The sequence below is a fragment of the Amblyomma mixtum genome, chromosome 9 (assembly GCF_055824585.1).
Source record: "Amblyomma mixtum isolate Tamu chromosome 9, ASM5582458v1, whole genome shotgun sequence".
NCBI classification, from domain to species: domain Eukaryota; kingdom Metazoa; phylum Arthropoda; class Arachnida; order Ixodida; family Ixodidae; genus Amblyomma; species Amblyomma mixtum.
In genome coordinates, this window is record NC_143020.1 from 401081 (window position 1) to 473169 (window position 72089).

The following is a 72089-nucleotide window of genomic DNA, read 5'->3' on the forward strand; positions in this document are numbered from 1 at the left end:
TACTTATCGCGAGTGTGTCTAGCCTAAGGAAACAACAAATGTATTTTCCTGAAAAAAACATTAAAAGTGAACAAAACATACAAATGTAAAGAAAGACGAAGGTTAGCTACCACCACCCATCATAGAGCATTCAGCTAGAACCTCATTAGATCGCACATAAAAAGGTAGCTAGGAAAACATATCGACTAAGGACATTGGAAACCGCTGCTATTCTTTGTGAATCGTCTTTTTGTGGAGTTTTAAATTTTTTCCCCGAGCGAATGTCTTATGGCACAAATCACACTGGAACGGCTTTTCGCCCTTATGGGATCTCACATGCCTCGCAAGACTTGAATGTTGTACAAAGGCCATGGGGCACAGCTGGCACTGATACGGCTTTTCACCCGTGTGGGTACGGATGTGTGCCACCAGGCTGTTCTTCGATGTAAAGCTGCTACCACAGTGGTCACAACGGTAAGGACGCTCACCTGTGTGAGTTCGCTGGTGTTTCACTAAGTTGCTCCGGTCTGAAAAGCTGCTATCACAATAGTCACAATGGTAAGGACGCTCGCCAGTGTGAGTGCGCTGGTGTGCCTTCAGATTGGACCTAACTGCAAAGCTCTTTCTACAGTCATCACAGTGGTATGGGCGGTCCCCAGTATGGACTCGGAGATGCACCACCAGCTGAGATCTGTTTTTGAATCCCTTGCTGCAGTGGGTGCATTCGTGCACCTTCTTTACTGCAGGTTTACCCCGGTGGTTACCACTGCCAGAAGGAGTAGATTCCATGCAGTGGCTCACTGGGCGCCTTTGACCAGTTGAATCTTGCACAGGAGGTGCACCATGGTCGCTGTGTGTGACGACTGAACCTGTGTGGTAAAGGAAGAATACTTTCAATCAACAGCAGGAACCAACATTGCACAGCTCACCTGGAGCTAGGGAGATGAAGATCAATGTGCAGGACATAATTGTCAACAGCTGTGGATGTTTATGAGAAGTTTTATTGAATAGGTCGTCCTTAAAAAGAATTCAGGTCTGAATAAAGATATCCCTAGAATGAATTCTGCAAGCAGCTGAAAACATTTCAGCTGAAAAAATGTCATCCTTGCCAACAAAATAGGGTAGCATTTGAAATCCATTCTAAGCACTTCCATTACTGCCATCATGATAGACGCTGTGCTAAGCCCACCCAAGTGGGCCTAATACCCAACAAATGACAATTAGCTAAGTTTAGCACACTGCCACTTTTGTTTTCTTTATTTGCTCCTTAGGCAGGGTAGAAGAGGAAGCAAAAGCTAAGGTTAAAAACCTGCTGAGGCCTTGGACGCCTGCGCAAGTCCTAACATCAATGCATAGAACTCACAGGGGTGACAGTTTGGTCAACAGTTCACATATTCTGGAAAACAACTTTCCAGAATATCAAAGGCAGATATCATCATAATTCACCAGAGCTCTATGAACTGAAGCTTCTGTATTCTTCACACTGCTCTTTGAAAGACAAACTTCAGGAACAGATTAATGAAGAAAAAGTGAAGGTTCTAACCTGATGAGTTCTGTCCAGAAAATACACCGTATTTGCGGTCTCTGGTGGTCAAGCCTGCAAGTGAAAGACAGGTTACATCCATAAGACACAGGATTACATGTGCAACAACTCACATGGTGTTATGTGGATGAGACGGTGAAAATAGCATACCATCTCATACAAGTGTTGTGCTAGGTCAGGTAAATTGAGTAGGACAGGCTTAAAAACAATCAAGTTCCAAAGCAAACATTCCAAACTTTCAATTCTGCCTCCAGACGAGACCTATAATTATGCTCATGAAAGAATCAGTCACCTAAAAATATCGGAAAGCTGTTGCAAGCATACCAACAGCCACTTTATGGACCTGTTCGCTAGCACAGTAACTGGCTTCATAGGAAGGACTGTACAAGTCTGCCTACGTAGGCTTAAAAACTAACGAGTGTGAGTTATGGTTAGAGACAAAACACATTGGGACAGGATTCCTCCTGTTTTTTTAAGACCTCTTACACCCTTTGTACAGCACGTAGGAAAAATATTTTCAGAGCTTGACAACTGGTTAAAAAATTGTCAGGAGGCTTGCTTGCGGCCAACATTACAGCCGCCCACAAGTGTGGCCAACATGCCCAACACGGTGTTTCCCCTGCAGCAGCTCCAAGAGTGGCATTAACCAAACCAGTAGAAGCACATCTGAAACAGCACACTACTGTGTGTCAAGTGCAGTTAGAGCGTAACATATTTACTCGTGTAAGGCCCACGCCTCGAATGTGGGATGAAAAATTGTAATGAGAATGAAAGCTGATGATGACAATAGGTGCGATGGTGAAAGGGCAGCTTTAGCTAAAGAGGGCCATGGCTCAAGGCACTTTCTTCGACACAGGTTGGAGTTAAAGGCCCATTTCCAAGCACTGCACCCAGCACAAGCTAGGGTGATAGGGTGAAAACTTGCTCATTGCATCACTGGTGGGTACTCAGCGCTAGTTCTGAGATTACAACCCTGCACATCCCACATGCGTGGTGCATCCTCCAATGACTATGCCACTGATGCGGGGAGAGTGAACGCAGCAAGAAATAAAGAATAAAAGTACAACTTGTCATCACTTATCAGAATCGCAGCAACACTAAATCAGTTTTACAGGCATTTTGTGAGGCATTAAGACCTGCCATGTGTCAGGAACTCACTCCGGCAAAATCAGAAAAAAAGACAGAAACAGTGTGGTTCTTAGACGAGTAAGTCTGCTACAGCTTGCATTGCCTTGGGCAACACAGCAAAGAGCACTGCTTCAATAGGTCAGCACCGCACAAGGTAAACACGGTCAACAGAGCACAGAGCTATACAGAAACACTGGGGAGGCAAATTTTTCAAATGGCTTCACATCATAACAAAAGAATTTCCTCCTCAAAGATAATTCAAGGTACATACAATCATCACGAACTGAAGTCCACACCTGATGAATTACAAATGCGCACAACAGCACTAAGCATTTGAAAACTAAAAAAAACATTGTCACCCCATGCAGCCAAATGTCGCCTGCTCTTAAAAGAGCCTCAAAAGAGAACGGAAGACGTCAGAATGCAGGCTAAATGCGCACAGCAACAAACATAGCTTGGACAGAGTAAGGAATACTTCGCACATGACAAAGTGAGGTCAGTCACCTGTGACCAACCACAAGGAATCATAGCGTACTCTTCAGCAAAGCCATAAAAATGCCCATAAACCAGTGAACGGCAGCAGATACGATACCATCTAGAATTCACCACACAATACAGACAGCAGGGTTTCTGCGGAGCCTCATTGTTCATAAAGCCCCACCTAGCGGACAGAGCAAAGTGAAATCTGGTGGAGTCACACTGAATGGCGACAGCAAGCATTTTGAAAATTTGTGTGGCTGTACAGAACAAGAATATAAAAATTGATTTGTCAATCACACATTCATCAAAAGGGAAATTCTATCAATGAATGCAATATTCACACAATGTTTCTGCTTTAAGTGAAAAACACGAAAGAATATCGTATAAATGAAATAATCAATTTGCACACTTATCGGAGCAACCACACAATGCCCAGCATAAGCACATTTTCTTCTCTTTTGTGTGATCGCCCACACCGTCTTGCGCAATGACCATCTCTTCAGTTCCAGAGATCCTGCTTTGATCTCTGAATAATATAATGGAGTCAGATTCACCCCACTTTGCACCAAAAGTAAAGGCGTCATTTTCTGCCGTTTGTATGTTTAACCGAGCATAATGTCTTAGAACCAATGCCTCTCGTTTATTTAAGATGAGCACCAGCTGCTTATTTTTTTCGACTCTCCACATCCCAAATGTTAATAGACAAACTGACATGCAACACCCTACAGACACCGGCACAGGCCATGTTCCAAAAATATGCGAAATAACCTGAATATAATAACTGCCCTGAAACATACCCCAGTTTCACTCACTGTGTTCTGGAATGCGGGACGACCACTCAGTATCCTCCCATCTGCTATCCAACCCTTTTTATGTGGAGTGCCTAGCTTGGCTAAGATAGCTGGAAGACCAATGTTCTTTGCACGACATGCATAATCCTCTCTTGGTGCTTGGTTCTGAGTGACCAAATATCATGATTCTAATACTTCTACTACTGAGGCACACCGCAAGAGTACATAGGTAATAGGCTGCGTTCAACTTCAGGTGTCCTCTTAATACCACGACAGAAATGGGAATCTCACTGAGAGCTTAATTTAAATTGGTCAACCATTACACACCAGTGATTTCTGCTGAACCACTATCGAGTCAAAACGGACAAAAAGAACCTTGTGCCTCGTCAACAACAGGAACATCTGTTAGCGACAAATATTCTGCCACCCGTTATTCCCTCCTTCCTTTTCCTTTAAGCGAGCCTGTTGTGATTTCAGGGGAAAGAACCATATTGCTTACGAAACAAGTTCACTAAACAAAATTTTTGTTTTCACGGTAATGCCCACTTTCCTCGTTATTAAGACCCCTGTAATTGAAGCAATTACATCGAAACTGCTTCCAATCCACTTTGTGATAGACACAATGCACTGAGATCACTGCACATGGAATTTTCCAGGTTATAAGCATGAAGCAATGGAGTCATGAAAGGGTGGCAGGCGTGGAACCTTGTACGCATTGGGTTTTCTGTAATGGGCTGCAAAATAACAGAGAGCAAAGGAGTGTCACTTTGGAATGAACACAAACGCCACAGGCATCGGTACATGTGCGCTTTTGTGTAGACGGCAATGCACAAAAAGCGCATTTAACAACAATTTCTGAAGCCTTTCTTCTCTAGAAACAAAATGTGAAAGGATATGGATAGGAAATAGAAGAGCAACTTGCAATGTGCTGTTAACTGCGAGTGAAAAAATTTGAAACTGATGTTTTCCACCACTGAAATGCAATGTCAGTTACGGTATCTTTAACAATGCTTGTCACTTCGGCCCAGCTGGTCAGGCTAGTTCTCTTGGCAGATCAAGGTGGATTCTCATGAACCTAACTTTGCAGATGCAAATAAGTGAAAGTGAGCTTCTGCACGTATTCGCAGCAGTATATTGCTTTCGAAGGTTCATCCTCAGGCACATTTTACCCTGGCCTCGTAACACTGGTCCTCATGTCTGAAAATCGAAACAGAGCACAGTAGACTAAGCAGGAGTCTCCAAAGCCACAACAGCATTGCATATACGCTTTGTATATAGAGCACATATCATGCAGCAGGCACCTGCCTATTTTAAATGCATCTGCTTGTGTCTGTGGCATGATGCACGTGCAATACAGTAGAGCTCACGTATAACTGCCACAGACACAACAAACAATTGCTTGACATGACCAAGTGCGGTGCCACCATCAAAGTATGCCTTGGGCAATGGCAATATGTTTCAGATACAACTACGGCCGCATCAGTCGGTTATTGCAAACAAAGAGGTGCCGTTAATACCTCCAAATATGAAGGGGTTGCGCTTCCAGTATGCGCGGAGATCGAAGAGCATCTCAGCCCTCGCGAGACCGCCCCGGAAAGAGCATGTCGACCTTACAGAGAAATAAAAAGGCAGCTTTGAAACCGTAAGTGGGCGGCCTACAAGGGCCTGTGCGCTCACCAAATGGGCAGCATTCAAAGTCGAAAAAGAAGAGAGAGAAAGGGAAATTGCTGAAAGCGAACCGTCTCCCCATGGCTAAAGCCTCCATGAGGGAACAAAGATAACCACATAGAGCCTTTTGACGTATCAAATACAGCCCTTGCTGGACATTGTGTATGTCCGATAGATCTCCAAATATGTCTGCATAACATTGAGGGGATATCCACAGGATTATCAGAAATGCATCCGTACCTCTAAAATAGTATATTGTACAGATGTTACGGCTGGACATTTGTCGCATATAATGGATGTGCACATAGGGCAGTTAGACATCTATAGTGTTTCCTATGCATTGTAACAAATGCGTCATTGGCAGTATATAGATCTTTCCGAAAAAGGCTCCCTGTGCGCTGCCATACTGTTCCCTGGAATGCAGTGGGCACCTCGCGCTAGCATGGCGGAAGCGGCGAAACACCTTTTTTGGATTGCTGGAAACCGGTTTCCCCATCGCTTCCACCCTGCTAGCGCGAGGTGCCCACTGCAGTCCAGGGAACATTATGGCAGCGCCCAGGGAGCCCTTTTTGGAAAGGTGTATAGCACCTGGTATCTACCTGAAGCCTGTGTATCAACTGTATTTAGGCTAGCTAATACAGATAGAATGTAGGTTGACTGACAATCGCTGTAGTAAAAGTAAACTATAAGATTTGAATGATGTGCAATAATTAGGATCTCAATCCTCTAGTCTAGCTAAGGTCAAGAAAAAGCTTACAAAAGATATCCATTGTACATCAAGCTTTCCAGAATCTTCGCAGCTGCGTTAAATTGGCATCAATATTTTCATTGTTTACAAAAATGTCTTACAACAGCATATAACACATTTTAACAGTAAGCAGCAAAACACTCGAAGAAAACCCAAATGGAAAGGGATTCTCTTTAGTGTTTATAAAATGAGCATACGAAATACAGCTACTACACTACAGAAAAACTAAACACCAAAATGGTCACTTAAGTCAGTCAGGTCAATAACTGTGCCTATTGTGCTTAGTAGGTGAGTATATAGAGCACAGGTCTCATCAAAACACTACAAAAACATGCTAACAGTGGCTACTCTTGCTGTCACAATTAAGAGACATAGCACTGTAATAAAAAAGGCATACTCAAAAAGAATACAAAAAGCAAGCGGAGTGCTACTTGAGTTCACTGTGAAATATGCATACAGCCACTGCAAAAGACTGAACAGAACAATGAGTACTTAGATCGGCTGCCGATTAAAAAGAAGTCATAATAATAACACAAAAAATGAAACTACAATGAATATGCACACAGTAGCTTGTGTACCAAAAACAAATTGCTGTCCCAAAAATACAGCATGAATGTGCAAACAGAAGCTTGGTTAGTAGATACTTCTTTCAAAATGAATAGAAAAGGAAGTAATGTATATGACAACATCGATGTTAAATGATAAGAGCCGGAACGAAAAGAAACACAAAAATTCAAATAAATGCGGACAGGCTAGCTTTCCTCCTATCCAATGAATAGAAAACAAATGTGAGAAAAGTAACAAATTCACTGTTTACTGTAAGTACAAAACAATCACTTAAGACAAACGCCAAAAGAAATGCAAGGAAACATAATAGCTGTTACTGTTATTTGCAGACTAGGAGCAGCACTGTACAGAAAGGACTAAAACTACTTAAGTGAGTGGAAGTGTGACAACTTAAGGCACATAGAAATTGCAGTAAAAAAGCACATTTTGAAAAAAAAAGAAAAGATGACATGAAATGCTATTCACGTTAGCTGTGAGGTGTACATAACAGAACCACTGTACACTCGCCGTCAAAAGTAAATGGAAGGCGACTTTGTCAAAAAAATTTAATTTCTTTAAATCTAAAGCATAATGGTCCATGCTTGTTTGGGCACAGTGCAATTCGCACAATCACAATTGGGCTGCGCATGTGTATTCAAGGATGCATGAACTGGGAGCCAATGATTAAACATTTTCCTGAATATTGCCTTCCATTTACTTTTGACGGACCTGTACATATAAAAGTCCAAATAAATCAGGACCATATGGCATATTGCTTTGCTCGCTACCATAAGAAATAAATGCTGCGTTGAACAAAAGAAATCTGATATGATTATGCAAGCAGGAGCTTGTAAAGACTAGCAACAGGAGTTGTCATAAAAAACTCTTGCATAACACTTCATAAGCATCTTTAGCTGTATTGCTGGATATTCAATTACCAGCTTATTCAATAAAATTTTGTTCTCAGTCCCTGCCAGCCCATTCAATGCGATTTGAATTGTCATGCTAGATTTTTTGTGACAATTCCTGTTTCTAGTCTGTCTACAAGCTTTTGCTTGCATACTGTTTCCAGTTGGTTTTTCCACGCATTTATAACTTTTAAAAATATGCAGTCCCCTAAAGACTCCTTGGCAGCTCTTGCTTCAGCCGGTCCTAACAGTACAGCTATACATGGGCCACTCCATTGGGCAACACAAGCGACGAGGCCTTGCAGCTCTTGTTCTGGCTTGAAGTTATTAGGTTCACTGTTCAGCTGTGCATAGGCCGCTCCGCTGGGCAACAAAAGCGACAAGGAAACTTCAGCGCTGTGCCCAAAATAAATAAAATACCTTAAACTTCTAGCATGCTGAAAATTTAGTTTCCTTAAACTAGCTGTGTGCATCCTATACTGATTACAAATGAACAGGGTCCATGGGCATGCTTGGACTAACTATAATACAGCATCAACGCTAACTTTTACGCTTTTAGAAATGAACAATGGAGCCTGTTTCCTCATATGATCTTTCTGTCCTGCTTCCTTATACAGTTTTGCGAATGCCAAATTAATAGTAAAAAATGAGAACACACCACCACTGGTTTCGAATTTTTCAGAATTTCCATTCACCAGACATCACAAACGCAAAATGCAAAACAATCTTTACATATATGTGGCACTACAGTAGAAAGAACGTGGGGAAGATTAGATTCTCGACAGCATAAAACGAATTAGCCAATCCAAAAGGAGCCTTAATCTGCTATAGAAGACAAAAACAGCTATCCTCTCCTCCAGCTTGCCCCTTGTTCATTTTATGCCTTATCTTTGGACTTCACTATAAAATAAAACAGGCAAAATATCTCGCACCAGTTCACAAGCCAACTATTTTGTAATGGCATTTTCGCTGAAGTGAATAAAAAAATTTTCCACATGGTTATCTGTCACGTAGGCACTCCAACTCATAAAACACTGCAGTAGACTACACAAAAGCTGTGCTTCAAAATCAACTCAGTCATGACATAAAACCTTTTTTTTTGTTTTCAATTTGCCCACCTAAATGCAACTGTATTTCAGTTGGGACAGACACTGCAATCATCTAACAAGCTGAATGGCTTGCCTTCTGGACTGTCGCAACACATGTAGGCAATCATATGCTTGCACCTAAACAGAATGTTCCTGCAGCTTAAATTTTCAGGTACAAGAGTAAGAGGTATGTGAAAAATTAGGGTGATGGCTAAGCTTCACCTTAACACTAGACAAGATAGCGTCCACACTAGTAGTCACTAAGAGCGCCATCACAAGTGCTCCCCCAGTGGCTAGTACTAACTGTTCATACCTCATGTGATATGTCATCGCTCCGCAGTACCCCCAGCTGCAAGCACACCTGATGGAAACTTCACACATCATAACAGCCTACTCTCTCCCTGATGGCCATCTGTGAAAAATTGACACCTTCTGAATTTATCAATTTTCAATGTTGAATCACAGCATTGATTAAAATTATCGATGAACAATCTCTATAATCAAACAACTCATCCGCTAGCTAGTCGCTCCTGTAACGCGCTCAACCGACAGCACTTCATTGCCTTTGTGTTGCATGCCCACCTGGCACAGAAAGGACCTGGGTTTGAGCTGCAATACACGAATTTAACGAATTACCTCTACTTTACGAAATACCCCCAAGAGCAACCTCCTCGCTAATTGTACCTACATTTGGACCCTCCCCTAACTTCATTTGAAATTTCTGAGATTTTTTCCAGAGTGATGGAGGGGTTTGCGGTGTTTTCAGCAGAACGAGCTCGTTAACTATAGTGTAAAAAGGCGGATTCTCTACATGTTGAGGCACAATTTTTTTAGTCTTAGGTAAGAGACTCCAAGTTCTGACAATAAAAATTGATTATCACAGTTGCACTAGTACAAAATTCATGCGAAACCATCGAGAACTTCCAAGTACTTCCACTGCTATAAAATAAGCACAACAGCAACAGATTGGCGTATTCCCCATGCATGCAAACTGCATACTCTGCTAATTTTCGGTTTTTGTTAGAACAGCTGAATGCTCCCTTGCCTAGGCATTGAAATGTTTCCAAACTTCTATCAGAAGATATCACGCGCCGTGTGAAATAGTTGCACTACTTCAGCCCATGCAAAAATATAGGACAAATTTGCAACAAAATGATAGTACACAATGAAAATTTTGAAGCATAGGAAAACTGAGTGCAATACCTTTGCAAATGCATCTCGATGCCTCGCAGGAGCATGGCGAAGCCAATCCCTGAGGGCAGTCTCAACCACGAATTCACTGCAGTTGTGCACAGCAGCAATGGCAACTACCAAAGACCTCACGAAAATTAATGAGCATACCAAGAATGTCTACTTCATGTCTGTACATTCAAAAACAGCCACACGTCAATGCTGAGCATTCAATTACAAATTACAAAAACGAAAAGCAAAACGAAACTTTCTAGCGTCAGCCAGAGGTCTACTTAAAAAGAGCGGCTGCTTTCGCAGCCCACATCGCAGCCCACATTTCCTACATTTACGGAGCAACATAAGAAAGCAAGGCAGTATAACATATGTAAAACAGGGCAAAATGAGGGCACATATAACGGGGAAGAAATAAACTGCAATGAATCGACTGATTACAGATATGTACCTTATTGCAGTTAGGTGGTGCTTGGCCCTTGCAACGGGTCGACGCAACCTGTGCGACTTTCCACGGCTGTAGAAAGAATAATCAAATGAGATTTCCAGGGTAAAACAAAGCGTTAGACATTTTATTTCAAGGATTACAAAAAGGTGGTTCCTTCCGCATCTGCACTCCACGTTTGGGGGGCACAATTAAAGAAAATGATCTCTGATCTCTCTGCAGAAAATGATCTTATAAATTTATTTGATGACTAAGTTGTACCTTGCAGCAATTAGGCGGCACTTCGTTCTCGCAACACACCGATAGAAAATATCTGTGGCAAATCACACTTCAATTGAGGTAAAAGAATCCAGCATCAAACGGCGGGCTACTTAATCCTCTGCGTGAATTACGGACCGGTGGCTATTTGAGCCGCTAAAATTTCCCGCCTTTTCGAGTAATCCCGACAAAAGCAAGGAAGGTAATGTGGCCGGCTTCGCGTACGCGATACAGGCTACAATTAAAGGCATTCACTCAAAACGGCACCTTCTCTGGAGAAAATATCCTGATATAAAACTGCTTGCTTGATGTCTGAGTACCAATTGCTGCAAGTGACCATACGACAGAGCAATTAAGCAGCTATCGATTCATTAATTTTGCAAGATGACGCAAACCGTGGCACTTCGATATGGCTCTGGGTAGAACAAAGAGCAGTAAAATTTACTGCACCAAACTGGGGGTGACAGAAACTTCCCGCCTTTTCGTCACACGAAGCCAACCTGCACAAAAACAATTACAGGGAACTCAGATGTGTCTTGCAGCAGCTAAACGGCAGTTCGCGTAGCCACGTCCCGTACGACGAACCTCAGGGTGCTCCGGCTGCCAGAGCTGCCACACACACAACCGCCACTACCAGCACAGATTCGCAACAAAGAACGACGGCGTAACGCCAGTGCTACCGCATATCCTCGCCGCTAGCCCAAAATGGACCCGCCGTTACGATGGTTACGAGCTAAAGCCAATAAGCCCGTCTGGCCCCTCGTTACGAGCGTGTTAACATACACAAAAAATTACCGACGATTACGTTACTTCCTAATGCGAAATTTGAGCGCAGCAAATAAGCTGTTTCACTTTTTCGATAGATTGAGGCAAAGAAATCGAGCAACACATGTATGCGCTATCACAGATGTAGTTGTACATACACTACTTACCCATAGAGAAAGATATTGGTAAAGAGCGGACACTCCCATAGGGCCCTGCGGCCCATTTGACTGCAGCGCCCCAAGCGGGCGGTGCTACTCAATGCAAAGCAGGAAGCAGTAGGAGTTGTGAAACGACAACCGTCTGCTCATTTCTTCGACCTGCAGAGCAACGGGGGCCACTACAGAAAGCGCTTATGTGTAAAAACATAATGGAACACATGGAATGCACTCGATAAATTAGGCGGCACCTAGAGCAATCCTGCAGAGGCTTGCACATTGCTTGTGCACTTAAATCCAGTCCCCCCCACCCTTCAAGTCCTGTGCGCTGACCTTCCATCCCGTGTACTTCTCTGAAAGATTATGTTGAGGCACGTTGGCTCCAAGTTCACCGTATGCTTCAACGCAACATTAACCTTTACAGTTATCAAGTTGTACACCAGAAACTGACGATTGAAAGCGAACTTTGTCTAAATTTCTGTTCAGAAATCTCACATGCCAGCATAAACGAATTCTACAATACATTTTCACAAACTTCTGCCGGCACTCAAGAGAACATAAATCAAAATCCCCAATGCGTTGGAGATGTCGCAGCAAAACATAACAAACCCTTTCTAGATGTGCAGTATCCTCAACCAAAGCAAGAAAGTGGGTCTCAAGTGCTTGCACAAATGTGCATGCCCTTTGCGATGGTACAGTTAAATTTCCAAACCCTTTGCCTGGTACATGATATGCTTTCAGCATCGTAAAATATTGATGAGAACCCCTCAATGTATTGTCTTCATCTTTCAACAACTGAGGGCAAATGCAAGTCTTTGCATTTTTACCAACAAAATATTTTACCAGGAAGCCTGCCACGTAATCGACAACAGAATCATCAATAACAGAGTGCTTATCCGCGGCTAGCTCTGAAACATCTTGCAAGGACGGAAAGTCGTCAGCAGGAGCCTGCCCAACATTATCAACTAGAGATGCCCTGCTAACAGAGAATGGTGAACATTCCAGTAGAAATTCACATCTATCCTGCTCAACATTACCTTGTTTAGAAAGTTTACACAGTTTCTGAATGCAAATATGCTTTAAACCAGAGATAAACTGGAAAACATTCGGATTCATGTTGCAGCCTTGCTTCTGCCTACTGTGCCCAAACATATTCTCCAGCGAATCCTGCTGCAGCCGACGGGTAAGGATACAAAAAATTATGATTTTCAGAAAGATCACTCCAAAGAAGCAAAGCAGCCTGAATAGTTATCTGCCAGCCTATGATTGTTTGTGGCTGACGCTTGACAGCAAACTTCCACGTTTTAATCCAGTGAAGATGATCTTGAAGGAAGTGAACAAGTTCTTCATCACCCCTTTTAATCGCATAGCGATATCTTTGCGCTATTTTTTTAGGAGTTGAGCTGTTCAGTGCATCAAACAGTTTATCCATTCTTTTGTAAAACTGCGCTTTAGCCATTGCTGCTGCGGGCAGCTCCTCTGCATATCTTGAAGCCATAATGGCCACACTCTCTGAAGCACTCAGTACTTGTGCTGCTCTGCTTACTTTCATATTAGAAAACGGTTTTTGAAAAATGTGCCGCTCGGTCAGCTTTGGGGCTAAATGCAAGCGCAACTCGTGGGACGAATTGTACAGGCGCTCAATGCAAGCCCAGTCCGCAATCTCTTCCCCAATTAGCAACTTGTGAGCTTGCACATTATTACGAGTAGTTTTAATGAGATGGGGCACGTCAAAAATAAAATATATCCGCTCACCCCTTCTTTCAAAGAAAGGCCTGTCAACAGACACGCCCAGCTGATAACACAGGCTGATGTTTGACGCCCCTTGGTCGCACACAAGTGCTTTCACTGTCAGTTTGGCTATGTCTTTAAGTTTATCAATAAGAGACATGAGCAATTTACGCATAATAGGTGCTGGTGTTGACAATTGTAAATGCTATTGGCTGAACCCACCTCTTAGAGATTCCACCCAACAGAACAACCAAAGCCTTGTCTGCAGTGGTCGATGTCCGCACATTACCATCATCCACAAAGCCATGAATAACATCCTGACTGGAATCGTAGCACAAATTTTTTTTCTGTACTATTTCATCGAAGATCAAAGTGCATGCTTGATCTCTTTTATCCCAAGTCTGACTTGTCGCTGAAAGCGACTCAATGACCCCAGGAATCACACCTGGTTTCATGTTGACGTTAGACAACCATCGTCTTAGCGAATGCTGGGTTGGCAAGGTGAAAATGGGTGCTAAAAATCTATACGCCCGTGGTCCACGAAAGTTTAGGTGCAACGCAAACTTCTTTAGCCACAAAGGAAATCGTTTGCCTTTGCCCCTTGGCTATGAACGCACGTGTGCAGTTAGAAGTTTGAACGCTTCGTCAGTGACAAATGGCCGGATGACACCTAGTGCCCTCGAAATAGCTGGCGGCAAGCTGTTTTTGTTTGCGCAACGTTGCGATGGTCTTGCGGCAGCTCTTCACCTTTGTCTGCAGCCTCCTTATAGCCGCTGTGGCCCTGGACTTGGAATACTGCAGACAATTTGTGTATGCTGAGCCCATTGCAGGATCGCTGCCAAGAACTGCAATAGAAGAAAAAGAGGTAGCAATAAAGTCAGTCCTGGCACAATCCCTTTTAATGGTTCCGTCACAGTAAACATTGCTTGCAGTAAGTGCAACGTATTGCATTACGGTTATTTTTCTATGAGCATAATGCACTCTGCGCGATTCATTCATACAACCCATGTACACGACTGTCCCGAATATAACTTGTCCCAGAGTACGATTCCTGCATGTGAAGAAAAACGCTTCTAGTGTTACATTATGCATTTAATGCTATGGTTGACACCCCTAGTTTCCTGTGAATGCACAAAACAACGTCCACTTAAGCATTTGCCGCACATTTCTGTAAAGAGCCGCCTTTTCTTTTTGGATGATACTGTTACCGACATCTGTAGGAACACGTCAGACAAATCACTTTTACCTTATCTGGATGAATACAATGATGGGAGCTTGAGGGTTGAGGAGATATTTAAATTAATTGAACAATAAAAGGCATTGCTTCAGACGCATATACCAAAACAGTGAGGGCAAACCTCCGACACTTTAATGCATGCAGCTCCCCACACAGCACCAGCAGCAGTCACTACTGTTTCTAGCCACCCATTGCTCTGCTGTTCTTTGCTTTCTTTGCTGCACTCAATTCTGCCAGCGTCTTCTCTTTCTGACCAACAGGTACTATGGGTATAAACTTTTTTTTGGTACACAGCCACCTTCCTTGCACTCGAGCACCAAGTCGCAAGCTCACTGAAAACATGGCCTCTCTTACCAGCTTATGAGCCTAATGGCAAAGGCTTGTTTGCCTACCACGGATAGGTGGGGAAAAATGAAACTAATAGTTCACATTATTACATGAGGGGCATTAAAGCGCATTTTGACGTTTTCTGCAGAATACTGCGGCTTGTTTGTTCTTAAGGCATGAAAGTTGAGATTATCTGCAGTGGAAAGTTGTGTTTCTGAGGTCTAAAAGGAACACAAGAGCCGAACACAACGTCATGGAATACACAAATTTGCATTGGCGCATGTAATTCAGGTAGTAACCGTGGTGCTGAGGTAAGCACACATTCCTCTCTGTTCTTCTTTGGAATGCCTCTGTAAGGCATTTCCTGTCATCTCTTGTCAATTGCAGTCAGTGTCCTCCATATTGCAGTTTCACTGAGTGATAGCTGTACTCAGCGTGCCAACCAGCTTGCGGGTCACGGGACCTTGTCCGGCGCATGGCAATTACCTACAGCCTAGGCAAGGTCCAACTCTACTTAGTGACAGGTCAACCATATTAGTACAGAATATTGATGACTTGTCGAAACTACGAAATAGTCGTCTAGCCTAATTTCAACATGGGACACACGATGGCGACAACCAAACTTTAGCCAGGCCACCTGAAATATAAACTTCATACATAACAAATATACTATAAAAATTTATTCGAACTGCATATACGAAACATTAAGGAGCTTGTGCAAGTACAGAAGTGAGGAACTATGTTTATGTTTACAACAGTTCACAAATCTATCGAGTGAGCTGTACGAGCACTTCGACCATAACATGGAAACTTTACCATCAGCGGAAAAACGATTGAGAGACGTTCCGTATGATGCAACAAGACATGCTAAACATTTATGTTCAAAAGACACCAAAATCAACGCTTCCCTAACTAATCTTAAACTGTCTGTTCTCACAATGGGCAAAAATGATACAGTGTACACTATCCGAAGAATATGCTGCATATGCTTCTGGACACTACTACTGAAAATGCTACTAAGCAGCTTTAAACGAACAAGCACTAACCAACGCAGCTGCTTTCTTGAGGGCTTGCACCGCTTTCAGCCTAGTCAGGAAAGCGGCTGCTGCTTGGGGAAAGAGAACACCCATGATCTGCCACGTCTGTTGTGGTATGGCCATGGTCCACGAGCAGATGCGGCGCTGCAGGCAATGGCAGAAAACATGAGCAAATGTCTCATTTGTACTGCTTTGTCTCAAAGCGAATCGGGCTACGAGAGAGATGCTGGTGAATGACTCCGGAAATTTGGACCACCCGTGTGCATTCATGCGTGCTGACATCACACAGTACACAGGGCCTCAAGCATTTTGCCTGCATCGAAATCTGAATGGGATCGAACCCACTCCTTTCAGATCACCAGCCAGGCACCACCAGCCCTAAGCCACCACGGCAACTAATCAATGTTTAGAATGAGTACGGCAGTCATATGAGCGCACATCTGTGAATGCAGTGCCTCTTGCTTGAAAAACAGTGTGGAAAGGCTCAGCAAAAGAGTGAAATTATTGACCATGAAGCAAAATAAAAACTCTCAAGCCAACTGAAGTGAACTCCAGCATAAGGAAAGATACGAACTAGGCACGTATACATTATCTGCTGTATAGCACGTAAGCTTAATTCTTGATTACCTGCTACAATACTTACTTCATAAATATATATGCTGTGACCAGATTGCCTTGCAAACCTGGACACACAGAAGGCACAGCCAATTTAGTGAGTCGCGTGTGCCCGGGATCCATAAAGTCCTTTGCTGTGAAGTGGTCAGTGCACATCCGGTACTTGGTGTACACTGAACTGGGCGGTTTTTCCAAAAGGTCACTTCTTCCGCTGTATGACACCCATGCTGTCAACCTGCGTACGTGTTTAAGGCACTCCATTACTTCATTGCTGAAACTGCTTTGCTTTTTATGGGGTTTAACGTTCCAAAACAACTGAGGCTATGAGGGACGCCGCAGCGGAGGTCTCCGGGTAATTCAAACCACCTTGGGTTCTATAACTTCACTGACATCGCACAGTACACGGGCCTGTAGCATTTCGTCTCCATTAAAATGTGACCGCCATGGCCGGGATTGAACCCACGTGTTTCGGGTCAGTAGCCGAGCACCATAACCACTGAGCCACCACGGTGGCGTCATTGTTGAATGTATAAGCATCAAGTGCTTCACTAGCATCCAAACAAGTCGCCGCAAGTGTTCTTCATAACAGACCATGAGACATTTGGGGAAATGGTACATTTCCCGATTCTAGAAAAGCGCGTCACGGTCATTTATTTTATGCTTATAAACACATTCACAGTTACATCGCTGTGGAAGTAGACGATTGTCTGTATATTAAACTATGACAAATGGCAAGCTGAAAACCCAAAGCACGAGAGACCTGCTGTCCCGTGGGATGCGGAAGAAGATGGTTCCTGGCCTCCTGCTCAAGGTACCCCTATTGCGGCACCACGGCACACAGCAGGTGTTGCCGACGGGTGGCATCACCTGAAAAAATCGCAAGTATCGCCATTCACTGTCTCCTTATATCCCAGGTGAAAATTTCTTGTTGGGAATCTGCTGGTTTGTGTTGGTTTTAGTTGGTCCCAATAGAAACCTTGCTGGTTTTGTGCTGATCCTGTTGGTCCCAACAGCAACACTTGCTGGTTTCAGTTGGTCCCGACTGGGAATCTGCTGGTTTTGTGCTGGTCATGTTGGTCCCAACAGCAACACTTGCTGGTTTCAGTTGGTCCCAACTGGGAATCTGCTGGTTTTGTGCTGGTCATGTTGGTCCCAACAGCAACACTTGCTGGTTTCAGTTGGTCCCAAATGGCAATCTGCTAGTTTGGTGCTCGGCCAGTTGGTACCAACACTTGTTGGTTTCTTCCTGGACCAACTGGGAATTCGATGGTTTCAGCTGGTCGCATAAGCCTTACTGCATTTAGACTAACTCATCCCAGCAACATTTTGTAATGAGCCAAATGATACAAGCTTTAATATAACTGGCATGAAGCTAGCTAACCCTGTGGAACATGTGCCCAGTTACACTTAAAATTTTTGCTATTGGCTTGCATGCATTCCCAAGCAACCACAGATATCCGTCAGACGTACGAGCTAGATCCGAACGTCCTTTGCTGAGATCGGACGTCCATCGGACCTACGAACACAATCCGATTTCGGATATCCGTATTCGTACAACCGCCGGACGTACGGACAGTATCCGCTTTTGTATATCCGCATTAGAGACAAGGTGTACGTCCGAGGGATGTACGGTGGAGTATATTCTCAGGATATGAGTATAGAGTTTTTTTTCTAATTTTTAACACAGCAAATTCGCGCCGTTCGAGTATGTATACTGTACAGTTCGCTTTTTTAACCTACAAAATTTTATTCGCGAAGGAAATTTTGTCAGTTTTATTCGCTAGTGTGCGTGAAATTGCGTTAATATCTGCATATCTGTTTTGGAGAAATTATTTCCATGAGCTGTAGGGTTTGACTTGAGGACTTTTGTAAATTAGCGCAATTGCCTAGTCATATACTTGCAGTGCAAGGGCCACTGCTGATCTACATTTATTTAATGGTAGGAACCAGTGCTGCACAATTTTACAGTAAATCAATTACTAATTTACATCTAGAAAAGATAAAAATCAGTAGCGACATCGTGTCCGCCGTGGTCAAACGCGATTGAAACCACTTGTAAATTCAAAACTCCCGCCGAACTCCGCTATCATCATCATCATCATCATAAATGCAACTTGTAGGCGTAATCGAAATAGGTCGCGAAGCCGGAGCTCGAATGCGGTCCAGAACCAAGTTCTAACGACATAAACTTAGGCGTGGAACTAAAGCGCCAAAATGAAATGAGTGGACAAACACGACTAGAAGAGGAAAATAATTAGGACATATTTTGTATTTCAAAAGCATTCAAAAACAATTGCAGTGATTCCTTTTTAAAATGTTTTAGTTGTGTGCATTTTGTTAGAAAGTATAGCGCTTCTTTTGTAAAAATTTTATGAGAGCGTTCGCTCAGAGCAGCGGCAATGGCAGAGGGACGATGCCAAGGTTGACGGTGCTCTGATGTCATACTCTTGTCATATCTTTTGACCATTCTGCTTGCTTTTGTTTGAAACTCGATTCTGCTAGCCCTACTTTTTCCTCGCTGCTTGTTGTTCGAGTTCTTGGTGTGCATCGTTCGTGTACAGTTTCCGCTTTTCCCTTTTGCCAGCGCTTCTGTTTAGTTTCGTTCCGTTGAGTGCGGTTCTGTCACTTTTGCCCCAAAAGGGCATCGGCTGTGGCCATGTCGCCCCCGTACGCAAAAAAGAGGTGTGCGGTTGCACGATGTGCGAGCGATAACCTGTCTGGCGGCGTCACATTTCATCGCTTCAGCGCTACACCTGCGACATTCAGAGCGACACCTGAGGTGAGGACGAAGGAAAAAGGCACAACGAGAACTGACTGCCTAAAAATAGCTTTGGTGGTCGGCACTCGTCGTGTCTTCTTTCTTCGTTCTCGTGTCGGGTGTCGCGCTGAAGCTTCGCGGCGTTCAGCAGTTTATTTTTCTCGCCAAGCAGCACGTGACGCTGACGTCACGAATATGACGTAACTAAAACACGTGACTGATGTCGCGTTGTTGTTTTAATCATGACGTCACTTTTCAGTTGTCCACGCATTTCGAAGACGGCGCTGGCTGCGCACCACAAGCCGCCATGTTTTGAACGTATGGGCTTCTATGCAGCCTACGCTACCGTAGTACATCTACCTTGGCGTAATGGCGGCGTTGTCAGTTTGCTGCGAAGCGTGGTGCCCCTTTTGAGCTCTGTTACTAGAATGTGTGGCTTTTTTTAGTCTCCGGACGAAAGTGTTGTGTAACTTGAACAATTCGAAGGATGCAGCAAGCGCCTGAAGCCCCCCTGGAACGCTGGAATATCGTACTACACCGACTTCGAATAAAAGAAGGCCTAGTGTGATTGCCTACGGCATGGTCTACGGAGGTAAGTACAGTACACTGCTTGGGAATTACTTTTATGACAATGGTTAGTTAGTTATATGGGGTTTTATGGCGCATAAGCAACTATGGCTATCATGTGTCAAACACAAGGTTAGATGATGTTATGTCAAGTGTACAGAGGTTACATTATAATAGATTTAAAACATTGGCTTTCCTTAGAAACTTACAAACAAGTGAAAACTCGACAAGTGTTTGCTCGCCTAAAAGCAATGCGGGATGAAATGGAATGTGTTCATTGTAAAATACCGTAAAAACTTTTTTTTCTAAGTTCTTCGAGACGCGAACAAGAAATTAAAAGGTGATTTACTGTGAGCTCCTCACCACACATTTCACACACAGGTTTGTGTTTTTTTGTTAATAAGAAGTTATGGGTGATGTGTGTATGGCCTATGCGTAAACGAGATAAAATTACTTCGATAAAACGTTCTTTATGACGGCATGATTTCCATTCTTTCAAAATAGGCTTGACAGTATGCAGCTTGTTGTTTCTTTCATTTTCCCAAGAAGCTTGCCATTTGGCTCTTAGTTTGCTATGCACTAACTTCATGTAATCCCTAGGAGGCAAATTCGCATGTTTTATTTCCATGGTTCTGGCTTGTGCAGCACACATGTCGGCTCTCTCATTATCCCTAATGCCAACGTGACTGGGAACCCAGCATAATTTTATAACATGTTTTTGTGTTGTGATCTTTACTATGTTGTGTATGATGCTTCCAATCATTGGCTCCGTGGCATTTTTGGAGTTTAATGCTGTAAGGACGCTCAGTGAATCTGTACAAATGATGCTGTTTTTGATATTTTCATTTGTTATTTTCTGTACCGCAACACTAATGGCATAACACTCAGCGGTGAACACTGTAGCTCATGACGGCAGTCGCACTGCATTTTCATTTTTTCCTTGTATTACTGCGCTTCCTACATGAGCATGAGTTTTTGACCCGTCAGTATAAAATGCAGTGTAATTTCTGTATTTTTCTTGTAGTGCTAGATAGTCTTGTATTATATGGTTGCGTGGCGTACAGATTTTACTCAGGCGTGTTAGTGTGACGTCACACACTGTGGGGAGAGTGTACCACGGTGGTAGCGCTTCGTGTGTTGGGGCAATATTTTTAATTTCGTTTAGTATGTTCAGAGCTTGGCATTTTTCTTCGAAGCGCAAGAGCAACGGCTTAATTGAGTGAGGCTTGTTGCTGAAGAGTATTCGGGATGGGCATTTCGTCACAATTGGGTAACGTATGTTTGGGCTGAGAAAGGATTTTGAGGATGTATGTACAAGTTAGTGCAGTTCTTCGATCTTCTAAGGAAGGTTCATTCGTTCCCACATACAGACTTGCTATTGGTGAAGTTCTGTAAGCACCGGAAGACAACCTTAAACCAAGATTGTGGATAGGATCCAGCCGTTTTATGTAGGATGGTCTTGCTGAGCCATATACTATGGACCCATAGTCTAACTTAGAGCGAACCAGACAACGGTATATATGTAGCAGGCATGCCCTATCAGACCCCCAGCGTTTTCTTGACAGTAGTTTCAGTACATTGAGGGCCTGGGAAGCTTTTTTCTTTAGGCTGTTTATATGTTGCAAGAAAGTGAGCTTTTTATCGAAAGTTACCCCTAGAAATTTATGCTCTTGTTTGACAGGAAATGGGGTTTGGTTTAGATATAGTGTGGGGTCGGCCTGTAGGCCTCGTCTCAAAGAGAACAGAACCGCTACTGTTTTCTGAGGGGAAAATCTAAGTCCGTTTCTATCTGCCCAGGTAGCCAGTTTATTTATTGTTATTTGTATCTGTCGCTCACAGGCAGGTATGCTGGAAGACGTGCATGCTATTTGGAGGTCATCTACGTAAACTGAGTACATTATGGATTTTGGGATTACTTTTCCTATGGAGTTCATTTTGATGATGAATAAGGTCGTGCTGAGGATGCACCCCTGGGGTACGCCAGTTTCTTGAATAAAAGTGTTGGAGAAGGTTGCACCTAGGCGGACTCTGAATGTACGGTTGCTTAGGAAGTCCCTCAAACAGCCCAGCATCCTGCCGCGGATACCTAGGTCCGCTAGGTCACGGAGGATACCGAACCTCCACGTGGTATCGTAAGCCTTCTCCAGGTCGAAGAAGACCCCGATACAGTGTTGGTTGTGGATGAACGCTTCCCGAACTGTGTTCTCAAAGCGAACGAGGTGATCGGTTGTGGAACATGTCTTTTTAAAACTGCACTAATGTATATCTAAAAGTTGCTGGGACTGAAGTATGAAGGTTAGTCTGATGTTTAGTATGCTTTCGAATGATTTTGCTATACAGCTAGTGAGTGCTATTGGCCTGTAACTGGTGGGACTAGTTGGTGGTTTTCCTGGTTTTAGGAAGGGTACTATGATTGCTTCTTTCCATGCTTGGGGGATTTCTCCACTCATCCATATTTTATTGAAAAATTTTAGGAGAGCTTCTATGGCAATCTCAGAGAGGTGAGCAAGCATGCCATAATGTATATTGTCTGGGCCTGGTGCTGTCATTTTACCGGATGTTAGTACTGTGTTTAGTTCCTGCATTGTAATAAGCTGATTGTAGTCTTCGTGTATGCATGTTCCAAAGGGAAGTTTTTGTTTTTCTACTATTGTTTTGTGCTTTTGAAATGTTAGTGTGAAGTTGGATGAGCTTGAAACTGTGGAAAAATGCTCACCCAATATGTTGGCCTGCTCTTCTAATGTTGTTTGAGTACCGGGTGTTGTTAACATTGGAAATGTGAATGGAGTAAAATTTCCTGTGAATTTCCGCACCTGCTCCCACATTTTCTTTGATGATATTGAGCTGTTTATGGAGGATATGTACTGTTGCCATTATGCCCTTTCTGCGTTGCGTCTAGTGTATCGTGCTTTGGCCCTAGCCCTTTTGAAGATGAGCAGGTTTTCTGCAGTGGGATATCTGCGCAGGTTGCCCCAAGCCTTGTTTTGCTGCTTTTTAGCCAATGAGCATTCATTTTGCCACCAAACTTTATGTGTTTTTCGTGCAATTTCAGACGTTTCTGGGATGGCTTCTATTACTGAAGATATTAAGCATGTGACAAATTTTTCATTTATTTCTTCTATAGTAAGGGTTTCGACGTATTCTTTTTCTAATGTGGCCTTCGTTCTGAAAAGTGCCCAATCGGCGAGGTGAATTTTCCATCGCCGAGGTTTCGTAGGGAGGATGACTGTAGCTGATGTTAGCTTTAAAACCGTAGGTAAGTGATCACTTCCCCGAAGGTCGTCTAAAACATCCCAAATAAAACCATTAAAAACTGATGGAGATGCAAATGCTAAACCGAGGCAGGGCATTTTTCCAGACCTGGGGCAGCAGTACGTGGCTTTTCCCGTATTCATTAAACATATGTTATTCGAAAGAATAAAATCCTCGATGAGCTGACCTCTGGAATCAGTATGCTGACTTCCCCAGAATGAGGAGTGTGCGTTAAAATCCCCAATTATCACATATGGCTCAGGCAACTGTTCCAGAAGTTCTTCTAGGTCATGCATTGTAATTGTGTTGTGTGGTGGTATGTACACAGAGCATATTGTTATCGTTTTATGGCTAACGATGTTTACTGCGACCGCTTCTAAGTTTGTCTTTAGTGCTATCTCTCTTGTAGGGACATCGCTTTGCGTAATGATAGCGACGCCTCCCGAGAGTCGGCTAGCTTGCACTCGGTCTTTCCGGAAAATATTATATTTTTTAAAGATGTTTGTGTGCTGTGGCCCAAGGTTTGTTTCCTGCAGGCACACAGCTGTAGGTGCCATTGTTTTGAGCATTTCGGTTATGTCTGTAGTTTCTGTGTAGACCTCTACAGTTCCATTGTATTATATACGCCATTGTGATCAGTTGGGGATTGGGGAAAGTTATTTATTCTCAGGAGCGGTAATTCGTGGTTTCCCTTTCTTCTCTAGGGAGTGTCGCCGCCGCTGCAGCGGTGGCGAACCAGGAGTTGTATCCGTCGCCACTTTCGTGGCGCCGGATTTCCGCGGAGACGCCGCGGATGCGTGTGGTTTAGATGTCGGCGGACTTTCGCCGACATCCATATCCTCCACGGTGGACGTGGGGGATGCTTCTTGGTTGCGATGGCCCGTGGCCTTCGCATTCGTCTTTTTTGTTGGCACCGCTGAACCAGGCCCTGCTCCAGCGGCGGAGTCTTTTGGGCCAGCAGTTGCCTCTTAGAGGGGTGCGGCGACAGGTCCAGTTCAGCTGAGCTGTTCTGGGTGTCTGTCGCCGAGGATGCCGCTGCTGAAAGTGGGGCCTGAGGGCCTCCAGCGAGGATCGCGTGGTCTTCTCGCGAAAGTTTCAGCCCTGTGAACTGTACCACCGACTTCTGTGGTGGGGACTTGGGTGTCGATACCAGGTCCACCGGATAGACCTGTGTGCCGACAGAAACTGAAGGCGGCGGCCGCCCCCGCGTCATCGCTTCAGAGTATGTCCCTTTCTGTTGGAAAGAGACGCGTTTTTTTGCTTCAAAGTAGGACAGGTTTTCTGTGGTCTTCAAAGTTATATTGTTTTTCTGTTTGCCAGACTGGGCACGACCTGGAGTACGCGCCATGTGCGCCATTGCAGTTGACGCATTTTGGTGTGCGTTCGCATCTTTCTTCTGTATGTGCGTCTTCTGCGCATGTGAAACAAGTGGGTTTACCGTGGCAAGCCAACATGCTGTGTCCAAAGCGCTGGCACTTAAAACATCGTCTCGGGTTTGGTATGTATGGGCGGACATTGCAATGGAGGTATGCGGCGTGGATGGAGTCAGGCAGAGTTGTGCCATTGAAAGTTAGGACAATTTGTTTTGTCTTGATTTCTGCATTGTTTCTCCGGATGGTTATTCTTCGGGCTGCTATTACCGTATTTTCCGGTGTATAAGACGCACCCTTGTATAAGACGCATCCCCCATATATGCAGGCTGTCATTGAAAAAGTTATTATATAAGACGCACCCGTGTATAAGACGCATCCCAATTTACCCAGTTAGGCTAGTGAGGCTTAATTAAACATGCTTGTGCGACCATTGCAAAATGCACCTTACCTTTGAGAAGTTCTTAAGCACCGCTAAGTGATCGAAAAAGGCAACACTCACGCCATACCCACCCACGTTTTAGCAAAAAAAGAAAAAAAGAACGAAGGAACTCTCCTTATGTCCATAAGAACATTTTATATTAACTTAAAACCTTCGAAGTCTTGATCTTAAGATGTGCTATCAAAAAGCACGCCCATTTCTGGAGGCGACCCAGCTGAAACATTTTCTTCGCACTACGTACGTACTACGTACACGGAGCAAACAAAGTTTCAAAGGGTGACTGAAAGAAACGCCGGCTTGTCTTGACAATGGCGAGAAACGCGATTGTCACCATCTTTTGGCATTTCACATTACCTTTGCTTGGGGCCTGCGAAACGGTCGCGGGTTTATGATTCCGGAAGTCGTCATCCCCACCGTTTAATAATAAAGTTGCTCTCGGTGGTCCCCGTATTGAAGTATTAACCGTGTTAAGACCGCGTTATTGCTAGTGATGTTTTTTCGGTGAAAAAAGCTTGAACATGGACCTGAGTAATTTCTGAACTCGCAAAAAAAAACAGAAAAAGTCGCATATAAGACGCACCCTTGTATAGGACGCACCAGCAAGATTTTTGAAAAAAAGCCGCGTCTTATATACCGGAAAATACGGTACTCCTTGTTGAGCTAGTTCTTCCATTTCCGTATCGGTACTCTGTAGGAGTTCATATTCAGATATGACGCCCTTCGAGTGGTTCAGGGTGCGATGCGGGGTTACCTGTACGCTCATTTCTCCAAGATTCTGTAATGACATCAGTTTGATACTTTGTTCTTTTGTGTTTACTTCTACAAGGAGATCTCCGGTTTGCTGCTTTTTTGCTTTGTAGTCTTTGCCTACACAGCTTTTTAGGGTGTTGGCGATGACAAATGCAGAGAGGTTGGCTACCGGTTCATCAGTGTTTGAGTGAACCATAAAAAACTTCGCAAACATTTCTGGCTTCTGTGGATTCAATTTCTTGACATCAGTGCGACCCCTTTTTGGGGGCCGATTAGATTTTTTGCAGATTTATTCATACGGCATGTATAAACTAAGGGTTCCTGATACTTTGTCGCCTCTGATTCACCCTTATACACAGAGGAAGGTCCCGGGACTCCCCGCCTGGTAGACAGACGAGGAGCCCATCGGCCGAGGATTGACCACATCCTCGACCGCCACCGTTCAAGGTTTCTTCCCTCCACCTTTCAACCTATCGCCACGGTACGGATGACAGCTTCGGTATGGGGGCTAAGGGTCCGTGGTGGCGGCAAGCACCAACACATCGTTAGACCTTTTATGACAATGGAGCAGGATCTGTAACATTCTCTCGCGGGAGAGTTGGAGTCATGTTATGGCTATACTGTGGTGTGGGCTACAGATAGGTTGAGACTTGTGCTACGTCTCTTGCCTCTTTGTGCTGTTGTGGTCTCCATTAACGTGAATAGCATTGACAAAGTTGCCGAACATTCTTGAAGTTATCATGATCTCTTGCAATTTGGCGCAGGCATAATCTTTTTGTCAGCAGTCCTGACACTGGTTTTTGCTTGAGTCTAGGGAAATTAGGGCAGAACTTCTCTGAAATTAGAGACTGCATGTAACAGGTGGATTGTAAGGCGGGTCCCATCATGAAAAATGCTCACTTTCCTAGCTCTTGGCCTCTAGCAAGCATAGAATACCTTCTGGTGTCAAGCATGATGACTACGTCGGTGCATCTCTCACCTCTGTGTTATTTTGGGCTTCATTAACGTGAATAATAACAAAGTTGCCAAGCATTTTTGAATTTATCATGGTCTACTTAGATTTGGTGTGGGCTTGAGTACTAACCTTTTTCTTTTCATTTTTTGCAGAAAGCTGTTCGCTTCCGCTTTATCATGGAAGTAGGAAGATGGGTGTGCGCTCGAAGTTTTACGTCTTATTGAGGAGTTACACACTTCACAGTAAGTCAGGCCTGTGCTGATGTACAATTACAATAAAATATTCTCGCTGTACTTTCAGTTGCATTTTCATTTTATTGTCCCGCGGACACGAAGAAAGTATGCATGTGCCATATATGCAAACATCCGAGAAAGATCCGGGAACGGACGTCCGAAATCGATGTCCGTTGGCCAGACAAACATGTCCCTTCGGACGCCTATAGGACGGCCGTCCACCGGCTGTTCGCGGACGTCCGTCGGCCGTCCGGAACATCCGAAACGGACGGCCAACGGCCGGCTGATGGCTATCTCTGGTTGCTTGAACCATCCTGTAGGCTAGGAGTTCTGAGCACTAGAACTACCGCTTCAAGCATTTCAAATAGCAATGCTTTTAACACATTGCACCCTTTCCCCTTTCATGGCCAAACTAATATCTGTGTAGCTTTTTTCAACAGTTTTTAAAAATTTACAGCCACTCTCAACCACTGGAGCCAGGAAAAGGGCGTGGATGTGCAACCAGTGGCAAAAAACATCCATCGAATATTGGCTGAGAAGATACAAGGCGATAAAAAATCAGCACAGAAATGTGGGCAAAGAGGCCACGAAGTATGAAGTGATCGCAATGATGAAAAACCACAAACGACGCAAGATGGAGGGAGGCAACAGCATCGGGCAGTCTTGTGTTGTTGCCGCGCTCCATCTTGTGCCTTTTACGGTTTTTTATGATTACAATATGCCTTGCCGACTGGCCTGCATGCAGCCTTACCCTCCACAGTCAAGAAGTGATAAACCATGAGGCAAATAAAGAGTCAAATCTGAAGAGTACCTATTCCTGCCCTGTCCTGCTCTGGAGGAACACGGAATGCATAAATATGCCTCAAAGCAGCAAGTGGCATTCAGTGAGCTGTGTTTGCTTGGCAAAATTCAAAATGGTCAGAGCTAACAAGTGTTTTTGGGACAGCCTATATTCCTCGAACTCTGCACAAAAAAACCTAGCACAGTAGAATGAACAAAAATATCTGAGGCACAACACTGTCTTTGGAATTTTTCTACTGATCTTGTTTTTCATGCAGATTTGGAGATTTATGAGCTGGTTCCATTGCCTGCTGCTGTGCCCAGCAGCAGCTGGTCCCAACTGCTCTTGGGACCAACTGTTCCTGGGCCCAACTGTTGCTGGTCCCAGCTCTATTGGTTCCAACTGTGTTGGGATTCTGCTAAAGAAACAGCAGTGTTGGGTCCAGCAGACTCCCAACTAGAAATCTTCACCCTGGATTGTAACTCTGTAAACAGTGAAAAGGTGCGAAAGTGGCGAGGGAATGAAATTACGAGCGGAGTCAACATGTTTTTGCAAACCTCGCGTGCTGAACACCGTTGCGCAAAATACAATACACATACCCTACTACACGGCAGATACCAATCAACTTTTGTCAAGCATTTCTACTTTCCCCGACATTTTTGTTTACCTTCTAAAACCTAGGTGGACAGCAGAGTACGAGTTTTGTTCGAGAAAAATATTTCGTATACGAACGGCCACAACATGGACTACGAACCACAAGTACACAATGTGTTAGGAGCACTGAGAAATACACGGGTGCAACGTATGTTTTAAGAAGCATAGAAAATTAAACTATCGGCGCAACGGTTCTTGGTTTTCAAGCTCTTTAGAGTTTAGAAAGGCCGACGCGTTGCCTTTTTTTGCCGGTTTTCAAAAGCGCATTGCTGTGTTGTCAATGCTCGGGTGAAATGTGCGTTTCCACGAGCACAGATAACTGAGTCTTTCACACGTATACATACATACGTACAAGAGTCAGGTTGTTGAGCTTTTCTTGTGTTATCTTTTTTTTCCACCAGTCTTGAAAACTACAGTCCCGTACTTGCTGCGCGGGAACAATCGTCTTCGCCGTTCGCCCACTTTCAAAAAAGTACATTTTAACCTTACACCGACAAATGGCACCCAAAACAAGTCACATATTCTCGGGGGGCATACAAAAACGTCACGTCCCGAGAAACTCAGCACGAAACCAAGCAAAACTAGCCGCTTGGCACAGCGCGTCGGGCCACAGGCCGTGGGCAGGTTTTTTTTTTTTTCTACGCATTGACCGGCGAAGCTGCATCATGCACCATCATTCCTCCCGCCCACGGTGTAGCATGACACAGCGTGCGCGCGCCCTTCACAACTGCGCCGGCGTACTAAGCTAGGGTGCTTGAAATGCAGCTTAATTTTGCATGAAGTGCTTGAAATGTAGCGTACTTTTGCAAAAACAAAACATTGCTTCCTTGACTTTGTCACAAACTGCAATGCCGTGAACAACAGCCGGCAGGCCACAGAGCGAGCGCGCCGCTTCACGAACTGCACCGGCGGCCGGCGCGGCCGCCTAAATTGCTTGCAATGCAGCGTACTTCCACAAATAAACATTACTCACCTTGCCGCCGTCATAAACATGGGGAATTCTGCGTCGAAGGGCAAGAGAGAGGAAAAAAATTGCGGCCTGCCAGCACGAACGAATACGCCGCACGCTTTCACGCGCACAAAACTGCCCCCACGATGCTCCGTCGTCTGCTGCTCGGATGGGTCTGCCGCCGCGCCGGCCATCCCCTCGGCGGCAGAGTATCTATTGGAGGAGGAGGACTGCGCGTCATTTCCTGGGGCCAGATTTCGCCGAGTGTCCGCTCTTTACCAATATCTTTCTCTATGACTTACCTTGAGGCTGCTTAAGCGACAGTTCAAGTAGCCACGCAGAGCATGTTGTTTGACTGACTGACTGCATAGCCAAGGCCAAGGCCAATCCCAGCCAAGCCTGTGGCCCGTCACGACTTTTACGTTCGTAGTTCCCGTCTCTCTTTCGCTTGCGCGGCCGCGGTTGTCGTCTGCTGCGGCGCGAGCGCGGCGGTGCGGGAGGCGCTGCCGCAATGCATCACGTACACAAAACTTTTCTCAAGTACCTTACTTTATAATACTTCTTAGTATTTAAAATTCAATGCAAAAGGCGGGAGGGCTGTCAAAAATCTCAGTCTCGCAACCACGGTTTTTCTCCCGCACTTGCAACCGTGCTTGAAACTTGAATACAGTTCACAATATTGACCAAAGGTGGCAAGACATTCAGTAAAACCCGCAGTTTGGTTCACTTACACTGACATTTTTTTAAAACTGGAAAGCTTACAAAGAGTTGGCGGAGGCGCTCGAGGCGCTGCACGGACATTTTTGGTTTTGGTTTTACAGCGTCGGCTACTAATTGACTATGAGGCCGCCGCAGTGGATGGCTCCAGATGATTTCGGACATCCGGCCGGAGATCATTAAGGTGCATGGACATCGCACAGTACACAGGCGAAAGCTTTAGTATACAAAAAAATTCAAGGTGTAAAAGAACAAATTAACGAAAATTTTCTCAATGAAAACTTTAATTACAAAAACAACAAAAACGCAAATTCAAAAGTAAAAGCATGACCAATAAAAAAAACCGTAACTGAAACCAATTTAATAATTCCGAGCTTCGTGCATGCATGCATGCAGGGCGTTCCCCCTTTCCCCCTTTTTAGTGGACAGCGTAGCGCAATGTGCTCTTAGTGCTTTGTGCCTCCAAGGTTTCCGCAGACAGTGATATGATTTCTCCATTAAAAAAATGACTGTGGCTCAACTTGGTTAAGCCGGGAAATCGCGAAAGCAATACCCATGGCTACGCCCTCGCTTACATGATAGTCGTGCTGTTGTGGTGCTTGTGTGAAACTTGTTGTATACCTTGGTGCTGCTGTGGTGATCGCTTGGCTATTCTATGTACAACTAGTAGTGAAACTATAATCGCTGCGCTGTGAGGATATACTTGGTTGCTGGTGATGTTAATGCAGACTGTAGAACTGCTGTTCCTGCACTGGCTACAATGGTATGCTTGGCACTCATGGTAAGTGTCCTGGTAAATCCAAGTTGAAAGGCGAAAGCCTGAGTGCTGCATTCTGCTACGCGATTGTTCACTGCACATTTTGTTGGTACATTAATTAACTGACAATTAATGACGCTTAAGCTTCGCCTTTAGGAGTGGAACGCGACAGCGTGTTGTAGCGCTGCCATGGAGTCGAAAGAACGCCACCACCTGTTCGGCGCGGTGCGTTGCCCTTCGAACGTAACGCTTTTTGAGGAAAGGAAATGGTCAGTAATTCTCTGTCATCTCGGTGTACACCTGAGCCGCACCGTACAGGAAGGGAGGAAGTGTGAGTGAAAGAAGAAAGAGAGGCCGTAATGAACGAAATGAAAATTGTATTTGAGGAAAGGAAATTACTCTTTAACTGTCTCACATATCTCAGTAGACACTAGTCGAAAATTGTATTTGAGGAAAGTAAGTTGCGCAGTGACTGTCTCACATATTTCGGTGGACACCCGTCAAATTTCGCGCGCTGTGACGTCACGACAACTTGGGTCAATCTGAAAACGGACAAATACGCCTTGCTTGTCGGTGAATTGGTTTTTGAGGAAAGAAAATGTATCTGTCTCTCAAATCTCGGTGGACACCTAAACATCGCCGTAACGGGAAGGGAGGATGATGGGAGTGAACGAAGACACCGTATTCACTAGACGCACCTTTGTTCATTCCAAACCATCGAGCTAGCATGGCGGAGTATACTTCCAGACGCGATAGCAGACGGTCGCAGAATCATGGGCTCCCACGGAGCGGCGATAGCGGCCGTTGGCGGCCGCGGAAAGAGGTTCGCCAGCGACGCTGATAAGGACTACGAGATCGTTCTGCCAACCCTGCCCTCCGGACGTGTTGTTTTAAACACGGTTTTTCTGCACGGTGACGTGCGTGTGCGACCCTACCGGGTCGAAGACTTCAGGGACGCCCTCGCAAACGTTGGTGTGCTCTCCGACGTCGTGGCGTTGGGGGCGTACCAGATAAACCACGTGTGGGCGGTGACCTTCAGCAGCGCTGACGCCGCAAAGAAACTGGCCGCCATGAAGGAGCTGGCAGTCAAGGGACGCCGCTGCATCGTCTTCGACCCAGAAGACCACCAGGTGAAGCTGCACCTGCACTGGGTGCTACACGGCGTCGCCGACGAGGACATCCGGACAGCTTTCGCGGCGTTCGGCAACGTGACCGAGGTCACCCGGGAGCGTTGGCGCGTCGCCGGCATGAAGGAGAAGGGGTCCACCACGATGACCGTGCTGCTAAAGATGAAGCCTGGCATGAAGGTGGACGACCTGCCCCACCAGGTTCGTATCGCTGGCGAGTTGGCTCTAGTGGTGGTGCCCGGTCGGCCGATGCAGTGCCTGCGCTGAGGCGGCACGGGGCACGTGCGCCGTGATTGCAAGGTGCCCAGGTGCTCGAAGTGCCGACGCTATGGACACTCCGAGGCTGACTGCGTGCGCACCTACGCGTAGGCTACCAGGCGTGTAGCGGCGAGCGACTCCGCAGAGCTCATGGACGTCGTCGAAGCGGAGGAAGCAGCCAGCGGCATCGACGACACGGGGAAAACGGCGGGGTTTCAGCCTGCTGTTTCGAGCAGCAACACCGACGCTGCTGGCGCACAGGAGAGCGGGTCGCCAACTACAGACCCATCTTCGACGCCTGTGGAGACGCCCGAAGTTGGAGCAAGCCCGCCAGCGCACGTGGACGCGGAAACAAAGGCGGTCAGTGATTACCACGACGAGAAGGTTCACGCCGGCATGAACACCGGCGTGACTACCCCTGCTAAGCGTCCGCACCGGATGACACCGGCGGCGACGGCATCGACATGCTAGGCGCGGGAGGTAAGCACCATGCTTTCGGTCTCTTCTTCCTAAGTTAAAATGGATTCTGCGACTCAGTTTAAAGTCGCCACCCTAAACGTCAGAGGCCTGGCAGGTAAAAAAAAACAAAGGCAGCTGTACCGACTTGTAACGGAGCAAGATATTGATATACTGGCAGTGCAGGAGACTAAAGTCGACGGTGAGGAAGAGACCGGGAGCATGGTGCGACGTTTCACGTCTAGATATTTTGCTGTTGTTAGCCATGCGGTGGGAACATCGGCTGGTTTTATTCTGTTTGTTAAGAAGTTGCCGGGGACACGGTCATCATTCGTGGTTGTCGGGTCGGTACGTGTCGATAGATTTTTCGCTGTACAACACTGACTGGCGCATTGTTTGCCTGTACGCACCTAAAGCGGTTGATGGCCGAGCCGCGTTTTTTGAAAGTGTCGAAGAACGGCTTCGCACGGACAGAGAGCTCATTGTTATGGGCGATTACAACTGTGTCCTTAGTGCGCGCGACAGGTCAAGCGTCCGAAGTTTCCGAGATAAGAGCACTCAAGTGTTGTTACGAATGATTGTTAACTGCAACCTCGAGGATGTGACCGAGTGTCTTGAAGGAGCGCGTGCTGTAAAGTACACACGATTGGAGGGCTCAAGCCACGCACGGCTAGACTGCATTTATGCATCCGCGCATACTGTACCTAAATGCAATAGTTATATAGTACTGCCGGTTTCTTTCTCTGACCACTGTTTGGTTCAATGCTGCATAGGAATCGTTAAGAAGGGGAATGGTTTTTCGTGGGAAATGTGGAAGTTAAACGACAAGCTACTTCAGGACGAATTTTATAACCGAGCTGTAAGGGAAGAAATAGCAAAAATAGAACCAAGTAGCAACATGGGGATTTGGCAGCAGTGGCAGCTCACTAAAGAAACTTTAAAATTTAAAGCTATAGAAAGAGCCACCTGTATACGTCATGAGGAAAAAAAACAGGAAATGGAGCTAAAGGCACTGCTTCACAAGATGATAAAACATGAATGCCGAGCGCCTGGTAAATGGATAGAAGACATAAGAAAAACAAAACAAAAGCTAGAGCTTATCGAAAAAGAACGTTATCGGGGAGCATTGGTGAGGGCAATGGCAGAAGACATGGCTGCAGGGGAAGCGCCAATGGAACGAGCGCTTGGTTTAGAAAAGGCCCGTGCCGAAAGAAATCACATTAACGAAATAGAATGGGGAGGTGTTTTAAAAACGGACGTCGACCACATCAAAGCAGTTTTCTTTGAGCATTGCCAGGCGCTATTCGCATAGATACATCCGGTAGATGCTATCACATTTAAGGAGGCGTTTCTAGCCGAGATGCCGCGTCTGGACGACGAAACTAAAGAAAGATTAGAGCAGGAGATAACTCAAGGGGAAGTTGCTCAAGCAATAGACAGTTTGAACCCAGGTAAGTCGCCTGGACCCGACGGGTTCAGCGCGGCATTCTACAAAGAATTTAAACTTGTAATTTCCCCGATCTTGAAGGTTATCTTTAATGAAGCCTTTAAAATAAAAGCACTGCCTCCATCCTATGGTTCGTCCCATACTGTGCTGATTCCCAAAACGGACGACGTAGACAGATTACGATTGGTAACAGCATACCGACCGATAGCACTCACGAACGTCGAGTACAAAAATTTACATGAAGGTTCTGGCGCGAAGGTTGCAGACCGTGATTCATTACTTAGTTGGTCCGCATCAGACCTGCGGGATTAAAGGGCGGTCTATTTTCACAAATATTCACGTTGCGCGCAGTGTCTTAGAATGCTGTGATGACACTAGTGGCCAGGTGGCAATTCTCCAGATCGATTTAGAAAAGGCATTTGACTGCGTCGCCCACGAACTTTTGTTTGCAGTATTGGGCCATGTTAATGTTGGTTCTGTTATTCGCGAGGGTGGGGCCCTGGCGTACCGGAACTGCACGACGAGATTGATCGTTAACAAGAATCTGGGGGCCCCCATTAGCGTGCAGCGTTTGGTGCGCCAGGGCTGTCCCCTCAGCCCCCTTTTATTTTGTATTTATGTGGAGACCCTTTGTTCAAAGATACTGAAAAACAGGAGTATAAACGGATTCAGTTTGCAAGCAGCTGAAGTTAAGCTCTTAGCGTACGCTGATGACATTGCAGTGTTTGCCGTGGACGAGGGAGGCATAAGCGAGGCAGTTAAATGTGTACACGATTTCAGCCAAGCTACGGGAAGCGGGGTTAACTGGTCGACGTGCCTCGCGCTGTGGCATGGCGGGTGGGCGTCTACGCCTGAACGGTTCGCCAGTGTGCCTTGGACGACGACACCAGATAAGTACTTGGGCGTTCCGCTCGAAGCGTACCGTGACAGCGAACATTATTGGACAGGGCAGGTCAAAGAGATACGGGAGAGAGCGGATAAGTGGAAAGGGACGACCTTGTCAAATTTCGCCAGAGCCACTGTTTGCAACCTGTTCTTCATCAGCAGGCTCTGGTACGTCATGCAGGTGTTGCACTGTTCACGGTTAGGCATTCAAAAGCTGCACAAAATTTTCGCCGTCTTCATCTGGTCGTCTGACTGGGAGCGCTGCAGCCGGACCAACCTGTTCAGACGGGTAGAGGAAGGTGGGCTGGGACTGGGCCATTTGTTTCTTCGGCAGCTGGTGAATCGTTTCTTGTTTTTTCGGGACACAAGAGACCCGTTTTTGCGCACCGTATGCCAAGTTAGGCTGCGGCGCCTGCTGCCGGAGTACGTAGTCGGAACTGCTGAGGTTTACAGTAGGGTCAGCGGTTTTTATCGGGAAATCGTTGCAGTGTAAGGTTTCTTTCCGCGCGGTTTTCGAATGACTTTCTGTCCACTGTGAAACGAAAGAAACTGTACCGTGCTTTGTGCGCTGTAGTTGTCCCCGTGCCCTTGTACAGGGCCTTGTACAGTGGAGGCCCAGGCAAAGATGTTTTAAAGAGAGTGAAAAAAATGCGGGTGCCGCCAGGAACAAATACCTTCTTTTTTAAGCTGCACACCGGAACCGTACCGGTTAAAAAGTTTTTAGAGGGAAAGGAGTTCTTTTTACCCTGGGGATCTCACTATTTGATTTGCAGGAAGCCGGAAACAATAGACCAAGTTTTTTTACTGTTAGGAAGGGTTTTATTTTTGGGATGTGTTGCAGCCAACCTTAAAGAAAGAATTTCCGCTAGACCCGTACGGCATTCGGTACTTATCTGTTGAATATGAGGATGGGGTGCCTTTCGACTTAATAATGCTGGCAGGCCTCCACTGTATATGGCGCTCCAGAATGGCAGGCTACCATTGTGACCGAGACGCAAGACCTGCCAGGATTTACTTTCGCGAAAATATGGACATGTTTCTGGCCATTCAGAGGGCAGCTGCGGACCCTCCGGAGTGGCTCTCAAAACTAGAGCCGCTCTGTACATTGCCTGAATTTTAATTAGACGAAGCCAGATTCATCCTGGCTGACCACGAGTCGTGTGTACATAGCGTTTATTGTGTTTTGTTGATTGTTTGTTTTGTCCAATTTTCTTTGCAAAATCCTGGCAATAAAGAAAAAAAAGCTGGCATGGCGGAATGGTAGCGTGCTCGACTCGCACTCTGGAGACCGGGGTTCGATTGCCAAGCTCTGCAAATTTCTTACTGGGTTTTATTTATTTATCTGGTCTGACTAGAAAGGTTTGACTAATTGGTTAAGTAGGGAATAAATAAACTCAGTCAAACTTACTTGCAGCATCACTAAACGATCCCTTTAATTGGTTACATGGTTAGTAGCCAAAGTACAATTGGCCCCGTTTGAAATTCGCGCACTGTGACGTCACGACCGTTTCGACCAATTGAAAAGCGTGACATTTCTGTCGTCAGCTCCTGCTTACAACGATGAGTCATTAAAGGCTTCCGCCTTAAAAGCGCGCTTCGATCGCGGAGGCCACGCCGTGGTGGCACCGCCGCGGCTTGCGACGGCGCGAGTCTGTCGCCCTTCTCTTTGGCGTGACGTCACAAAGAACCTGTTGCGCTCCTAGCGGAGAGCGCAGGCGTTAGGCGCCGGTGGTGGTGGCACCGCCGCGCCACGCCAAAGGCTGAAAGTGCAAGTAGTAAACCTTTCGCTTTAAAAGATTTTATTTTTCATGTAGACATGGAATGACTCATACGATGGCGATCTGCGAAAAGTGACTCGCAAGACGGTTCAAAAGCGCGTCTCTTGCCCAAACCCGATCAACCGTGAAGAAGGTATCCAAAAGCGTCGGCTTTGTAATCAATCTGTGGTTCCAGTCGGGTTCGGTTATTATCTGGATAATGCGTAGCGCTGAGCTGAGCAGAGATGTATATATATGTGCGATATTGAGGCGGCATATATCATGCGTTGTGTGGCAAGTTTGGTCGGCCACGAGTAGCCAGACATTGCCCATCCCATGCTCGTGGTTCGTGTATGTGCGGAAGATGTACAACATCATGGCATATGCTACATACAATGGATGTCTGCCATGAAGTGACACATACTGGTAACGCTCAGTGGACGTTATATTTAGACATAGACATTTGGATCTATCTGGTACGAGGTTTGTGGTTAACTGGGATGTTGAAGTTGGGCGGAAGCTCGGAAAACGCTAGAAGACGGGAAAGCTGGTGACCGCTGCTGCCGGCGGCGCGATGAAAATGCAGACCGCCGCCGCCTGTCTGCAGCATGGAGCCGACGGCCCACGTGCGAGAAACTCATGCACCGACAGAGATGCGGGGTTTACCGTTTCCTTCGGCTGTTCGAATGAAACTGCTGTTTCATCTCACAAAACGATGAGTGCAAGAGCAAAACCTTCTCTCCCCGCAGCTTGTGGCGCGAGGGAGAGAGAAAACAGAGCGAGTAGTCGATTTTTGTTTCCTGTTGAAAACCATTGGTCCCGAAAACGTTATACCCAGTTACCTTTCTCGGACCAAAACGTATAAATCGTCTTTGTTGCTGCTTAAAACTGCTTAAAACTGCTGTTGCTGCTTAAAACTGCTTAAGACCTTTAATGGGAGCACTGCCTTTTTCCTTGTATTTCTATGTGTTGCCTCTATGGTCCGGAAACGTTTGATAAATGCTGTACTGGGACTGGGACATTCCATCTTTTTTGGGCGCACATGGGCCGGTCCTTTGCTTGTTGGGCACGGTTACGAATCCCTAGGTTGGCAATGTCTGTGAGGTAGAAGAGTATGTTGCTCAACTTAACAGAATCGTCCCACCGATTGTAAGTGCTGACGCGCTCGTATGAGGCCAGCGAGTCGTCGACGTCGTGGTCGTCTGTACCACTGAATGGAGAAGGGTCGCGCTAGTGTTGCACCCCGGAACAGACGGTGGCTCTGATGGGCGGCGATGGCTGAGTTGGCGCGTCTGGCATTGTGGGTGGGGCGAGTAAAGTTCCGCTCCGAAGTTCCAGTTTGAGGACCGGAATGGGGATAGAGGCACCTCCACCAAGAGTAAAGGTGCTTCTTCAAAGCGCAGGTCGTTGACTGAAGAGCGTCACTAACAGCACACTCCCAGGCATCACTCGTGATCCAGCACTGCACTTAGTCGACCTCTTTGTTCCGCCGCAACGCGATCCTTGCATAGGAAAAGATTAGACCCTCTTGAACCTACGTTAACAGCCGCAAGCTTTCACAGAATGAACTTTGAGTTTCTGCACAAAAAAGCGGTGTTCTACATATGGGATGCAAGGCGTATATATGATTAACCGTGCCTGAGCTTCAAAGAATGCCAGTGCAAGACATGGAACCGACTTCACAACGTGCAACGAAGAAAAGGTGGGGCTATTTAATTTGAATTCCACGAAAAGGTTCCTCAATGTTTCTTATCAGAACGGATGTATGTTGTGGCATTTAAATGCACAGTGGCTGAGAAAAAAGGTTTAAAGTCTTCACCAAAGCAACCGATGAAACTACCACCCATTGTCATGCCACAGGAAATGCCATGCAATAAGACAGGACAGCCTTGCTGTGGGTACCAGCATCAAGTGCTGAAGCAAGTGACGATAAAAATTCTTTCCTGGATGCAAGGCACAATCATGTCTATGGATACTCGAAGTAACACTAAAAAAACAAGGAAACATTAGCTATTCAAGACGGAGGCTAACCAGTGAAATGCACTGCTTTTGAATTTAATGCACAATACGTCAAGTAAATTTTACAAACAGGCCCAATGTATTCAACATTTGGTAATGGCAACTTTAATAAAGTACTCATGTGAAATTCACACAACCTAAATTGCCAACTTTACAATACACTACAAAACAGCAATGTTTTTCATAGGAACGAATCGCAGCACTTCTTGTTTCAACAACCAAGACATTTGCAGCTTGTTATCATGAACACTTTATGCAAAAAATAAGGATTTTTCAAGTAACACATTACACAACACAGAAGCTAGCACATAATGAAATGGTCACAAACAGCTGATATTCTCTCAACCAAAACAGATTAAAAATGGTGCGGACATAATGCTCCACAAGTATTACGCCATTTATATTCAGCAGAGATAGCACTGTGAGAAATGGTGATGTAGATGTTCATGAACTCTCTTTGTTGGCTTTCATACCAAAGAACAGAAAACTGTTATAAAGCCTGCAGACTAACACAACAGACATCAATATAATGTTGGACACCTGCCTCTCACCACTCTTTCCTGCCATCAGTACTGCGTGACTAAACACACAAAGATTAGCAGCAGAGCAGGCTTTCCTGTGTTGTCATACAAACACAGATAAGACGGGTTCAATGATATTAACGAGCGAATTTACAATGAACGTCACTAAAATACACCCACTCAGACTGAATGAATAAAAAGAATATTTGTGCATGTTTTACCTCCCCAAATGTCTTCACGGAGTCAGGCTGACAAATCGCACCAGCAACAGAGATTTAGCGTAGCGGAGGCGTAGTAGTGTGAACTTATACTGGGTTACTGAAGGCCGGCTCCAAAAGGGTGGTGACCCCGCCTGGCTGCACCCATTCTACTGCGCGTGCGTGGACAATTAGGAGTAAACCGGCATACATCTATGCTATTAGGTCTCCGGTATGCTAAATCTCTCTCTAATATTGGGTACAAAGTTTTTAAACTCTCCCTCCAACAAGAAGTGATGCAATCCATGTATGACCATGATTTTATTTGGATTCGATTTTACAAGCACAGCAGGCTCACTCTTCATGTTCAGGAAATACTAACAGCGAGTGTGTGTGCAGTTTAAGGAAACAGCGAATGTTGTTTTCTGAAAACTCAGTAAAAGTGAATAAACCTTACAAATGTAAATAATGATGGTTAGCTACCAACACCTTTCATAGGAAATTCAGCTAGAATCTCGTTAGCTTGCATATAAAAAGATAGCTAGGAAAACGTATTGACTAAGGGCATCACAAACCACTACTATTTTTTGTGAATCACCTTTTGTGGCGTCCTAAGTTTTTTGTATGAGCGAATGTCTCTTGGCAAAAGTCACATTGGTAGGGCTTTTCGCCCCTATGGGATCTAACATGACTCTGAAGACTTGAACGTACTGCAAATGTCATGGGGCACAGCTGGCACTGATACGGCTTTTCACCCGTGTGGGTACGGATGTGTGCCACCAGGTGACTCCCCTCTGTAAAGCTGCTATCACAACAGTCGCAATGGTAAGGACGTTCACCAGTGTGAGTGCGCTGGTGTGACTCCAGGTGGGCCTTTTGTGCAAAGCTTTTTCCACAATCGTTAACAATGGTATGGGCGCTCGCCCCCCCCCCCCCCCCAAGTGGGCCTAATAACTAAACAAATGGCAGTTAGCTATGTTTAGCACACAGCATACTGTCATTTTTGTTTCCTTTACTTGCTCCTTAAACAGGGTATAAGAGGAAGCGAAAGCCAGTGGCTAAAAACCTCATGAGGCCTTGGACCCCTGTACAAGTTCTTACATCAATGCTTAGAACTCACAGGGGTGGCAGTTTTGGTTAATAGTTGACATATTATGGAAAACAACTGTCCAGCATATCAAAGGCAAATATCACCATAATTCACTACAGTTCTACGAAATGAAGATTCTGTATCCTTCATACTGCTCTTTGAAAGACAACATTCAGGAATGTATTTACGGAGAAAAACTGCAGATTCTAATGATGAGTTCTATCCAAAAAATACACCATATTTACAGCCTCTGGTGGCCAAGCCTGCATGTGAAAGACAGGTTATATCCATAAGAAACAAGATTACATGTACAACAACTCACATGGTGTTATGTGGATGAGACGGTGAAAATGGAATACTATCTCATACAAAAGTTGTGCTAGATCATGTGAATTCAGTGGGCCAGGGTTAAAAACAATCGAGTTCCAAACTTTCAATTCTAAACGCAGATGAGAAGATATAGTTATGCTGATAAAAAATCACAGCTACCAAAAAAAATCTAAAAACCAGTTGCAAGCAAATCAACAGCCATTTGATAGACCTGGTCGCTTCCACAGTAACTTTCTTCTTGGGAAGGACTGTACAAGTCTGCCTACGCAGCCTTAAGAACTAACGAGCGTCAGTTATGATTACAGACAGAACACATTGGTACAGGATTCTTTTTTTTTCTGTAGACCTCTTACAATCTTCTACAGCACATACTAAAAAAACTTTTATAACATAACTGGTAAAAAATTGCCAGGAGGCTTGCTTACAGCCAAGATTACAGCTACCCACGAGTGTGGCCATCATGTCCAACAGGGTGTTTCCCATGCAGCAGCTCCAAGAGCGCCATTAACCAAATCTGTAGAAACACATCTAAAACAGCACATTACTGCGTGTCAAGGGCAGTTAGAGCATACCATATTGACTCGTGCAAGGCCCACACCTTTAATATGTGATGAAAAATTGGAGGAAAAAAGAAGGAACTGTCATGACCGAGCTTTGCAATCCGCTGCTCTGAAAGATGTTTAAGATGACAGGCTTTTCTGACACCATGGATGGCAAGGAAAAAAACCATCTGTCTGGTGAGCTCTTTAGACACCAACAATAGTGAAAGCTGATGATGACAATAGATGGTGAAAGGGCAGCATTGGCTAAAGAGGGCCATGGCTCAAGGCACTTTCTTTGACACGTTGGGGTTAAAGGCCCATTTCCAAGCACTTCAACCAGCAAAAGCCAGTGGGAAAATTTGTGTACTGCATCACTGGTGGGTACCCAGTGCTAGTACTGAGATTACAATCCTGCACATCCTACATGCGTGGTGCATCCTTAAATGACTATGCCACTGCTGCAGGGAGAGTGAATGCAGCAAGAAATAAAGAATAAAAGTATAACTTGTCATCACCTACATTCCAAACAGAATAGCAGCAACTCTAAATCAGTTTTACAGGCATTTTGTGAGGCTTGAAGACCTGACACGTGTAAGGACCTCACTCTGGCGAAACCAAAAAAGAAAAGAAAAAACCAGTGGGAGACTAAGATGAGTAAATCTGGAAAACTTTGCATTGCCTTCGGCAACAAGGTAGAGAGCACAGCATTCTATAGGTACACACAGGACAGGGTCAACAGGTTCAATAGAGCAGAGAGCTATACAGGAACATTGGGCAGGCAAATTTTCTCAAATGTTTCACATCATAATAAAAGAATTTCCTCCCCAAAGATAAATCAAGGCCGGTACAATGATCATGAATCAGTCCACGCATGATGCATTACAGATGTGCAGAACAGTATTTGATATCAGAAAACTAAACTAAAACATTATCACGATACATCGCATACAGCCAAATGTTGCCTGCTCTTAAAAGAGCCTCAAAACGGAATGGCACATGTCCGAATGCAAGCGAAATGCACACAGCAACAAACATAGTTTCGACATAGTCAGGAATTCTTCGCACATGACGAAGTGAGGTCAGTCACGTCTGACCAACCACAATTAATCATAGCGTACTCTTCAGCAAAGCCATAAAAATGCCCATAAACCATTGAACAGCGGCAAACAAGATATCATGAATTCGTCACACAATACTGTCAGAACAGATTTCGCAGAGCCCCAAGAGTTCATAGAGCCCCAACTAGTGGACAAAGCAAGAATGTAACCTGGTGGAATCACATTGAATGACATAAGCAAGCATTTGAAAATATCTGCGGCTATACAGCGACAGAATCAATATAAAGATTGATACGTGAATCACACGCACCAAAAGACAAATTATTTTAATGCTTGCGATATTCACCCTTGATGTTCCTGCGGTAAGAGAAAAACACTAAAGATTATCTCATAAATGAAATAATCTAGTGGCACACTTATCAGAGCAACCACACAATATCCAGCTTAATTACACATTATTCTCTTTCGTGTTATCTTGCCCATCCTTTCGCAATGACCGTCACTTCAGTTACAAAGATCCTGCTTCGATTTCTGAATGATAGGATGGAGTCAGATTCAGCCCATTTTGCATCAAAAATAAACTCGTCATTTTCTGCCGTTTGTATTTTAAGCCGAGCATAGTGGTTTTGAACCAATGCCTCTCCTTTATTTGAGATGAGCACCAGCTGCTTATTTTTTTACAATTCTCGAAGTCACAAATTTATTTGACAAATTGACATGCAACGTCCTACAAGCGCCAGCACAGACTTTCTTCCGGAAATGTACAAAATCACCTGAATGCAATAACTGCCCTGAAACATATGCCAATTTCATTCATTGTCTTGTGGAATGAAGGACGACCATTCGGTATCCTCCCATCCCCTATCCACCCCTTTTTCGTCGAGTGCCTGGCTTGTCTAAGATAGCTGGAAAGACCACTGACCCTTGCACGACAGGCATAATCCTTTCTTGGTGCTTGGTTTTGAGTGACCAACTATCATGATTCTAGTACTTTTACTACTGAGTGCACACGGCAAAAGTACATAGGCCACAAGCTGCGTTCGAATGTTGTACGTGGTCAGGTGTTAAGTTGGTACCACGACAGAAATGGGAATCTAACCAAGAGCTTATTTTAAACTGGTCAACCATCGCACACAAATGGTTTCTGCTCAATGACTATCAAGTCAAAACGAACAAAGAGAACCCAGTGCCTTCTCAGCATCAGTAACAACTCTTAGAGACCACTATGCAGCTAACCGTTATTCCCTCCTTCCTTCTGTTTTCGGCAAGCCTGTTGTCATTTCTGTGGAAAGAAATATATTGTTTACGAAACGAGTTCACCAAATGAATGTTTTATTTGCAGGGTGATGCCCATTTTCCTCACTATTAAGATCCCTGTTTTCAAGCAATTACATCAAAACTAATTCCAATTCACTTTGTGAAAAAACACAATGCTCTGAGATCACTGCACATGCAATTTTCCAGGTTATAAGCATGGAGCAATGGAGTCATGAAAGGCTGGCAGGCGTGGTATTGAAGGTTTCTTCTTCTGGAACCTTGTACGCATTGGCTTTTCGGTAATAGCCTGAAAAATAATAGAGAGCAAAGGAGTTTCACTTTAAAATGAACAGAGATGCCACAGGCATCGGAACTTGTGTGCGCTTCTGTAGATGGCAATGCACAAAAACAAAGCCTGACAGCACTTTCGGTAGCCTTTCTTCTCTAGGCACAAAATGTGAAAGTGTATGGATAGGAAAAAAGAAGTGCAACTAGCAATGTGCTGTTAACTTCAAGTAAAAATATTTGAAACTGATCTTTTTCTACCAGCTAAAATGCAATAACTGTTGCGGTATCTTTAACAATGCTTGTCATTTCAGCCCAGCTGCTCGGGCTAGTTCTCTTGGCAGATCCAGGTAGATTCTCATGGACATAACTTTGCACATGCAAATAAATGAAAGTAATATTCTGCCTGTGTTAGCAGCACTACATTGCATTGGAAGGTTCTTCCTCAGGCACGTTTTACCTTGTCCTTGTAATATTGGTCTTCATGTCTGCAAATCGAAACAGAGCACAGTAAACTAAGCAGGAATCTACAAAACCACAACAGCATTGTTGGTATGCTTTGTATATAGAGCACGTATCATGCAGCAGTCCCTAGCCTGTTTTAAAAGCATCTGCTTGCGTTTGTGGCTTCATGCACGTGCAATACAGTAGAGCTCATTTATAACTGCCACAGACACACCAAACACTAGCTTGGTATGAACAAGTGTGGTGCCATCGTCAAAGTGTGTCTTGAGCAATGGCAATATGTTTAAGATACAACAAACACCTTTGGCCGCATCACTCGGTTATAGCAAACAAGGAGGTGCCATTAATCCCGCCGAATATGAAGAGGTCGTGCTTCCACTAAGCGTGGAGATCGAAGCGCGTCTCAGCCCTCGTGAGACCGCCCGGAAAGAGCATGTCGACCTTACAAAGAAATAAAAAGGCAGCTTTGTGACCGTAAGCTGACGGCCTACAAGGGCCTGTGCGCTCACCGAAAGGGCAGCATCCAAAGTCGAAAAAGAAGCGTTACAAAGGGAAATTGTTGAAAGCGAACCTGCTCCCCATGCCTACAGCCTCCGTGAGGGATGCTTCCGAAGGAAGGTAGGCCTGCAATGGGACGTTGCAGGCAATTACTGCAAATGGACACATGATAATCGTTAATCGAGAACTTTTGCCACTTCTTAAGCGAGGCTTGTTTACACTCTTTTTTTCTAATTTTCTCTACCTTTCTCATGATGCCTCATAGCAAATGTCTAGAAATAAAATGAAAAAAGAAACAAAGAGCCGTGATTTCAGAAGTTTGAACACATTGCTGTTCATGTTGGTCATGTGATACGCTTCGATTTCCCAGTCCACTGCTCAATTTTTTGTGCTGCTACCACACACAGGCAGCGTCAGAGAGCGGACAGTGCAGCTGATACATTGTGTGCCACGCGTGCTACGATACATTAGTCGCTGCATGGGCATACGGACTACCGATGAAACTCTTGAAAACACACGTGATCAGACGCATGGAGATTTGTGGCAACGCGTCATTGATGCATTGCTGGCCAGATGGATCCTCGGAGGACTACGCTCCGGCGGACCACAACATAGCGTAGCTGTGTGCGCTGACGAAACTGTTGAACGCAAAGTAAAAGAATACCCTTACCGCTAGCAATCTGATTAATGTGGTCAGTCCGTCACCACATGCCGTGGATGCTTGAACTACGATTTGTTAATGCGATACCATTAAGGAACCAGTGTCGCAGAAAACCAGCATGGTCATTGGTGTCGTTGGCCATGAGCGAAAAAGCTACGAATAATCCCCAGAGAAGCAACCTAGATGGCAGATGAGCCAGCCGAGTCACGCGACCTTGCGATGTTATCCCAACCAGCCCACAAGATTTTGAGCAAACTGGCCGCCGTGGCACGAGGCATTTAAGTAAATACTTACTCGTGAAACGTTACTGGTAGTGGGAGGTTACACACACACACATATATAGTGGCAGAAAAGTATGAACAGAATACCAACCATGGAGGAGATATGAAGCTGTGAAAAAACACTTTAATACTGATACATTGGCGCTGCTGGCTTTGTAGAAATCTTAAATGTCATCTCAGAATTTCATTTATGGTGAGTGATCAGAAGCTTACCATGTTTGGTGACAACGTATGCGGCTGCAGGGATTTCAGGGGATAACTGGGGCTTCCAACATTAAGTTTTTCAAAACACGCCACTGCAAGACTGGCAGCTTACAACGCGACCCTGTGCTTTTCCACAAACACATTTTCACTATTTGGCCTATAGTCGCCATCTTGACGTATGAACACACAGTACGTAGGTCAGGAAGATGTTCTCCATTGTCACTTTGGAGGTATTACTAAATATAAAAATATGGCAGTACTGATAGATGACAACCAACCAACCAAACCAAATTCAAAAGAGTGTTATGGTCTGGTTTTACAGGGTTTAACGTACCTAAAACAACTCAGGCTATGAGGGACACCACAGAGGAGGGCTCTGGACAATTTTGATCACCTGGAGTTCTTTAACGTGCAATGGCATTGCACAGTACACAGGCATCTAGAATTTCGCCGCCATTGAAATGCGACCGCTGCAGCCGGGATTGAATTCGTGTTTTTGGGGTCAGCAGCTAAGCGCCATAACCACTGCGCCGCTTTGTTGACTAATAGATTATTTTCAATCTGGGAAGTAACAAACGTGAATGACAAACCATAAGATTTGCTCAACCAGAAAAAAATTGCTTCAGTTGCAATTTCAAGCTGAATACCCTGCTGCACTACAAAGATAATTCCTGTCCTACTTTTATACGGGCTTTTCATCTGAATCTTCTAAGCACAAATATTATGCCAAATAGCAGACAAAAAAGCAGATAGGAAAAAAAATACATTGATAGAATTAGAAGGGGCATAATGACAGTCAAGGCAGGGAGGACAATTTGTGAACCTAAAGGAGATAGCGGGTAACTTGCAAGGAATTCTTACAAAAGCACACAATGGCTAACGAGCCATCAGACTCCAACAAACATAATCAAAATACTGCACAGACATCACAGAAATTGAAGGTATATAAAGCAGAATACAAAAAAGTAGCCTTTAATGGGAAAAAGAAACAGACGCGGATTCAAAGCTTACAAATAAGGAAGGGGCAGTAGAAAAGTAAAACAATTCACCACTTTAGCTCCCTAGGCGAGGTGGCACTCGCCACAGGCTTGATACAAAGGCTCTGCCAACAGTTATCTATTTATCTAGGGGAGATATCTTGCTGTGTGGTACAAAAACATGTCCCTCAATACATTGTTTTACACGAAAGCACAGTCAAGCTGTGGGTCGACATCAGTTGGCAGAAAACTTCCTCTGGAATGTTCTTCCCATGGCTACTGGTGCTCCTCGAATGCCTGCAAAACGAGAACACAGAGAACAGGCATAGCACAAACCACACACACACACACAAAAAAACGAGAAACGACACCAGCATTTCTCAACATTGCAGGCAGTGCTGTATATAAAGCAGACCATTTAGTGCAATGCTAGGGTAACATGGACTTTTCAATCTTGGGTGGCGGCTATTAGGACCTGGAAAAAGGATTTTATACTTCCATGCTACACCAGCATTCACAAGGGTAGAAAATTGGGCGAATCAGTAACTGTGGTTCATGGTATGTGAGGTAGCGCAAAACGAGACAAAGGACCGAGAAAAGCGAACACAATACCAGCGCTATGTTCTGTGTTCGTCTTTCTCTGTCCCTTGTCCCGTTTTGCGCTACCTCACATATCATGAACCACACCAGCGTGCAGAGGGTGACCACCTGTATATACAAAAAGAAGACTGGTGAGATGCAGAAACTGGTGGCTGTTTGCACCAGTTTTTGGCGTAAACTGCTAGCTACAGGTACCGCCTTTTTGGATATGGTCCGCCAGCTTGCACAAGTCACCACAGTCAACCGCGAACGCTTTTCATACATACCACCGAAAGAACTAACCATAGCATTTCCCATTTGATTACGGACAGAGGAGAACGCATACATCGATCGCCACAAACATGCTGTCTTTGCTAAAGCCCGCTACAAGAGAAATAAGGCGTGGAAAGCTCACTGGCGACCGAGTGAGTGACACGGTCACGGCAGAAGACACACACGGAATGAATTTAGATAGGTTAACGTCAGTTACAACCCTGTAACCTGCTGCGTTTACTTGCCCGCAGATGCAAGTGTTGAAATACCAGGTTTAAAGGAATAACTCCGGCAGGTTTCATTTAAGAAAATTTGTCCGGTATTGCGGTTATACACTTCTGCGGCTTTAATGTTACGGAAGGCGTTAACAAGGAATCCCGAATCTTTCGTGACTGCGCCGTGAAATTTGGGGACGCGCGCACAAAGATGGACCATGTCTTCACACCCACACGCTGCAAAAGTGGCGTTCACCGGGTTGCACGAAGTTATCCTTGTTCTGTAGCCACGTAGATTTCCTTCTGCAAAGCTGCTTCTTCTCATAGAATGACAACACACAAACACGAAAATGTAAATCACTGAAGAAGTGGTACAACTGGCAACACACGAAAAGTACGAAAAGTGTGCTATTGTTGATGCCGCCCGCGATGCAGCTATCGCTATCGTACATCTTACCTGCATTGTTGGCGTGGGCACATTTAAATACAAATAAACATTTTCAGGACAATGCAGACAACCTAAATTAACTATATCTTACAACGCTGCAAAGTTTGATTTGTGCGAAAGGTATAATTGATTCGAAACTGGCTGTTAGTTGTGACCTTCCAGCGGAAGCGCAAGAAAAAACGAAACTGAACACTGTTGGCTTTTGGTATCGATATCGCCCTCCGCGGATCACTATCCTTGCAGGCTTTGAATTTTATATCGGACTTGTACGTACGACGATTTATCAGCTGCTATTAGTGCGTAAGCTCTTATCAGATGGGTGTCAACACGTACCAACACTGAGCAAAATCATCCCTTGTCAGCCTTAACAGCTGGTCTAGCGCGATCGTTCCGTACTTGTTTTTTGTTTGTATATGCACTTACTATAGGTTTTTCGGCAGATATTACAATCTAAGTTTGGCTCGAGAGAGAATAATTAACTGCGTGAAAAAATTGTTTTGCTTAGGCAATGTTTTTTTGATCGCTAGATGGGCCATATTATACAAGGATTAACAAGAGAAAAAGTACAAAATGAATTTTCAGTGCGCACATATTTATTGACATGACAATTAAACTTAGATATTTAGGCAATTCGCGCATGAACGAAACCATAACATAAAACAACCGTTTAAATACCACAATACAAGCAAACGCGCTCACAAAGATTCGGCGGCGCTGGAGTCAGCAGTGACTTTCGTTGTGTAGTCAAAAGCCGGTACCGTGTGCCTTGGGCATGCCTTGGGTATATCGAACTAGAATACTTTCTAGTGTTCGCGACGGGCGGCTGCCGGGGGTAGCTCGGGTGAAACGAATTGACACTGATGACCGGCGGGGGGCTGCTGCGCCTTTTCCAGAAAGACCTCTGTTTTTAGCCTTTCTGGACATAAGTGGTACATACGATAACGTGAACAGGGAACTCGTGTGGAGCATATTGAAAGATTTAGGTATCAGTCATGAGGTAGCTGATTTTCTCCAGGAAATCTAATGAGATAATGAAGTTGAAATTACATGGGAAGGGAAAAGAAGTACCATAACTGTGGGGGTGCTCAAAGGATTAATGCAAGGTTGTCTTCTATCACCGCTGCAGTTCACGTTTTAGGCGATAAATATGGAAAGAAGGCTAGAAGAAAGTAATCTACGTTATAATCTATCGTACAGATTAGGCGGATATGATAGTTGAGCAGCGACTCCCGGGTTTAATGTATGCGGACGATATTGTACTGTTAGCAGATAGCCAGGAAGATTTACAAACTTTGGTTAATTGCTGTGGAGACGAAGGAGACGCTCTAGGATTCAGTTTTAGCACAACTAAATCAGGTGTGATGATTTTTAACGATACAACTGATGAGGTGCTCACAATACAAGGCCACGAGATACCCAAAGTGGCCGAATACAAATACCTCGGGATATGGCTAAATGAAGGGCAGATATACACGGAAAAGCAAGAACAGGCTCTTAGGGCAAAAGGACGAAGAGACGCCGGGATAATGAAACATAGGGCATTATGGGGGTACAACAAATATGAAATACTAAGAGGTATTTGGAAAGGAATAATGGTGCCGGGACTTACTTTCGGCAATGCGGTTCTCTGCTTGAGGGCAGAAGTTCAGTCGAGATTAGACGTAAATCAGAGAGCGGTTGGAAGATTAGCGCTAGGTGCCCACGGCAAAACCACAAACGAGGCAGTGCAACGGGATATGGGCTGGGCATCGTTCGAAGCACGGGAAGCTAAGAGTAAAATACTATATGAAGAACGCCTGAGGAAATTGAACGATAACAGGTGGGCAGCTAAGGTGTTTAAATATTTATACAGAAAGAGCGTTGACTCAGAGTGGCGGAAAAGAACTTGAAAACTAACCAGTAAGTATGGCGGTCATGAGGACGGAGAAAGAAAGAGCATTAAACGGCAGGTTAAAAATGCGGAAGTTAAACATTGGATGAATTCAATGGAAAAGAAACAGTGTAGAACTATATCGATACTGGAAAAGGCAGATCAGGAAAGAATTTGTCTATGATAACTCAGGACGCAGTGCCCTACATTGTGAAGCTAGGTCAGGGTGTCTTAGAACGCGGAGCTACAAAAAGAAATTTAACGAAGAAGATTACGCATGTGCAGTGTGTGGTAGATCTGTGGAAACAATTGAACACCTCATAATCAAATGTGATGGTATCCATCCGGATGACGATGAAGGCACAGTCACTCTTTCTGAGGCCCTAGGGTTTAAAGATAACAATGGTCATGTAAATAAATCTGCAGTGGAAGTTAGCAAAAAGCGATTGGAGGATTGGTGGTTGAAAATCAGAGATGTGGCATAAGGTTAGAATTGTAGGAAACCGTAGGTAAAGATGATGGCGAATCTTAATGAGAATTGCCAACACAGTAAACAAAAAAATTAATAAAGAAAGAAAAGCTGAGCGTAGTGGCAATTGCAACCCCCTCGTTTCAAAGGGGGCGCTCCCATCCATCCATCCATCCATCCATCCCCATCCATCCATCCATCCATCCATCCATCCATCCATCCATCCATCCATCCATCCATCCATCCATCCATCCATCCATCCATCCATCCACCCGCCCACCCACCCACCCACCCACCCACCCATCCACCCATCCACCCATCCATCCATCCATCCATCCATCCATCCATCCATCCATCCATCCATCCATCCATCCACCCACCCACCCACCCACCCACCCGTCCGTCCGTCCGTCCGTCCGTCCGTCCGTCCGTCCGTCCGTCCGTCCGTCCGTCCGTCCGTCCGTCCGTCCGTCCGTCCTTCCGTCCTTCCGTCCTTCCGTCCTTCCTTCCTTCCTTCCTTCCTTCCTTCCTTCCTTCCTTCCTTCCTTCCTTCCTTCCTTCCTTCCGTCCTTCCTTCCTTCCTTCCTTCCTTCCTTCCTTCCTTCCTTCCTTCCTTCCTTCCGTCCGTCCGTCCGTCCGTCCGTCCGTCCGTCCGTCCAAGCCTCGCACGTTGGCAGTATAGTGAACTAGCCTTGGGTATGCCATGCTTGAGCGCTTTTGAATGCATTTTGCAATATTCCGGCGAGCTGTGGTGCGGGTGGTTGAACCGCATTGCTGAAGAAAGGCAGCGACACAAGTTTCCGCAAGTTTATCGCATTTATATATGGGCCGAAGCGATGCGCACCGGCCATGGAGCGGGAAAAGCTCGTCGACGGATCGGCTAGTATTGCACTTCAGCTTCGAAATATGGTAGCTTGCGTCTCTTAATCCGCATGTTTGCTCTTTAGTCGCGCGGCGAATAGTGCAAGAGTCAATGTCTGCAGCTTGTTCGCGTTCTGTCGGGCTCTCATTATGAGAAGTCTGGACTCGACATTCTATGTGATTGTGACCGTAAATTGAACGCAGGGGACCGTTTTCAGGCATCAATCACCCGGACTGCGTCCCGGGCAGCTCTACGCGCTAAAAAAAAAAAGCAGCTGCTGCCAGTCGCCTTCAGCATTCATCGGGCCACTAAGCACGACGTTTGAAGCAGAACTGTAGTCCGGTAGTAATAATATACGACGCGTAGTTTTTTCTCTATTTTCGCTTCCACGAACTTGTACGTTTTTTCACCACTTATCCTACAAAACGATTAAACGTCGCTAAAGTATCGGCAAAATCATGCACTGTTATTTCCCATCCCTTAGCAAAAACTAATACGTTTGGGATATACGGTGGGCTATTTAAATTGTATTTTAAACATATTTTGTATTCATGAATGCACTAAAAATATGTAGGAAATACGTTCCTGAAATTTCATGCTTGTTATTCGAAATATGTTTTTAAAATGTGCCAAAAATACCTCTCTTAAAGCATACTTCGAGCACTTTTCAAATACGTGAAAAAATATGTATGCAGTTTTAGCATCTTGTCAGTGTATTAAAAGTGTATTTTCGGAAATATGAAATTAATTCAACGAAAGTATACTTGAATTCTAGAAAACGGGCAGCCCTTGTAAACGTATATGTATGCAGTTTTAGCATCTTGTCAATGTATTAAAAGTGAACTTTCGTAAATATGAAATTAATTCATCCGAAATATACTTCAATTCTAACAAACGGGCAGTCATTTTAAACGTCTTTGCACACTTCTAGCTGCCGTTGAACAGTCGAGTGCTCGAAATCGCGTTTCGGGAAATGGCATTTGCGTGTCGTCAATGTATTTGAAGTGTACTTCCGTAAATACGCAATTAATTCGTCCAAATAACACTGAAATCTTAGCAAATTGGCAGTCCGCATTGGCATGTTTGCAGCGCACTACAAGCTGTCGTTGAACAATCTAATGCTCAAAATCGAGTTTCGGGATCACATTTTGGTGCTGGCCATCTATTTAAAGTGTACTTTCGTAAATACGCAATTAATCCGTCTGAAGTATATTTAAATTCTAACAAATGGGTTGTCCGCGTAAACATATTTGCATTACACTTCAAGCTACCGTGGAACAATCTAGGGCTCGAAATGACGTTTCAGAGAAGAGTGAAAACTTTCCCTTTCTTGTCATCCTTTCGTTTATGGTAACTTCTAGCAGGAAGGTGATCACCACTTATACCCCTGCTACACGGGCGCTTCGAATGCCTTCCGACCGAATGTCATCTAACGATGCTACACGTGTTCTGTCTAAGGGAGTGCTTGAAGATAATATTACGCCAATGAATATTAACCGCGTCAGCATGAAATTTCCCCGGGAGTGCGCCAATGAGGACGACTGCACTCATACTTTTGTTTACATCGCTTGTTTACATAACATAAAACGCAGTCTGCGCTTTCGTTCTATTAAAAAATCTGTTTTCTTTTTTACTGGTTGTACTCGTGCTTGTTTACGCAGTGCGACAATGTGTGGGAAGCGATGGTGTGATCGCATGCCTGAGAAAGCCGGGTTGTTGGCATCGCGCAGGACTGGCGCTTCTCGCTTCTTGTCCCGGCTTTCTCCGACGTGACCAGTACTTTTTTTAAAACTACTTTATCCAGAAGTATGTCTGGCGACTGTTATCCACAAGCTAGCGACGGCGCCCTACTGGAAAATCCGGTATGAATTTTAAACCGGAACCGCATACCGGGTTATTGTACAGGATTTGCGGTACCGGATTACCGGAATATCCTGTATAAAACAGGACAGTCCTTTATAATACAGGACTCTCCTGTTTTGTACAGGATACTCCGGTAATCCGGTATCGCAAATCCAGTACAATAAACCGGTATGCGGTTCCGGTCTAAAATTCAGACCGGCATACAGGACAGTCCTGTATTCTACAGGCTAGGCCCGTATTATGCAGGAGGGCCCTGTATCACAGAAAAAAGGCAGGAATAAAATGCTTCAAATATATCCCACTTGGACTAAATCTGCCCAAAAACTGGGGCCATAAGTGTACATGCCAAATGCTGCAATATACAGAGCCTCAGAAACTGGTAATCTGCGATTATCAGCGACTCGTATTGCAGTCGATGTGCAATTGTGTTATTTGCTCCCAGCTTTTACCAAGTATTGGTAGCTTGGTCAGTATTATAATGCATCAAAAACTCCAAAAGATGTTTATTTTTTTCGCATGTCTTGAACCAGCTCACTGAGGTAATAATTTAACTCTTCGCGGCGATCTACCGGCGCTGGGGTCTCTACAGGGTGCTGGCCAATGAAGTAGTCAAAAGCACCTGCAGAAAAGAAAATATGATTGCTAGTATGTAATGCCCCCAGCTGATCATTTATTCGGTCACTGACACACAACATAATGCATTGAGCACTGTGACATGCAACTTACGGCCAATGGCTTGTAGCTTTTCAGGGGCCATTGGCTTTCTGCCCACTGTGGAGGCTTCTGACTTCAGGTTGCGATGGCAAGCTTGCCCTGTAACGATCCTTTCCAGGAGTTGTGTAGTCGTCCAAAGGCTGCGTCCTTGCAGAAACGCGAATCTTTGGGTGCCACCATAACTGCTGCCAACGTTGCCGAAGGAATAAAAATTCCATTCCCGAGGTGGACCTGTATGCAATAATTACAAATGCATACCCCAGTAGCACAAACCATGCTCTGAATTACTGGCCCAACGTGGGCCCAGACAAGCCACAGACAAGCCAGGCGTCTCAAGACGCCAGGCCCTGAGCATTGGCAACGCTCAGTATCGTGAATGCACCTCACGCCTTCCATATTTGAATCAATAATGTATTGCAAATCTGCGTCGTAACATTGTTGGTGTGTAAACAGGTTGCTCGGACGATTCCGGTGCTTGCGTGGTCATCCTCCATTATTTGCGGCACATACCGCAGCATCGATGCGATGCGTGATGTTTTTTCAAGGTCTTGAGCCGCTCCCCCTCAGGACGCTTATCGCTGATTGCTCTCGCACGTATACACGATATGCCTCTGTAAAGAAAGAATACAAACCATAAAACTAATTTTAGTCGTGTTATCATGAAGGGCAAGCAATTTCGGTATGTAGCTGAAAGAAAATTTTGAGCTATTTTGTCCCTCTACGCTGTGCAATCCACAAATTGCTAGTTAAAAAGACACTGGACAGTTAGAACGTTTCTGTTGACGCCGAGCATATAACCGAGACGGAGGCAGTACTTAAAAAAACAGGGTGATTTGAAATGCGTACTTACGTCCTAGCAGCACGACGTCGCCGTCATAAAATCCGCCTTCACTGCCGTGGCCTCCACCGGTCAAATGTCTGTAAATGTCACGGTTCACCACTCACTTCTTTCGGAGCGAAGTCATTCAACACTGAGAGAAGGACGATAGGGTTCCACCATATTTGCACTGGACGTACGCAAGGAAGGCGATGTCATCTTCGATCGTGGATTGATCAAGCAACACGATGAAAGGCACAAAAAACTGTATAACACAAATTCAACGAGGACTAGCGAGTTCCAGCGTGTTTTCGCAGCTACCTTCATCCCTTGACACTCAACCTAACCGCAGGAAAGAAAAACCTGTTCCAAACAAACGCGACCGGACACAGTGAACAACAAGTAGAATCGGAGCCCCCTCTCCACTTCATGGAAGTCGCGGGGAGTGTGGTAGGGGGGGCGGCTTAAAATGTTCAGTAGTGGGCTGTAGACTGAGTGCTTCCTCGCCATTTCGGGGAAGGCGGCTGGGAGGGACAGGACAGACACAAATGAGACCTCGGGGAAGGAATAAAGGCAGACAGAAAAAAACAGGTTTGAGCAGGTTTTTTTTTTTGAGAGTGGACCCAGGAAAAGCAGGGAAGGCGGTGGTGAGAGGAAAGAAGAAACTTGAAAAAAAAGTGCGCAAAGACAGGTTACTCGTGTGACGTTTTTACGGGAGTTTGTTTTTATTTTGTTCTCTCTAGCACTGTACCTTTTCACTAGCTAACCTTTTCTTGTTCGTCGATAGAAGTGTTCTCGGCGATTTGTGATTAGTATCTCTTCCTGATGGGGCCGCTCGCGATGGCGCTTGGACAAGTTGAGTTATCAATGGGCAATCACTTGACGAAGAAGAAGTGCAAAGAATTCCTGCACGAAAACCAAGAATTTTCTTTCTTCATCGATGCGTCGCTACAGACTGCCGCTAGATAACAGCTGCTGCAATGAACGCGACAGTAACAAACCTTTTAGAGCCTCTGGCGCAGTCACCGGAGCCTCGCCATGTTTATCAGCCAGTCGTGAAGTTCTGCACTGTGAAATCCAGAGTAATCTGCGCAGGACTTAGGAAGGCTGCTGGCGGATGTATACTAGCCGTATGCCCGCACACAGCCGCCCTGGCTTTGTCAGGGTGCTGCACGGGAAGCCAATATGGCGGTTGCCCGCCAAACCCATTCATGCAGCCCCCGCCTTTCATGCACAAACTGCATGTTTTGCCACTGAGACGCTCACGCTTAGCCCTTTTCTTTTCCTAGCCCTTTCAACAAAACCGTGTATGTGTTGATTATCGCACTTATGCGCACACTGACCCACCCCCCCCCCCTTCCCCTAAAAAATATCTGCTGGCGTACAACAGTCAATCTGCAGACCAAGCACCAAAACCGCAGCACATATCGCCCTGAATACCGGCTGGTATGTCCGGTTCGAGCTCCGTACCGGACTAGTCTGTCCGGTTTCAGAGTGCACCGGACTGGTTTGTCCGGTTTCAGCTCCGTACCGGACTGGTCTGTCCGCTTTGAGCTTCGAACCGGGAATGGACTGTCCGGTATGAGCACCGTACCGGAGCGGTCTGTCCGGTTTGGGATCGATACCGGACCGGTATGAACCGGTATAGCGATCAAACCGGACGGGTCTCGCCGGTATGAGAGTGATACCGGACCGGTATGAAACCGATATGTTCCGGGAAAATCCGGTTTACCGCGATACCAGATTTTTCAATAGGGCGACGACTGCTGCTGGCCGTAAAGCACGGCTCGGCAGTCTGGGTCACACCGGCGATTCCCGTTCATCGTACGCGTGCCCTGCGATGTAAGCAATAGTTGATTTCAGGTCACTGTTGCCAAACCTACACCTGGTGACCATTTGCATTCGCTAAAGCTTGTGATTCGCTCTTCACAACCGCCGAAATCACAGATCCAACCCTGCGAACTCGCTGGGCCTAGTCGTCGCGGAAGGGAACAGAGCCGTCGTCGACTGAAATTGATTTGGCAAGCGCTTATCGCTGGTGAGTGTTCAGGTGTGCACACGTGAAATATAGCCGTTCGTTTCGTTCATTTAGAAGCGCGAGCATATACACACTGCCGCCTCATCACCGTGCTCTCGCTCAGCCGCCGACAAGGCTGACCGTCCGCCGACCGGATTCGTCGGTGTCGTTGGCCTGAAAAACGTGTCCCTCTAGAATCATATTATAGTAAACTAGATATTTCACTATAATTACATGCTGTTGTTCAGCGTGTTATATACTGTCGTTGTCGGACTAGTGTGACCGCCGTCGTCGTCGTCGCTGTACACTCAAAACGAGCTGAGGCTTTCGAATGCGTTTCGAAAGTGTCGTGCAGCACCGCGGCCGTCCGTCCAGTCCGAATGTCATTCCTATTCTCGAATGTCATTCCACTCAATGTCATTCGAACATTTCCGTGTGAGAACGTTATAGCATTATACCAGCAAAAGCGCCTTGGGTACTTCTGGGTCCGAATAAGCCAGCGGAAAGGACCCCGTCTGGCAGGGCAGACCGGCTCCCTTACACACCCATGTTTCTGTTGGTTGACAGTTCGACTCCTGACCTGTGCCTGACGCAAGTTTCAACTAGCAATTCCGTTCTCAATTAACCCCAGATTCGAACGCGACCAGTAGGGTACTTCTGCGATAATTTGGCAGCCCACAGTATTTGCGCAGAAAAGGCCTCACCGTGCAAAATAATGCGTCGCTTTCGCTGGGTATATATACTTCAAGCCAAGTACTGCGCTTGTCGTAGGATTCGTTGTTTGCCGTGTCGCTGTCGTCATGGTATGCTGTGTGTAGGTATTTGCCGTTCCCATTCAATCACGTGACCTTATAATATCAGACTTCTGTTGATTAATACCCGTGTACGATTGAAGAATTAACCCGCGTCATTCCATGGAGCCGCCCAGTAGACTTTTTTTAAGCCCGAGTAGACATATTTTTAATGTATTAAATGTATATTTTTAGTATATTTATAATGTATATTTTTATTATATTTTTAATGCATTATAAATATGCTAAGCGGGCAAAACTGTACTTTTCACGTATTTTTAAGAACGTTTAAAATATTATTCCTAGTATACTTAGAAAGCATTCGTATTGCAGTTTAAGCATAGGGACAAAAAAATGCGAAAGAAATATGAAATTAATACAATACGTTTGAAATACGTTTTTAGCACATCCTCTTTCTCGCTAAGGGATATATTACCTGAATTTTACAATTGCTGGTAAATGAGAACCTGGCGAAAACAGCAAATACCACACGAAAAACCAGTTATTAAGCAGAATAAGGCCTGCAATCAGAATGACTTAAAATATTTAGCTCTGCAGAGCAAACGTACCTTCGTTGTAGCTCGAGGTAAATTTCCATCCATTCACCTGTGCACCTCTCTTAAAGCAAAGCGAATAAAAAAGCAATTTTTCAGACATTACCAGTGAAGATCGCATTTGCATTACTCATTTAAAGTAACTGCACGGCTTCATTGTCCAGTTGTGTTCGGCGTTCTCCGCACTGAACTAGCTAGACGAGAGCAGGCACATCACAATGGTTCGTCATGGGAAAAAGCTGCCCCCGTCGTCCTTCTTCTTACACTTAGCGATCGGGCATGCTGTATCGCCCCAAATGTTGAGACTGCAGACCTGTATACCTCGTGCTTTCTCGGTTTCACTTAATAAGTGAATCTAGTCGACCGCCGTAGCCACGCCGTTGCTGCCAAATATAGCAGCGCAGAAGGAAGCCTATGCAGCGCTTCGCCAGATAATTCTGTCTGGCGAACAGGTTGAAAAAGTGCTGAACTGCTCTCCGGCCACCAACAAAAATGTTTCTAACCACAAGCGACGCGCACGCTTTGAAATATGCGCGCACACGAGTTGCTTTAGAAGGCAGCATCGCTTGGCGCGGGGTAGGCATTATTAGGATCGGGTGAGCGTGGTCGGGCCGGAGAAGGGACGAGGAAGGCGGGAGACGGGGATTATGAAGAGAAGCAAGGAAAAGTGAAGTTTGTGCAGGAATATTTATATTATTTACAAAAAGGGTAACTGAGAGGGACTCTCAGTGAACGGGAGAACTTCTTCAGGAATCAACAGGAGTGCTCTCGAGTCCCAAAACAATACCTCGTTCAATAGCGCACGGATTCCCCAGATCCCTGTCTGGGGAATATAGTTCAAAGAATGACGTCCAATCGCATGGGCAGACGTGGACTCCGGAGGTACCACCCACGGCTGGGCGGCGCTGGGCCGTGGGGCTCTCCCGCAGCTCGGTTGATGGGAGAGGGTAGAGGCTCAGTAATTAAACACTGCTGTCTTTCACTCAGCACACCACCACTCTGTTCGTTGACCCGAGGGTCGACTCGGCCACGGGACGCCGCCATTGTCGCCGCATCTTCGGCCTTCGGAGGTCTTTGACTTTCGCCGCTGCCACCGTGGTCCCACGGTCCTGGAAGGTCGCTGCCTTAATCCACTTAGGCAGGAGGGACGCGCGAGCTGCCTTAATCCACACAGGCAGAGGGGGGGGCATCTCAAACCCAACAGCACCCCCGCCACCAGACAATGCGTCCGGAAGATGAGCCGCTCCTACGCAGCTCGGCTGACAGGACGTGCAAGAGGGGGCTCTCGTTCCACTCTTCTCCAGGCCTCTCTTCATCGGCTGTCGATGTCCCGCTCTCGGAATTTCCCTGGAAGGCGAATCAAACGGAACCACAAACGCCGAGCCACACACAGCAAAAGCAAGTGCCGTCTGTTGCCCACTCGCCCCGCCAGACCAAAACCAAAGAAAACTGATTACTGAGACTTCCCTCTAAAATCTTAAAGAAACAAAATTTTCCTGAACGAACACGAAGTGCGTAAGCCGATGCACGGTTCAGACTTTGGGACCTCTTCAAAGTGTTGTCATAATGCATGACACTTCAAAAAAAAAACGGAGGGAAATTTATAATTGGTCTAGAATCGGTCGGACAAATTGAGACGATTCTCAGTGTTACTCGGGCAGGGAAGGATCAGCCGAGAGGTCAGACAGAGGCTTTCAATTTTGCCCCAAGCTAATTCCTATTCGCAGCTACTACAGCTGCCCATGTCGTCTTCGTTGCGTTCTGCATTGCAGCAGACGCGACGTAAATGTGCGAAACTTGCACAACAAACCTCGCAGAAGAAACATTCTGCGCAACTTCTTACGGCTACACAAAGTAGTACCTCTAAGAGCTCACACGAGCTACGCTACAATGTCCAAGAGAGGCTTCGCTCGCGCCTCTGCGTTAGCGGACACTAGCGTGTAACAAATACTGCAGGTAACCCTACTGCAAAGGTAAATTCGGCTGAAAAGGTAGCCTCTCTGAGAGCTCATGCCATCTGCCTAAGCTACAATGGCCAATAATGGCCTCGTTCATGCTTGAGTGTCAGCGGACACTAGCACGCAATAATCGGAGCAGTTTAAGCTCACGTGCCAAACCACGAAACCGACCCAACAAAATTACAGCTCGAAGTAATCTCGCAGCACCCACGCGAGGGACTGCGCCACATTCGCCCATTAGTTACTTCGCTGTACTTTCGTGTATCAGCGTGCGCTCTCAAAAATTCGCAGCGTAGCTAAACTTATATACAAGTTGCCTGCTGCACGGCCATTCTGATCAAATCTCAACGAAGTGATGCCGTCAAAGAACAAACATGGCAGAATAAACGCGGGTGCGACCAAATCGCACAAACGAACTCGTTCCCGCTAGAAAGAACTGCGCCATACAAAAGTTACATAAAAACAAGCGCCGTCAAGGTTACATGACTACAATGACAGTTAACGAAAAGTACAAAATTCACTCAAGTATAAAACTCAAAACTTGGTTTGCTTTGACCTTTCTTTTTACAGCTGAGTAAATGGATAAAAGGAAAAAGCAAACAGTAAATACATAGAGCACTTAGCCCTGGAATACGTCTAAACACAGTCATCTGTTTCAAGGAATCCACTGGTTCCTATCCTTAAGACGCGCCCTGCGTGGTCGCGGTCGGACGGCCGGGCTACCAGCTAAGGTTTCCAAAAACTTGTGGGGCTGATTAGTTCCGCCTGTGCTAGAGCGGCGCTTCCCCTTCTCTTGGTTCCCCGCATGCTGCGTCCCCCTCCGACTCGCGGGTCCTCTGAGGCGCTCTTTTGTGCGGCGACCGTGCACCCTTCTTTCTAGCACGCCGCCCGCGTCACATGCCTTATCCCTTTTGCGGTCTCTCAATGGAGCAGGTGGTTCACATCCAGACTGGGCATGATCAGTCGCATGGGTTTTTCTGCAACGCTTGCGAACTTTTGAGCGCCACGGTGGCAATTTCGAGGAATTACGCGGAGTCCTCAAATGGAGAAGCTTAACCCGCGCGTTTTGCTTTCTCGCAGAGAGATTAGCTGCCTTCACGCGTAGCCGTTTCCCGGAAACCTCGCCCGTTGACTTTCTTTGCCTGTCGAAAGTTCTCGCGTTGCCAACAGGTTCTAAGCTGCCGGCCCTCGCCTTAGTTGACCCATCAATTTCCAAAGGCTCATCGTTTTTGCCATTTCTCTCGCGCAGCAAAGCCACTGGCGCTTTGCTCAGAGTGCCAGGCGACGGCTCACTTGCACAATCGCTCGCCCCCGTGACCTCTGCTGAACACGATGGCTCACTATCCTGCAGTCTATATTTCGGCGCTGTGCTCTCACCTTTCCGGGTTGCATGGGCGATCGCTGCGGCATCGCGCATTTCGGCTGACGCGTCGCTCTGGCTTGGAGCGCCAGAGTCGCTGTCAGGTGACTCACAGCCACGCCCTGTGCCGCAGGTTATCGCCTGAATTTCCTGCCTACTACTGTCCGCCGGCTGCACCAGCGGAGGTCCCTCTCTAGTTTCGTCATTGAGCGAACTCAAAACCTCACTGCCGACTTTCTGAATAGGAGCTTCTGCCTTTAAATCGACATTTCCTGCCGCTGTCGCTGCCGAACTGGCAGTTCTTTCCGGGCGTGAACCTGCCCTGCCACTGCTCTTCTGAGCAACAATTTTGTGCTTAGCTGACCAAGCAGGGTTCGTTAGCTGGTCGCTAACGCACTGATGGGAGCGCTGCCTGCTGCCATCATTTCGACCTTTGGAGTCGACTTCTACCTTTATGCCGAATAAGCGAAAGAGGGCGCTTTTCGCAATTTCTTAATTGTCTACCTCCTCGTCGGACAGGCGCGCCAATACACCGCCGACGTCACCAGGGAGGATGGCCACCAACATCATCGACCATTCGCCTTGATCGAGCTCCTCTTCCGTACAGATTAGTTCAAAATTCTCGAGGAACGTTTTGAAGTTTTCACCTCTTCGGAAACTCCTTAACCGATCTCGAGCTCTACGCCAGTGAACTTTACGCGTGAGCTCCTGCAGCTCTCGTCTGCGTCGCTCCTCTAGCTGGGCCGCTAGCTGCGCCCGTCGCTCACACCTTGCCTCCCATTCTCTTTCTTTCTCCTCAAGGAGCCTTCTCCTTTCCTGCATCTCCTGATCCTCCAGAAGTTTCTGCCTTTCCCGCGGCTCGAGAAGCTTTCGCTTCTCTTTCTCCTCGCTGAGCCTTCGTTTTTCTATCTCAGCTTTCCGTTCAACAATCGTTTCCCACGTCTCGTCTGCCTCCTCGACTGTCACCTCCTTCGCCCGTATCACATCCAAAATCGCCTCTCTCGTTTTAGTGGGGTCTACTGATATGCCCAGTTCTTCCAAAATTTCAAGGAGGTCCTCTACCTTGAACTTCTCCATCGCGGAACGCACCTCGTGCCGCTAATCCCCGCTAAAACACAAGCCTTAGCTTGAGGCTAACAAAACACAAAACTGCCAAATTTTCATTCCCCAGAAATCCAAAATCCCACTACTAACATCTGCCTGTGCTAGTGCGGTCTGGCGAAACGAATGGGAAACATCGGGCACTCGCCCTGCCGAGATATAGCTGACGCCGTCCGTCCCGTAGCTACCGGGGTCCGTTGGAGCCGGTGACCTGACGCGTCCATCTCTCGGTCTTCGGAAGCGTAGCTGATGCAGTCAATCACGTAGCTGCCGGGGGCTGTTGGAGCCGGTGAGTTGACTTGGGCATCTCGAGCAATTCAATTCTTCGGACGTAGCTTCCATATCACTGCTGGCAACCAGTTATTAGGATCGCGTGAGCGTGGTCGGGCCGGAGAAGGGACGAGGAAGGCGGGAGACGGGATTATGAAGAGAAGCAAGGAAAAGAGAAGTTTATGCAGGAATATTTACATTATTTACAAAAAGGGTAACTGAGAGGGACTCTCAGTGAACGGGAGAACTTCTTCAGGAATCAACAGGAGTGCTCTCGAGTCCCAAAACAACACCTCGTTAAATAGCGCACGGATTCCCCAGATCCCTGTCTGGGGAATATAGTTCGAAGAATGACGTCCAATCGCATGGGCAGACGTGGACTCCGGAGGTACCACCCACGGCTGGGCGGCGCTGGGCCGTGGGGCTCTCCCGCAGCTCGGTTGATGGGAGAGGGTAGAGGCTCAGTAATTAAACACTGCTGTCTTTCACTCAGCACACCACCACTCTGTTCGTTGACCCGAGGGTCGACTCGGCCACGGGACGCCGCCATCGTCGCCGCATCTTCGGCCTTCGGAGGTCTTTGACTTTCGCCGCTGCCACCGTGGTCCCACGGTCCTGGAAGGTCGCTGCCTTAATCCACTTAGGCAGGAGGGAAGCGCGAGCTGCCTTAATCCACACAGGCAGAGGGGGGGGGGGGCATCCCAAACCCAACAGCATGCTACGCTTTTGCCTACACCCCGCGTGGCTGTCGACCGCAGCGCAATACACTAAAGCAGGAGACATTTCGGACAGTGCTGCTCTTTCTAGGTGCTTAGGCGGGACCAAAGGTTGCTGCTCGGTCCGCTGTCTGCTCACAAACTCCCTGATGACGTCGTCTAAACCTAGGAGCGCCGTTATTTCTCTGTTTATATGCAAAATCAAAAGATGCGATAACCTCTCTTGAGTTGTTCGGTTGCGCAAATGCGTTTTTATTGCGTGCACACCCGAAAAACGACCGGACGCATTCGCCGCCCCATCAAAGCAGTGGCCACGTACACAGTGAAAGTCTAGGCCGGTGCGCAAAATCATGTCCTTGATGGCCGAGTACAGGGGTCTCAGATCTACTGTCTGGCGCGTTGCCCAGCCAACCAAGTAATGTGCAGGGAATATCCATATAATATAAATTATAAAATATCAGATGTCCATATAATGTTCTCACAAGTTCATATTACGTCCACAGAATATCCATATGAGCTTCATTTTGGTGACAGTGGACGTTTATATAAAGCCCATATTTTGGCCACATATGCTCGCTCTGAGATATTTAAAGGTCGCTGAATAGATATTCATCCAATATCTTTGTGGGTTGTGGAGGGAGGTGCCGGGAGTTCTACGCTGAATGTAATGATGCTGTGTCAATATAACAAAGCACTGGGCAAGGCCCGCCATTATTCTTATGTATCTTTATTACCTAATCAGGTACCTCACCACTGTGACAAAGCCAAGGTGCAGGCACAATCTACGCAAAACGAGGAATGGAGGACAACTACTCTGGAGAGGTCCCCACTTGATTTCGAGTGGCCTGTGAATATAATAGAGCACAATACATAGTATTACATAGTAGTCATGTAACTAAAAAATGCACTTTGTGGAGAAAAACGTGCATGCTAAAGCAGTTTCTGCTTGGAAAAAATTAGCCCCAGAATGACACTACAGGAGAATACAAATGCAACTAGGAATCAAAACCTTCAATGACGTGCTATTTGTACTAACTCATACAACTTTTCAGAAAGTGACTGCATTTAGGCGCCATTTATCGTATGCTGTTCGATGTCAGTGCACGTTAAAGAACCATAGGTGGTAGAAATTTCCCGAGCCCTCCACTATGGCGCGTCTCATAGCCCGAGTTGTTATGGGACGTTAAACCCCATAAAACAAACTTCGATCCAAAACAGTCCTTACCATTCCAGCGGAGAGAAAACACAAATGGCGAACGTTTTCTAGGTATGAAAACTGCTAAAAAATTGGAAACAAAATTTTTAAAATCCAGATTTATGAAATTGTCACCCAAGGCATCTTCAAAATATTTTGAAGACAGATGTGATGTAAGGGCGCATGGGATCTAACCAATCAGTGGTTATAGGGCGCTCGACTACTGAGCCAGGCAACCCAAGGTTTGATCCCGGCTGTGGAGGCTACAAAGGCATGCAAGGTGCCTGTGTAGCCTCCTTGCGTGCTACACAGGCACGCAAGGTACCTGTGTAGCAATGTCAGTGTATGATAAAAAGAACTCAGAGTGGTCGAAATTATCCACAGCCCTACACTACAGCGTCCCTCATAGCAAGTCGCTTTTTGACGTTAAACCCCATGAACCAAATCAAACTGAATTCTGTGAAATAAAATGACATCAGTTATAGGGCCAAACTCTGTCGCCAAAACATTGGGGGTCACAATACCAAGCTTACGATTTTGTGAAATATATTTGCTCTTTCAGTTGAATACGAACCATTCTATCTGCTCAATTAGCCTTAAATGAAACAATCTAGGCTACGCAGACTACACTCCAAGCTTTGTGAATTTGCAGTGCACCTAATTTGTACTAGGGGACTAAATATGTTAGGCTACATGAGGCAGCAAGCCAAAAAACTAATAGTGTGCACACAAACGCTCACAAAAATCGGAAGTATCTTTCTCCATAAAAGTGGATGACACGAGGTAAGGAATGTGACCTTTGTGTATGCTAGGTCTATGCAGACAAGCACACTTTTCGTCATCACTGTACACATAAAAACACTCCCAAGCTCACAAAACGTACTTAAACAAGGAGCTTATCACAAGCAAAAAATTATGAGCTCCAGAATTTTGATACGTGGATTGTTTCATATAGTCGAACATTAAAAAACTGATTTCGTTTACAGTTACGATTGGCCACCGAAGTAATGCAGGACACAGCGGCCCAGTGTCAGCAACTGCTGTCTTTTTAAGTTGTAGCCTACTGTAGATCGAAATTATTCCGGAGCCCACTATTGACATTCGCTCATCCAAACGATGCTGCGAGTGCCGTTGCAACGGTTGGTTCTGGGATCCGCGCCTAAAAATTGATGTCGACTAAGTATATTTTGCTTGCAAAATCTGCCGGTGATGGCGCAACCAGTCTTTCTTTTCTTAGTCTTCTCTAGACTAAAAGAGCTCCTTTTTCGGTGAGAGTGCATTGTCTCTCTTTGAATTGGAGCGTGGTAAATTCGATTTGCCCTCAGCGACCCGTCAAGGCTCGGTGTCACCAAAATTACCTTCAGAGTGTAGACCAACTATTGTACATGTTTTGCAAGTATTCATTCTTTAGTCATACGGTTAGAGCCCAAGGGGTTGGCTTCTGAGCCATGCTGTGAGGATCGTTGTCTTAAAAAATTAACTTTCTTGAGGATGGGAGAAACTCCCGCTCTCAACCTTCCGAGAGCTAGTACTTCGAGGGTGTTGCAATTGAGAGCTCCGCTGCGCTCCTTACAACCAAATCGCTTCGGCCCTTTTATTTGGTCAAGGGCTGTACATTATATGAAGAGTAACATGTCAGCCCGGAAAGTATGACAAAGGCCGCGATGAGATCGTGCAATCTACGAGTTAAATGAAATATTGGAACAGTTGAAACAGAAAATATTTGAAAAAAAACGAGCCTACAATAATTCTCAAACTATTATTTTGCGGCAGCCCTAGAATTCGCATTACGCTCTTTATTTTTCATATAACATCACACGGACTCGCCGCGGTGGCTGGCTCAGTGGTAATTGGGCTCGGCTGCTCACTTGAAAGACTTTGGTTCGATCCTATATGTATTTCAAGGCGAAATGCTAGAGGCACGTATACTGCGCGACATCAGTGTCCGTTAATTAAAGAACTCCAGGTGGTCGAACTTACCCGCATCCCTCCACTGCGGTGTCCTCCATAGCCTGAGTCACTCGATACTGCACGTTAAACGCCATAGAATGAACGCAGCATACACTGCTAAGAAATAGCTGCTTGCTTTATTTTAAGATACCACGGGAACGCAATACAAGGTACTGTATCAGGCTTAGTGTTTATCGTCCTTTTTAGTATCAACAGTTTTTTTCTTGAGATGCCTTTTCATGTAAGGCACCGGTAGAACCATATACGCGCTGTAAGCAGTGACTTGCATTTCTGAGTTGCCAATGGGAGTGGCAAGCGAACTTCAAAGAGCGATTCGGCCAAATATGGGCACGTGCGTGATGATTTTTTGTCACTGACGCACGACTGTATATTTTTACGCGATATCCTGCTACGTGGCGCGACTTCATCTCGGTGAGTTGTTAGGACAGAGAGAGATAAATCGGCGCCGACAAAGCAATATTCTTTCTAATTTTCATCCGGTTACATTGCACGTACTACTTTCGCAGTGAGCTCAAGTAGTACGGACCACGGGATTCTATTCATGTAGGACGTTGCACGCGGCTACGCGTGCGAGTACTGGAAGCGAGCGTCGTATAAAAGCATTGTCGCAAGAAATTGAGAAACCCTGCATGCAGTCATCTTTGTCGACAAGGAAACATGAGAAGCAAGTCGTCGGTCGTGTTAGTGTTGCAGGGCAGAATGGTGGGCCTGTTTGTAAGACATGTCAAGACATGTCTTCTTGTGTTTCCGTCTTTTTTTGGCTGGTTTTCTCCCTTGACGTGTTAGTGTTCGCCGCTTTTCTGCGCGCGGCAACTGCTCCCAGTAGTTATCCTATCTCTACATGGTTGCTGCATTATCGAGGTAGATGTAGCACATGAATAGTGCAAGAAAAGCGCAAACTTCTGTTGGTGTAAAAATATAATTTTTTGTTGCTCCTTCTTTTTGACATAGCAATATGGATTGGTGTCACGCTTGTCTATAGGCCAGTCATCGATAACCCAAGTACCTGCATAAGAATACTACTGAGGCAACTGAGGTATGGTGACTATAACTGAGGTCAACTTCAATTCCCTTGTAAACAAAAGTTTCTTGTGCTTCTTAAAGGAGCAGAGACGCCAATTTTTTTCTTGGGTGCTTTCTTCTTTCAAATGACGCGTTAGACGGTAGTGCACATGATCACCCCGTGGTAGCCACCTACGACCGCTAAATTATAACTACTTGATGCTGTTTCTGTTTCGTTTTCATCAGCTGAACGATAGTGTAATAGTTAGTGTGAGATATCACATGAGATATGAAAAAAATTAAACAGCAATATAACTAATGATAAGTCGTATATTGTCATTCCAGCTCTTGATGCAGGTTGGTTTAAGTGTTGTAGTGAATTAGAACTACGTATCAAAACAGTATTTTATGTTTTCTTTTCTGGCTCAAGTGACCTACTGCGCGTCACAGCCATTGGTCGGTTGATGAAACCGAAACCAAAAAAAGCATAGAGAAGAAATTCAATTATAAATTTTTTAGTGCTTGTAGCTGAATACGACGTGGTAAAATATGCATTTCAATGGCTAACGCATTATTTGAAAGAAGAAAACACGCAGTTAAAATTAGTGTCTATGGTTCTTTAAGAGGGGTGTTTGTAGATCTTTACTTCCGTCTCAACAGGGATCGTCTACAGGCTTTTGGTAGCAAAAACGTCATTTGGCATTCCACGCACAGTGGCAGCTCCCATAGAATTGCAGCTGGCGCTAAGGAAGACCACAGAAAGAGGACGACATTCACTTCCTGAAGAGGAGCGAAACCAGAGCTTGTGTACGTACATTAGGAAGGGATTTTTACGAAGGAACCTCCATTTCTTAAGTGTAATAGACGATATGCGAAATTGCTTGGCGGTCTGGCAACACCGCGCCCACAACTTCCGCTTTCCATCTTGGCGCGGTCGAGCTCGTCGAGCTGGTGCATCGTTTGCTATGCGTACTTTCTTCTTGCGAGTGGAATTTCAACAGGCAAGCTTCAGCTGCTGCGTTGTTTTCACAGCTGATCTTCGACCAAATGTAGCTGCTTTCAATAAGCGCCAGCTTACTCCTACCGCATCCTCAGCTTCGCTTGAAGTCTGGCGCTGATGATCGCAATAATCCGCACTCGAAAGTGGGCTGGAAAGTCGAACCGTGACCGTGTGCTGTTGTCGTTTTAATGCTCGCATTAAAGCACCAGTTCAAGCATCACGCATTATCATGGCTATTTTATTCCCAGGTGGACGCGAATTCATCTGGTAGGGTAGCGAGCGGTTATTTTGCGGTGAGTGCGCACCAACGTTTGTGCGCACGTGTGTTGACAAACTTCTGTGACAGTGCGAACTTTCGTTCGCGCCGACGCCAGGAGCTTCGTGCATTGCAGTATAATCACACAAGACCCTCGACCAGCTGCGTAATTCGATTCCTTTACTGTAATGTGCAATGCGCATCCGCGGTTTTCAACGTCACCGTTTCAGAGACCGGCGTCGGTTGATTTTCGCCTCAATTCGTTGAAATCGCGTCCTGCTTAAGACGCAGTCAGTCAGTCGACATCAACAAGAGGAAAGTAGGCATGCACATATAATTCAAAATATTGTAAGCAAAGACGCAGCTTTTTTTTTTCAGATAAGCACTGAGCCACCGCGGCGGCTTGATTAGAGAAAGATGTTACAGCTGTAGGTGCATGCACGGACTCGATACGCTGGTCAAGCTGTGTGTGCAGGGGCGAAATTCGCATGTTCGGTTGCTTCCGAAACTTAATTAGCTTACTCCCAAACTTGGACAAATGGCTTTGTTGCGAAGCAAGCTGTTGGAGCTTGCCACAACGATAATAAAATCTGATGGCCTGAAGCGTTTTCAGAACACTGTTTCTAGCTTAGACATGCGTCCCTCCTTCATAATAAAGTAGCTATATTATTCGCTTCTTTTTTTTTAGATTTTCGTCGCCGCAGATATCGAAGGTATAGGAATCCTCAAGAAATAAAGCATTCGCACCTCAGTTTTTATACGTAGGGTGTATTGCTTCACAGACTACTTAACGCGCATAGCATATGCGTATATGGTCCAGAGAGTTTGCTCGCCCTTCTAAAACTAATTGAACACGGGAAAAACTTGACTGAACACGTAGCAAACTAAGCAGTAATCGGCATATGGTTCTTCGAGTGAACTTATTTCGCCACGGCACAAGCGATTGGCCCGCTCAAAAAAATTACCTTCTCTATTACGTTGTTCAAGTATGCGTCTAAATATATTCACGCCCGACCGGAGAGTTGATAAATGCACGAAATCGGCTTCTAATTTTGATCAGAGACAACAAAGGCTGTGGTCCTTATCTTAATTTAAACGCAAATCACCTCGAGAGATTTGTCAAAAATCAGCGCAGAAAGCGGAAGCTGCGCACTGATCCGCGTGCTGACACATGATACCTCGCATGGCGTTTTGTGTTACTAAAACGTTGGGACGGAGTAAAAAAATAGAAAAGTGAAAAGCTTGAACGCACCTAGTTCTGGCACGCATCGTAGTGTCTTTTCACAGTGGAGAGGGTAGCGCAACACTGCATCGGCATTTTACTTTTCAAACGAAGCGCAGCCGTTTTAACCCAACGCTGGGCAGCGGTTTCGTTTTCTGTACCGTGCCAACATGCAGGACTTCGTTCTCGGAGCGCCGAGAGATGGCGCTGCGCATTTCGCATATCGTCTATTCATTTTGCGAAAGGCTATGTTTAGCCGTTCAGCTAAGGGCTATGCCGACTGGCGGAGTCATGTTTTGCTGTACTCTCTGAAATATTCCACGTGACAGTTTCTCAACAACGTCATTATATATGATTGCGCCGCCGCCCTTTGGTAATTTCTTCATACCTTCTATTTTCAACGCATAAAAGAACGCGAGACTACGAATTGGAGATAACAGGGGAAAGGAGTTATTTGGAACACTTACAATGCTGTTCTAATTTGGGAGCTGATATCTCAACAAAATACTTGCTAAGAACTCTGAATGCCACCATACGAGCAACTTGCGAATCGCGCTACTGCAACTGCTATCAGACAAAAAAAAAGAATCAGTGGAATTAAGGCTAGAGAAGTTAAGACAGCCAAAATAAAAAATAAAAAATAGCTGAGCCTTAACTTGGTTAAGCCTGGAGAATGCGAAGCATCATCGTGTCGCGTAATTTGGAGGCGCACAACCACAGCGACGGCGCGAGGTGGGCCCCCGTTTCTCCACTGTCGTGACGTCATCGTGTCACGTGGTGTGACGTCATGTATCACGTGATTTGGAGGCGCACAACCACAGCGACGGCACGATGTGGGCCCCCGTTTCTCTACTGCCGTGACGTCATCGTGTCACGTGGTCTGGCATCATCGTGTCACGTGATTTGGAGGCGCACAACCACAGCGACGGCGCCAGGTGGGCCCCCGTTTCTCTACTGTCGTGACGTCATCGTGTCACGTCGTGTGACGTCATGTATCACGTGATTTGGAGGCGCATAACCACGGTGAAGGGCTTAAGTGGTAGCTAAAGTAGTATGCTTCGCATAAAAACAGGAAAGTAAAAGATGTGCTGAAAACTTAGAAGGAACGTGCGTTACGGCAGTTTTCTTTTAAATGTTATGATTTCTTGAAGCTAGAACTGATTCCATCGTGCGATGGTGCTCCACGGGGAACCGTCTGCCAACATTCCTCTACAACCTGACGTGCGAGGACTAGGGCATAGTTCAAGTCACTTGCAGGAAACCCGTTACGTTTAACGTTCCCGAAGTCAACGACCTGGGCCAAGTAAGTGTAGAAAAGGAAGTCCTGTTTTTAATGCGGCAGCATAAAAGCCTCATCGGGATAAAAATGTGCCGTTGGTAAAAAAACTCGCCAATTAAATGGAGTGAAGTGTCTTCCCAGATCGGATAATTCCTG

General features: G+C 45.6%; 1 protein-coding gene and 1 pseudogene across 1 annotated transcript; both read right to left on the bottom strand.

The window, feature by feature from the left end:
- Window positions 1-207: 207 nt before the first annotated feature.
- Window positions 208-4604, bottom strand: LOC149328016 (uncharacterized). Its single transcript, XM_089562042.1, has 2 exons — window positions 4559-4604; window positions 208-848 (listed from the first exon to the last, which is right to left on the bottom strand). Exons 1-2 carry the CDS (start codon window positions 4602-4604, stop codon window positions 208-210), a joined length of 687 nt encoding a protein of 228 aa, XP_089418168.1.
- A 6645-nt stretch (window positions 4605-11249) lies between these two features.
- On the bottom strand, window positions 11250-29536 carry LOC149328017 (uncharacterized; annotated as a pseudogene).
- Window positions 29537-72089: the final 42553 nt, after the last annotated feature.

What these genes read in the sequence shown, in the direction of transcription:
- LOC149328016 (XM_089562042.1), bottom strand. Translation starts at nt 4,604, where the DNA reads ATGACTCCATTGCTTCATGCTTATAACCTGGAAAATTCCATGTGCA. An exon ending in CCTGGAAAATTCCATGTGCA is followed by an intron (nt 849 to 4,558) that starts GTGATCTCAGTG and finishes TTTACCACACAG; the next exon opens with GTTCAGTCGTCACACACAGC.